The 51,026-nt window shown below is 42.0% G+C and overlaps 3 protein-coding genes across 5 annotated transcripts in view; 2 read left to right on the top strand and 1 right to left on the bottom strand.

Annotated features, from left to right (window-relative positions):
• The first annotated feature begins 808 nt into the window (after positions 1–808).
• On the top strand, positions 809–6,202 carry lpl2a (lipoprotein lipase 2 a). Its single transcript, XM_086225549.1, has 10 exons — positions 809–1,191; positions 1,980–2,176; positions 2,427–2,606; positions 2,938–3,049; positions 3,151–3,384; positions 3,842–4,084; positions 4,336–4,456; positions 4,676–4,894; positions 4,982–5,089; positions 5,178–6,202. Exons 1-10 carry the CDS (start codon positions 1,092–1,094, stop codon positions 5,197–5,199), a joined length of 1,536 nt encoding a protein of 511 aa, XP_086081675.1. The 5' UTR covers positions 809–1,091; the 3' UTR covers positions 5,200–6,202.
• LOC147249880 (disintegrin and metalloproteinase domain-containing protein 10) lies at positions 5,760–35,044 on the bottom strand. 2 transcript variants are annotated; one of them, XM_086225547.1, is made up of 16 exons: positions 34,773–35,044; positions 34,543–34,599; positions 32,741–32,888; positions 32,509–32,627; positions 32,026–32,181; positions 25,956–26,041; positions 25,075–25,197; positions 21,702–21,794; positions 21,303–21,471; positions 15,579–15,742; positions 12,173–12,344; positions 11,915–12,059; positions 11,567–11,750; positions 9,424–9,523; positions 8,860–9,080; positions 5,760–7,173 (listed from the first exon to the last, which is right to left on the bottom strand). In XM_086225547.1, the coding sequence occupies exons 1-16, from the start codon at positions 34,831–34,833 to the stop codon at positions 7,069–7,071; spliced, it is 2,103 nt and encodes a 700-aa protein (XP_086081673.1). In that variant the 5' UTR covers positions 34,834–35,044; the 3' UTR covers positions 5,760–7,068. The 2 variants fall into 2 exon arrangements, with proteins under 2 accessions (XP_086081673.1, XP_086081674.1); XM_086225548.1 differs by lacking the exon at positions 34,543–34,599 and having other exon boundaries at positions 5,882–7,173; positions 34,773–35,041.
• Positions 35,045–50,219: 15,175 nt separating this feature from the next.
• tpm4a (tropomyosin 4a) overlaps positions 50,220–51,026 on the top strand; it is a 23,520-nt gene continuing 22,713 nt past the window's right edge. The window contains exon 1 of one of the 2 annotated variants that reach the window (XM_086225530.1): positions 50,220–50,465. In XM_086225530.1, coding sequence (XP_086081656.1) covers positions 50,352–50,465 — 114 coding nt within the window. In that variant the 5' untranslated portion in view covers positions 50,220–50,351. The remainder of the gene's footprint in view (positions 50,466–51,026) is intronic. The other variant, XM_086225528.1, reaches the window with a different exon arrangement.

Raw genomic sequence — 51,026 nt, 5'->3', positions numbered from 1 at the left:
TCCTGTCTCTCTCTCTCTCTCTCTTATCTGCATGGTAACACCATGACAACAGGAGAGCTGAGAAAATGGCACAAATGTTCTTAAGAGGCCCCTCATGTTTATCCCCGCTGCTCATGTCCTGGAATGTCAGAGGAAGTCAGCCATGTAGGTGACCAACCACTGGTCTGTTATTGTACACAACAGTCCAGGTCTTCTTCTGGAACACCTGCATGCATCAGTCCAGCTGGAAGAACCTGCAACACGAGGCCAGAGGTTGCAAATCCATCAGAGATTACAGCTTGAATGTGCTCTTGCACATAAACCAGGCACAGATTAAGATATCAGGCGTCTGAGAAAGGAGAGTCCACATGCTTGCACAGCTTCACGCTGCTGTCATCCTCGTCGCTGTCACTGTTAGCGTTGTCCTCACCAGGCTTTGTCTTGACACTTAAACATAGTTCAAATATTATGTTTATGAAAATGTACAGTCTCTGCAATCATTTCCCTTTTTATATTTCCGCTAATCAAACTTTTCTTTGTGATGCACGTGTTGCATCTTTTTGCATACAATGTGCTAATGATGACAAATGGTAACAGATCACCGGTCTGTCTGATGGATGATATTTTCTATAGATCCAGTTTTCTTCTTCTTTTTTGCTCACCATCTGTGTCATATGCAGTTTTTCTTTTAATATTCGGACTTATTAGTCACGAGTTCCAATGATTTACTTAACCGATTAAGGAGTAATTTCTTCAAGAAGTGGGCGGATTCCATCCTCATTCGAGAGTCAAAGTAGAACATTGTAGTGTTTTTAACCAGAAGCCGTGTTGTCTGCGGGTTTCGTTAACCTTTCTCTTAACTAAGTCGAATAATTTACTATCCAAACATGTTTCCATTCCCCACCCGGACGTTAGCAGCCAATGGGATGTCAGAGGTGCTATTTAAGACGCGGCCAGTTCAAGGTGGTTCAGATATCAGCGCTCTGCCAGCGCGCAACAGGACGCACCGGATTATTCCTAGAAGGAACATTATACTCTCTGCTGCTGCGCTTTTCGATCAGATTAAAGTCCATCGAAGCCGTCTTCTCTAAAAGGATTCATCTGTAAAAGAAATGAAAGCGTGGCAGGTTCGGTGTCTTTACTTTTTGGTGTTGAATGCAGCTGTGCAATATGTGACGTCTCTGGAAGAAGAGCTCGCCGATTCTATTTTGGGTGAGTTTCCAGTTCAGGCTCTTTTACATTCGCTCACACACTCATGCGGGTCTCACTAGTTTGGCATTTATAGCGGAGGAGATATTCACCGTGACAAAGTCTAGTTTGACGGACTTTTTTTTTTTTTTTTTAAATCTTATCTACGCGTTTTGTTTGAGCCCTTTTGTATGTCTGGACCCAGAGAAAAACCTCACAATATACCGTTTTTCTTCCAAAGGAGTTATTGTTCATTACATTTGAAAGACAGAAAATGAACTACTTGTGCTTTTTGGTGAACTTTTCAATGCTTGTGGGGGAGAAGAGGAGGAGAGGAAACATTCACACCGATTTCAACAGGCAACTGTTATCCGGGAACAATTATGATCATGTATGTTTGTAATTCTGCTCCTAAACTATTCCAGCCCCTCTTGCAAGCCCTGATTATGTCTCTGTGTGTGGGTCCTGCTGTGTTCTCCGCCCCACCCCCCACTCTAAACCAGAACAACCCCCTAGTTGAGTTGAGTCAGCTGACTTTGTTAGGACCACTGAAACTTGGGCTGATTATAGTGGCTGAGGTGGCAGGAACAAAGGGAGGGAGAAAAAGTCCTGGTGGTTTCTATGGAGCTCAGTCTGGCCCAGGGAACCCCTGTAACTCCTGAGGACTGTGAGGACTCTAGTGGAAGGTGGAGGGGCCTGGGGGGGGGGGGGGGGGGGGGCAGGCTCCTCAGCCAGATCAGGGTTCCACACTTTCACTAAATGCTGGATAGAAGTCAGAGAAATAAAGTTGTCAACCTTCTTTCTCTCGTCAGGTAACTTCCTGGATCCTCTCAAAGACTTGTTTGACCATAAAGATGACATCAATCGAACAGTTGCCAGATTTTCCCTTCGTAAACCCTCCCATCCTGACGATGACCTGTGCTACATCGTACCTGGCAACCCAGACTCCCTGGCAGCCTGCACTTTTAACAGGACCTCCAAAACCTTCCTGGTCATCCATGGATGGACGGTGAGTTCTGTGCTTCAGCCGGTTGTGACTTGTCCCTGCTTGCAAAACCAGCCAGAGGGGTTCAACTGACTCTTTTGGAGACAAAACAGCAGCAACTGCTTGTTTTCCCACTCATTTATTTCACACAAGAACAGCTTTACTATTGTCCCTGACTCTTTGAGCGTTCCATTCTGGCCTCACCTTCATCTTCTTTGACTATCAATCAGCTCTAGTGAGTATGACCTCAGTGTTTCTCTTGGTCGTCCCACAGTTGAGCGGAATGTTTGAGAGCTGGGTTGCGAAGCTGGTGTCAGCGCTGTACGATAGGGAGCAGACAGCCAACGTCATCGTGGTGGACTGGCTCAACTCGGCCCAGAACCACTATGTGGTCGCAGCTCAGAACACCAAAGCAGTGGGACAGGAGATCGCTCACTTCATCGACTGGATCGAGGTCAGTGGGAGGAGCACTTTTAATGGTTTCACGCCACAATATTACACCTGTCCCAACCTACCATAACGAGAAGCCAGTTTTCCATAAAGTCTAGCTAAAGCCTAGCTAACTGAGTCAGGTTTTGAGCTCAAATGGTAGTGATAATGCACACAATATATTTATTTCTCTCTCAATGGCCACTCCAGGGCACTGTAGTATCTGTTAGAGTTCAGGTGAAATCTTTGCTATGCTAATCTAGTATTCATTTTAAATAGTAGGAACTGTTTCCTTACAGTGAGAAGGATCTAATTCTCACACTGCTTTTATTAATTACATTTTCCGTATTTGAAAGGAAACCACCAACATTCCTCTGGATAACGTGCACCTGATTGGCTACAGCCTAGGGGCTCATGTGGCAGGATTTGCTGGCAGCCACTCAACCAATAAAGTTGGAAGAATAACAGGTGGAGAAAAACGAACATTCTGATTCATTACATTTAATAGTGCATGTTTAAATAAGTGTATCTGTGACTTAAATCTTGCCACTCTTTGTCTCTGTCTGCAGGTCTGGACCCAGCTGGTCCTGACTTTGAGGGCGAGCACGCTCACAGGCGCCTCTCCCCCGATGACGCACACTTTGTAGACGTCCTCCACACCTTCACACGGGGCTCTTTGGGTCTCAGCATCGGGATCCAGCAGCCTGTGGGCCATGTTGACATCTACCCCAACGGTGGCAGCTTCCAACCAGGCTGCAACCTCAGGGGTGCGCTGGAGAAGATCGCTAACTTTGGGATATTTGGTGAGAGATTTGAAAATGTCGTGCAATTAAAATGTAAAAAGTTCAATGTATATTGCATTATTATGACACATGGTTAGGAGTGAGATTCTGTTTCACCTGAAGAAGCTTCTCTGCAACAAATTAGATGTATAAAAGTGAGATACAATCACGTCTCCTATTGGTGCACGCACACACACACACACACACACACGCACACACACACACACACACACACGCACAAACAATGCTTGCCATTTATCCATCTTACTGGTTAACATTGGTACTGTGAGTTGCACAATGACCCCATTCACACAAGTCTGAAAATGAGGTGAGGGCCTCAAACATAGCAAAGAACGACAGACACAATGTCAGGTTTTTTTTGCCTGCTGCAGTAAAACTAATTATCCAGGGAGCTGCAGGTAGATTAAAGGAAATCTAAATATTTTACATTGAATTTTTCTTCCCTTTTCCTCTCCAGCCATCACTGATGCAATAAAGTGTGAACACGAGCGTTCCGTCGACCTCTTCATCGACTCTCTACTGAATGAGCAGGAAGCGGCGAAGGCTTACCGCTGCGGCAGCAACGACGCGTTCGACCGCGGCATGTGCCTCAGTTGCCGCAAAAGTCGCTGCAACACGGTTGGCTACGGCATCAGCAAGGTCCGCAAGGCACGCAACGTTCAGATGTACACCAAGACACGAGCATCCATGCCTTTCAGAGGTCAGTGGTCCTCATCACTGGAAGTTCAACTGTTTTCTGTTCACCAAGCAACAGATGAGCTCATGATGTTGGAGGAGTAGAAAAAAACAGAAAAGGAATGTAAGCTTCTCTATCTCAGTCTCTGGTGGCTGTGACTGCAAAAGTCTGATCACATGATCTTCACCAGCTTAGTTTAGTGACTAATCTTCTCTGTTACAATAACATACAAGTTTCAAGTTTCTCCAGATTGTTATTGTTGCTCTCCTTCGCAGTTTACCACTACCAGCTGAAGATCCACTTCTCCAGTAAGGTCAACCGCTCAGAGATGGAGCCCTCGCTCACTGTCTCACTGTACGGAACCAAAGGAGAGGCCGAGAACCTGGAGCTGAAGCTGTGAGTGGGCTTTTTATTTCTCTGTGACTTGCATCTTTTCAGTTAAATGAGTAGTTTTTGGACAGCTGCACAGAAGTCCAACAGGCAGGAGCCATAAAGAGTGTAACGAGTACGCGCTTTGCCTTGTGTAGTTGTTTGATGGTTTATGGTCTGGAGTTTACAAGGTTTAACAAAATAAAATATCTCTACTGACCACTAATTTCTCTTTGTTTCTGTCAGAAAAGAGAAAATAGCCACCAATAAGACCCACTCATTCCTGCTGGTGACCGAGAACAATATTGGAGATTTGTTGATGTTGAAATTCAAATGGGAGGAGACGAACGGTTGGTCTGCCTCCAACATGCTGAAGATGGTTTCATCCTGGTGGTCTGGCGACTCGAAAGACGCCAACATGGAGGTCCACAAAATCCGCATCCGGGCTGGTGAGACTCAGGAAAAGTAAGTTGAGTCAGAGTGAATTTTTAATCCAGGTTCTGTTTGGGTTTTTTTTTGTCTTTTCTAGTAAACCTAACTTTTTTCTTACAGGGTGGTTTTCTGTGTAAAAGATCCAGATTCCCAAAACTTAACCCAGGAGGTCACGTTTGTTAAATGTAAGGATCCGTGGAGGATGACCCCAAAACGAACATCCAGACGGTAAGTTTGCTCCTGCAGTTACGCAACAACAATTAACATGAATTATATTAAGGCTTTAAAATGAAAATAAACCTGCTTTTGCCTACAGAGTAACTCTGGAGAAGCACTGACCTCAAAGACAAAAAACAAAACACCTTTCTGTCCCTTCCAGCACTCCGTAAATAATTTATACACCTGTAACTTATTTTATGTCTCAAATTACAAAAAACATGACTGACTTGTAGATAAACAAGAGTCTGTGTATTATTTAAAACATATATGTGTATATTGTACAAATATTTTTGTAAAAACGTATTTTTATGAAAAATAACTTCATTCATTTAGTGTCCAAAGAGAGGTGATGACATTTTGCGAGGTTGTAGATTTGGAGGTACTAATATAATGTAATGTTGGATATTTAAACTGTGAAAAAAATGTCCTCCTCCCAAAGGGGGGTAGAGAACGCAATAGGGTACATTTTATTCAACTTAATATACAGTCTTCTAAGACTAAAGCAACAAAGCATTCACCACTGAAGCCCTCAGCACGCCATGTGACTGTGGGACCTGCGTCAGTGTGCCTTACTGTTAACAGTCACCAGACGAAAGCTCGTAAGCTCCCTTAACGAAGCTCTTTGCTGCCCCCCCCCCCCGAATGTGCTTTATTGTTATACAGAATATGCATCATAACTAAAGTTTGTACAGCATCTGTATTGTTACACCTCTGCACAAAGCTGTTACCTCAAAAGGAGTGTACATGAGAGGTTGGTAGAAGTTGCGGAGTGTGTCTTCCTCTGAACACGTCATCTTTTTTTTATTTCAACGCTCTGCATCCTTATAATTAAAATGTACATCCTTTTAAACCTTCTGAGATCGGTACTGTAATCATTGTGACTCGCTTTTCACTGGAAAAACGTGGAAATATTTTACTTTTGCACTTGAAGACATGGGAAGAAAAACCAAGTTACTTGTACAGAATGTAAATATGAAACAATTGATTTTTGTAGGGTGAAGCACTGTATATGTTTCTTTAACCAATGACAAATATGCATTTATGTAATCATTGTACATACATGTAAATAATGCTGTTGTACTGTTTCGTTTCTTTAATAAACCAAATTCATTTGAAAGGTCACCTTGAGCCTGGTATCTGTCTTTTATGGTGGTTAAAGCGAAATATTATGATAAATGGTGTTTTGTTTTTTAAAAATGAATTCCATTATAAAACATTTGTCACTGTCTGTCATATATTTATCTACACAAGAGTGTGTATTATGTTTTCAAAGCAAAATTATCAAAGTAAAATGTGTTTTTTAAATCCCCGAGGTTTGTTTTTGATATAAAAGTGGTAGAAACTGAGAAATAATCGGTGCGATTTCTTGTCCTTGCAGTCGTGACGCCATCGTCCTGTTTATTGTCAAAGTGACCGGAGATAAACAATAAAAACTTCAGTGACAGAACCAACCAGCTTTAGCTTTAACAAATATGTAATTAGAATGTATACATTTGAAAGACAACGTCTCGTGGTGACAAATGTTTCATGTCACTTTAACATGACCGTTTTTTTTTTTTCCTTTTCAAACATGCGTGAGTTGATCTGTGCTAAAGGTCCAGCTCATACGGACGTGTCAACTCCTCCTCTTACGCGATGGCTTCAGAGTCAATATAGTCTCAGCGTGATCGAGACCCGAATGCTCATCAAAGCTGAAATTAGAGCCAAAGTTGAAATCCAACAACAAAGGGAAAGTTCCCTCAGTCTTTGCAGGGTCCCTAAATCCCGTCGTGTTCAGCATGCGGCGCCTCTGAAGGGGCTCACCCAGCGTTTTCCTTAACACCCAGCATCAAAGGGGTCTTACACTTGTTGAAATGTGAGCAGTAAATGCTTGCAAGGATGATAAATGGTGGATCGCATCGCTTCAATGTGTCCTCGACACTTCAGCATCTCCTACGGATTGATTTAAATGGCGGCGTGCGTCATTGTCCTCCCTGAAGTGACAGGGATCACTCTAAGTCACGAGTGTTGAGGGTGCGGCTGCAGAGGCAGACGGTGCAGCCCATAACTCCAGACAGAGTCAGGATAGCCAGCAGGATGGCCCACCAGTGAGCCTGCAGACGACAAAGAAGCAAACTTTGAAGGTGGTTTCTAAGACATGAAAAGGATTATTGAGAACAGCACAGTACAGGACATCAGTTCTACCTTCACTCTGCTGTTTTGTTGTTGGACAAACAAAAAACTTATCAAAATGAAACTGCAGTTAAAAGTGCCAACAAATTACATGGAGCTTGCTGCCTCAGCTTTAAAGGTTAAATTGAGGCATCTTTCAACGACTACAACCAGCAGCAGCTAGCTAAACTACCGACGGGACATGATGCAACATAATGTACGGTCAACTGCCAGAAGTTCACTTACTTGCAGTTGTTTCTCTGAATTCAAAATACTATTTGCTGCTGTCGGAGTGTTACAAAACAAAAACTTTGTCAACGTGAGCACTTAAAAAAATGATTTCCCTGATACTGCAAGTGAAGATAAGATGTGTGTTTGGTTGAACTTGTGGTCTTTTGAAAACCTTTTTAGGCTTGAACAGAAATGATCAGATTATTATAAAAAATTACCCAATGCTTTGAAGATAAGTACCAAAAACCCCCCCCCCCCAAAAAAACCATCAACATTTTGCAAAGATGGCTCCATAGGAAGCTCAGGAGGGACCCCAGACTGACAGAGTCTGATCGGCCGTTTCTCTCTCTGATGAGTGCAGAACCTCTCCACATTTAAAACACGAGTCAGAAACAGAGTTTATAGGGACAAAACAAAAGGGTTCTTGAAGTGAGGAGTCATTTGCGTCTCCGGTGAAACAGATTCTTGATCTATGAGGTGCTCTTTAACCTGAATAGGAATTCCTGATTCGCCGTGCTGTCAAGAGAACCTGAACCTCAAAGGCAGTTCCCACTGAAACATGGAATACAGCTGAATATCAGCCCAGACTGTGGAACCAACACACTGAGCTGAGCTGAGGACGCAACCTGAGACAAACATCTGCTGCTTCGGTGTAAAGCCTCATATATAGATTAATGAACTTTTTTTTCATTTTTTTTAAACTTTCTAGTCTGCATCTCTCACGCTCAAAGCAGCTAAGCTAATTACCACCTAAACTGAGCAACGGCATCCCTAGTGGTGAAACAAAATGCAATAAGTTACGGCTAAAAAGCTTGAAAAAACACTTACTTCAGATCAAACTATCACACATTATTAGCGACTTAACGTTGCTTCAGGCAAATAAAATGCGAAAGAACTTATGAGAAAGGATAATGTTGTTTTCATTTCTCTCCCAACCTCTGAACGCCTTGTGCGCAATGTAACTTTATCCAAGTGGGCATGAAACTCCTGCTGGTGAGTAACGTGTACCTGAACGGTCAGGAAATATTACAGGATATTTATGGAGGAAGGAAAGAAGAGAAAAACGAGACATTTAGCTTGACTAGTGATGCAGGCCGCGCATTGCTAGCCGTTAGCATTTGCCTTGTAACAACTGCGGCGTGTTCGGATGAAAAGTCACTGTATTGAATTCGATCTGAAGTAAGACGGATGTTACGTTACAACAGGCTTTTCTTACAAAATGTGTCCCAATCAACTGTTACACTTCTAATGATGCTATGTTAGTGAGGTACTCTGCCAAATCAGAACGCACCAAGGTCATACTGGGGAAACTGGCTGAGTCAAGTACCTCTAGTCTAGAGTGACATCCTCCTTTTTAATGCGAATATTTGATCCAACCAATAACAGGAGGCCCTTACCTTCATCCACTCTGCCAGGTCATCAAACTCATCCAGTTTAAGAAAAGAATTCTTCAGTCTGGCGATGGGACCATCCGCATCAAGTGGGCGGCATACATGGAATTTGTCGCAATACCCTTGGTTCCCCAAGCACGGAGCCCCGCCCACCAAGGGCAAAGGCTTTTTCTGGAAGTGGCGGGACAGAACGGAAGATGTGGTGCTGGCACAAGTCTCAGGCTTATCTGTCATCAATACATAGAGAATATCATTCATGTTTATCATGATACGCTTAATATGGTCTGCATAAAGCTAGTATAGAATTAATAATGGTTGTCACCCCCTGGTGGTTGATAAACATATGATGGCCTCAGCTTACAAAATAGCATTCTCTTTACACAACTTTTTAATTAAAAGCCTCTTACGGCACCAAAACAGGCAACTACGCTTGACAGCATGTCGTGTGTTGGTTCAGAGGACGTCTGATGCACGAAAGTAACCTCAGAACAAAAAGACACAGGATGACGTGCTTGAATGTGATATAAACAAATTCCTCAGTCACAGAGGAGTCATGGGCCAAGTGGTTACCGAGATGCTGGCAGCACATGTGGCATTTTTCCTTCATGGAGTCTCCTGGACAGTCACACTGCTGCAAGTGGTGCTTCACACACACAGACTCAGTGCAGACCTGCAGGTGACCAGACACACTGATGAGCAGGTACGCAGAGATGAGGACAGACAGGTTAACGTACTGTGGCAACCACGCACACCAGCAGAATGTGAGAATGTGTGGAGATCTTTGATTTGTAAGATAGGTGCTCTTACGTTCACCAACAGTGTCATGTTTTTGGCGGCGTTTGTTTGTCAGCAGGTTGATACAAAAACTACAATGCCAATTTTGGCCAAACTTGGCTGAGGGTCGTAGTGTAGCAGCCAAGAAAGACCTGACTCCATTTTTGGGGGATATCTGTTTTACACACAGGACCCCTGAAATAAAGGTACCAGAGACTTGCAGCCCCACCATTCCGATTGCACACATGCGCGCGCGCACGCACACGCACACACACACACACAGTAATGCATCCAATAGCCCCTGACCCTAAACCTAACCATCTCAACTAAATGTCTGAGCCTAACCTTGACCCTAGACCTAACCGTGACCTTATTCTAACACCGACCCTAAAACCAGATCTTGTCCTTAAAACAGCACTTTAAAGATGTGAGGACCGTCTAAAATGTCCTCACTTTCCAAAAGCGTCCTCACACTGTTGGTTAAATACACATTCTAGTCCTCAATATGTAGCGAGAACCAGCACTGTAACTGTACTGGCAATCAATGCATTTTTTATATTTTTACTGGTATTTGGTTTTCTAGAAATGATCCTGGGCAAGTTTTGTAACCCCTTGTGAAAAATTGCATTTGTTTAAAGACTGGGTTTTCTTGGAAGGAGGTTAATCTAAGCTCATTCAAGCTCGTGTACAAGGGATGAAAGAGTCCTCGGGTATTAAAAAAAAAGGACAATTTGAATAAACTATTATTTACTCAAACATTGTCTGGATACTTTCATCATCGGCCAGTTCGTTCTAATGTGGCTCATTTGTTTCACACATGTGGCTTTGGAAATCAATTTGTATATTTTAAGTAATTAATTTGATTTCAAGAGGGACTTCTTCTGATGGATTATCATGTTCCCACATTTCTTTCCGCTTATTATACTCTGGTCATTTGAGGTGAGCACCCACAGCACCTCTGGAGAGTGAACCAGAGCACGTCACGAGGCAATATTCACAGCTGGAAGGAATATGTCTTCTTTTGGTCTCAGAGGATGAAGTATCAGACTTTGAATGATAGATGATGTGAGGTCAAGATGAAACTCTTTGTATGTGGTTTTCTGGTAACATGAAACTAAGATCACTTTTCTTAGAAATGTGTTGCAATAAAGGGATTTGACCAAAAAATAAAGAGGATCTTGAGCGCATGGAGTGGACGGTGAAACGTGACTGATTCCAGAAGATTTTCACTTCCATGTTTCCAAAAACTGGTGATGACGAACAACCTAAAGGATATTATGGATATTTTTTTAAATGATTTTACGACACTGGCAAATCATCGAGAGTCAGTATTTTTTGCAAATACTATTATGCAGACCAAAGAGTGTTTGATTTTAGAAACAGTCCTTTCAGCTACAGTGACTGTATAGGAATCTGAAGGTCGTTGGTTCAGTCCTTGGCCCCTACTTGATCCTGTTGGTAGCCAGAGTGCCAGCCTCCGCCATCAGTATGTAAATGAGGTACGATGTACGGTTCGTTTACGACAGCAATTCACCAAAGCGAAAGACTGTGCTGAAACATGTTATTATCTTATCTTATACAGACTGTATCTTACGACTTGTAAACTTACTACTTTATTTCCATCCATCAGCAATGTAACTCTGTAAAAATACATAATTTACCACTTACACATGTGCGACTAGTTCACTCTTGCTTGGTCCTCATATTGTTCAGAACAAACTAATATTTCTAAGACACTAATATACATTTGGAAATGTGGAAGATGTACTTCAAACACTCAGGAAAGAACACTTCAATAAACCAACTAAGGAAGCCTGATTAATTGTATTTAATCAAAATAAACTCTGCAGATGAAGACTGGGAGCTACCAAACTGATTTTACGATGATTTGGGGTTTTTTTTCAAGGTAAAGAACAATTTCAGCGCGAGGCCGCCTCACCCCGCTCAGGCAGATGCGAGTGCCCTGACTGCAGACGGTGAAGTTTTCCTTGGCGCTCGGTTCGGGGCAGAGAGCAGAAAGGCCTGAACACACACCCTCTCTCTGACATTCCGTCTCCTCATCACAAGTCTGACCGGCTGGCTTAAAGCCACAGTCCTGGGTGCAGCACAGACCCTGACTGGGACTGACAAAAGAAAAGAGACACATCCATAAATTAATCAAACATGATTAGAAAGACAGAGACAGCTTTAAACCCCTAAAACGAATGGAAAAAAAAATCTTCTGAAATGGAATGTTTCAACTGGGGATGTTTTTATTTGATGCTGTGTGTGCTTATGTGCCCTGTACCTGCAGGCTTTACCAGACTTGAGGTGACACTGGACTCCTATGGGCTCTTTGGTGCTGTAGCAGCAGAGATCTGTATCGTTGTGACCCACATCGCACTCCTCACCCTCCTCTACGATCTGATTCCCACAGATGGGCTGATCACTGACTGCACAGAAAAAAATCACATGGACAAATACCCAGAGAAATTATATTTATCGCGACTAATGTAAGCAACTCCTTGTGGTTCAGGCAGCACGTCTCAGGTCTTCTGTCTCTCACCCACAAAGCAGTCATCCTTCTTCAGCTGCAGGATCTTGCTGATGCGCTCGATGCTGCAGGGGGAGAGTTTGTCGTTGTTTTCACGCACCTCATCTGTGGCGTGAGGAAACATCAGGTACCTGCCTTTACCTCCAGAGGAACCCAAGTTCCCACAGTTAGAACCCTCATCGTGCTGAAACACACACAAAAAAACAGGCATTACTATTGAAAATATATATCTTTTTGCCATTCTCCCTGTGGATTTATGATGTTTATATATTGGATCTTTGAGATGTTTCCTGCTTTATTTCGAAAGAGTCACTTTTGTGTCATTGTCTTCTGTTTCTTCCTGTTGTTTCATTTTACCCACCTTTGTGTGTGTTTTAGCCCTCCTGTCAGTTTACTACATACTGGATTAAAAAAAAATTCCCATGACCACTCTTTTGGGCCGTCATTATTTAGACTTACATTTTTCACTTTCCCAGTTCGGACTCCTTATATAAGGCTGCCCGGTGGTGCAGTGGTCAGCACTGTCGCCTCACAGCAAGAAGGTTCCGGATTCGAGTCCCGGCTCGGGCACGGGATCTTTCTGTGTGGAGTCTGCATGTTCTCCCTGTTCCTGCGTGGGTTCTCTCTGGTACTCCAGCTTCCTCCCACAGTCCAAAGACATCAAGAGAGGACGAGACTGATTGATACTCTAAACTGACTGTAGGTGTGAATGGTTGTCTGTCTCTATGTTGGCCCTGCGATGGACTGGTGACCTGTCCAGCGTGAACCCCACCTCTCTCCGGTTGACGCTGGGATAGGCTCCAGCCCCCCTGCGACCCTTAATTATTGGAATAAGTGGAAGACAATGGATGGATGGACCCCTTGTATAGGAGGTCGTACTGATTTTCTCAGTCTGGATCCATTTGGGTCAAACCTGAGTTTGATTGTAGTTGTACCTAGGAATTGAATGACCTTCGATATGGAAAAATGCAATTAAATGATCACTGACTTTGAAGTCCCTTGGAATTAACAACCTCTGACTTGCAGTTTTTCATTTTCAAGTTGTATTTAACCAACCTGAAACATTTTACTGCTTACTTGAACATTCCCATGCAAATACTTGAGAATGAACTTCTTTATTACTGGATATCCACAGACAGTGAAAAATTGCTTCTTGAAAAGTCACTTGTCCTTTGACTTTCAGTTTTCCATCCATCCAAGGTTGGAGCCTATCCCAACAGCCTTCAGGTGAGAGGAGGCGTTCCCCCTGGACAGGTCACCAGTCCATCTCAGCACCAGCACATACAGACAGACAACCATTCACACTCACAGTCACACCTACAGTCAATTTAGAGTATCAATCAGCCTCGTCCCCTCTTAATGTCTTTGGACTGTGGGAGGAAGCTGGAGTACCAGAGGGAACCCACACAGGAACAGGGAGAACATGCAGACTCCACACAGAAAGATCCCGTGCCCGAGCCGAGACTTGAACCCAGAACCTTCTTGCTGTGAGGCAACAGTGCTGACCACTGCACCACCTGACTTTCAGTTTTATCTTTGTTAAATTTTCAAAAATTTATCGTTTAGGCCACCAACAATTCTCTTGGTCTCTTGATGACCCGGGAGCAGTGGAGGAATGTTGAGTTCCACGTGTAGCACTGTGCAGCTGGAACAGAGTACTCCTTGTGCTTTGGTCCAACAAGCATTTGTCAAACATTTTCGGGAAATTTTTCGATGTCAAACTCACTGGTAAATTATGAGGCCAAGATGTCGACACCAAATGACCGTGGATACAAGAAAGAAACATGCTTTGTTTTGGTCGTTTCTGCGTCTGTCCTTGATTAGTTTGATCTACTGATTGTTAATTTTATGGTGAACACTTTATCTCTCTGTATCTGCTGCTCTGGAGTTGGCTGACCTGCACCACACAGCTGAACACATGTGCGTGCAGTTTATTATTGCTCCACTGTTTTGAAGCTCTTTTACTTTTTTCTTTTATCACACGCAAACTCCTGTTCTCTTGCACCGGTTTGTTGGTTAGACTAGAGGTACTAAGTTTGACCTTTCTTTTACTATTTACTCATGTATTTCTGTCAATATTAAGAAATGATGACATGAAAACATGTTGAGGAGCCCTGAACACAACGAGCGAACGTCAGCACTGTGCTCTTTTCATTCTCAGGTTTCCTGAACTTCCTGTTTACTTCTTTAACACCTGTCGCGTTTTACAGCATCTGCTGCCACAGTCACAACCTCCGTTTGCTTTCAAGATAATCAACCTGACAAAGTAAATGGCAAATAAATTAAAGAGTAAGTCCTCTGTAGATATCATATACTTTTTGTTGTGTTCAAATTATGCAAATCAATTATGAGCATGAAATAAAGATATTAGTGATAAACTAGAGTTAAAGTGGAGTAAAAGAAGGGATTATTAACCCTTCCCCCATTGTAAGCCCCATGACTGTCCCAACTCTCAGGTGTTGCCTGTGTTCGCATCTCTTCACTTCCTGTGCCACATCTGACCTAGAAACAGACGCCTGTCACAGGAACAAACGAGGACACCAACGCGGTGCAAGAGAAGTTACAGTGTCTAAATGTTGAAAAGCCCAGAGACTGCAGAACTAATCAGCTCAGGAAGATTCTAGAGGAATCTTTGGTCTGTGGAATTGTGGGAAACAGCCAAGGGTGAAAAGAAACTGAGGACCACTGGCATTTTGGGCAATGGGAGAAAGGTTGTGGGTGTTACCAGTCATCAGTCTACAGAAAGGAGCATACATATGCTGCGTGTTGTTATGGTGATTTCATGGTGGCTGAGGCGCTCCAGAGGGATTCAGTGAAACTGACAAAGATCAACCGACAGAGGTGTAAAACAGATGATGAAAAGTCATGTCATGGAAGGAAAATCACAGGTGAATGTAATAAAAGGAGCAAGGACAGCACAGCAACTGGCGGACAAGTTTCTAGTCAGTTTGTCCGTGAATCTGGCCCACAATGTAGCTATCGTTGGTGGAGTCACCACTGATCTTATGTTTGGTTGCAATAAAAGGGTCTCATCATAGTCGCAACTATAACAGGAAGTGTCTGTGTTACTCCTCCTACTACGGCGCTTATCAGCGAATAAACTACAACAGACTACCTAAGGATTCCTGATTTTGTGAAGTAAAATCTCTGCAACGTCTAAATTTTAATTTTAATGACGGAATTTGGAGTTGTGTGCTGATATACTACATGTGTCAGTCACTGTCAGTCACTAAGAAGCAGCTGCAGGATTTGTCCATTGGTATCTTCCTCACTCTCGTTTCAGAAAATGTGGTTTCTCAATGTTTTCTAGATGTACAAACGTTTAAGTCATCAGATTGGTGATGTGTTTTAACTACATCAGTTCCTGTCTTTATTTCAGCATCAGAGAGATGTTGGTGATTTGATGTTAGGAACAAACCGGAGATCCAAGGCTGTGGCCGAGCTCATGAGCAAAGGTCAGCTGGACGTGTCGAGAAGGCAGGAACTGCCCGTAGTTCTGAATTGTGACCAGACCTGTATTCAGCGTGGAGGTGCGGCCATCACGCAGGGTGGTGGGCTGTGAGCATATTCCACCCCAATTACCTGAGGAACAGAGAGGACCCAAAAAAAAAAAAACCCAGGAGGGTTGATGTTACTGTGAGAAAATGAGCAGTGATATGTTTGTGTTACTATGGAAAAGGAAAGTCGGCAGCTTGCTCGTTCATTCATTTCTGACTAATTCAGACACAACAGGACCTACAGACCAAATGACAGGCAAGCTAGCTGCCAGTGCTCAGAATCGTTGCATAACTATGCTGACCTTGTGTGATCTTAAACCAACAATGTTTTGCTTACAGAAGCGATATCGCTGTCTGAGGCCCAGAGTTGGGTATTGGGTGGTGGGTGCAGACAGATGAACACCCCCTTGTACACATCAAAGGCTCCTCTTTGCCTTCAGGTTTACGTAACGCCCCTGACATCCATTCTCACAATCGCAAACAGCTGGCTACCTTCACATGGATGGATGTCTGGTGTGTGACATCATCAGCAGAGGACTTCTTCTTGGTGGAGAAATTAGTTCTATTGGTGGAACTGAACACCAATAATTTGCTTCTGGAGAGTAAGTTAAGAAGTTCTACATTCCAGCATGATCTTCTTCAGTCAGGGTTGAGTTGCCTTACAGATGTATCACATATTTTCTGGAAAGAACGTAAGGACACCGACCACATGCATCTATAATACATTTGATTACATAACAGTTGGAGACATCATATAAACTCGACCAGTTACAATGGGCGTACATTCCAATGTCTATCCTGTCCTTCCATAGCTCCCCCCCTCGTGTGTGTGTGGTTCACGTTGAAGGTCTCAGCATTTCCCAGGGAGTCACATGAATTTTATGTAACACAACTCTTACACAATGTGATCAGCGCCACCATTCGGGGGGCAACGCTTGTGAGGTGCATGTCTGCTAAAGATATTTAGGGCCCATTTCAATGCAATCCGAGTAATGTGGGAACCAGCTGCTGGCATCTGGATCTCCCATGAGCATGTTTTTGTTACACTCTGAGCTTCATAGTGACGTCTAGGGGGGACAGTTAGAGGTCAAAAAACAAAAACAAAAGTGCCTCCTACCTCTGTGTAGAAATACAGAGTATAATAAGGTTCAGGTGCACAGGCATGGAATCAGTCAGAAACAGTGACCTGAGATCATTTTATTCCACATTTCAGTTTGGCCAGTGGGCCACACACTCAGCTGAAAGGCAAATGAGAGCGCCTTAACTTCCACACTGCCAGGCAAGATCAATCACCTGTTTCTGAAGAATTCTAACAAAATTTCCTCAGCCTTCCCTGCTTTTGACCTAAAATACCCTTCCACTTGGCTCTTCAAGGAGCTGCTTTTCCTTGAAAGAGTGTTACTTTGAAAGGCCGTTGCAGTGGATTTTGGCAGCATGAGTAGAAGAGGAGGGGTGAATGACATTGTTCTGTTCTGCTTTTCGTCTTTGCCACAGAAGGGAGCTGTAATGAATGACTCCTATTATTAGCTTGCAGGATAAACACAGCCCAAAACAAACTATGCTCCAGATGACTTCATCTAATGCACACACAAACACTCCACATCAAGAGGAAGACCTACACACTCCAACAGGAGCTTTGAGAAATATTTAGGTGAAGAAGGATGTCCTCACATGGACCGGGATCTCCCTCTGCTGCTGCACGCAGGCACGCACACACACACACACACACACACACACACACATATAAGCCAACACTTTCTCATGGTTTAATATGAACAAAAGACATAGTAGTAAAGGGGAGGTCTCTCCTTGGATAAACATGTGGGGGGGTTCCAAGTATTCTGATAACACTGTTAACTATAAAAACAGATAAAACAAATCCTTAAACAATGACAGTAATCAGATTCAACATGTAAAATGTAGTCATGATGGCAGCCGTCTAAACTATGATTCCTCTTATGCATGTTCCCCCAGGAGGTTCCACAGGTATGATGGGGGGGGGGGGGGGGGGGGGTATAGAAATACATTTTAAGTAAAAGTAAAAAAATAAAGTGGTGAAATGTACTCTTCCTCTGATTGGATTGGACCCTGATCATTTCATTCCACGTGCCTAAAGGCATCAAATATTCGCCAATCAGAGGTAGGGTAAAGCCATGGATGGGTTGTCTGGGGATGCAAACGACCATGTCCTCTTGGTCAGTAAAAGAATGCACCTTAAGCACCTAAAATGTTGCACAACTTTCTCAAATGTGTATAAATGTGTGAATAATCTCGCTTCACGTTCATGGGAACAGCAGAAGATGTGGTACATAAGTTGAGGTCCAAGTACTGACTGCCAAAACCATCCGCTCCAGGGCTTCTAGCACCATATCTGATAGAAATAGCACTAATGTTAGCCATGCTAGCCAAGCCCTAACTCTATCTGTTGGTGTAGAGACATACACAGCAGGAGGTTGAAAGTTTCAGCGAGGACGGGACTGATAAAAGTTTAATATTCACGGGTCAAATAGATATTCATAGTGACAGTTTGTGTAAAAAAAAAAAAAGTTGCAAAGGTTATGACTGAACTGGTGACTTGAATAAAATCTGCCAAGATTCAATGGAATCGTGGTTCCTCACTACATTCCTCACATTTTCTGGCTCTACTCTGTTTTGCAGAACTGAACATTATGGTCAAACTACACCACTGTGCTGCCGGGACAGTGAAGCCCTGACAGACCTCATTAGTTGTAAACAATAGATCTCTTCTCACTGTTTCCCTGTCAACAAAAAGACGACTTGAAAGTCAGTTGGTCCATGCAGCCCATTTCTTTTAGTAGTTTAACACTTTGTTTTTCATAAAGCCGATGTTGCTCAAGAAGATTTGTTAATCACATCCAGTCAATATCACATGTTGATTGCAATTTGACACAAACATGCACCGATAACACCCACCAGCTGAGCTTTTAATGATAGTTTAAGTCACATGACATCTTCATGAGTGCAAGTCTGAATTAACCTTCCAGGTTGAATAATTATTAACACATTAAAGATGGGGATGGGGGTGGGAGTCTGTTTGAACAAGCTGAATTAGCTCAAGTTCTGAACTCTTGAATGAATGCACACCGCAAACTAGGTGGACACATCAATGATGTAACTCTGATTGCACTAAAACTCCTCTTTTATTCCCTTTCAATGTTTAAGCTTTTAATATTTTTACTGTTACCCTGTAAATCTCTTTTGGTAGAACCTGAAGCCGAACATTGTAACGAGTGAAAGCTCTGTTCTCATGGGGTAAATTAGAATGTAAACTCATGAATGAACCCATAATTGTTTGACTCACTGCTTTAAATGGGTGCACCACCATAAGGTTTCTGCACATGATTAGAAGCAGAACTTCTTTGAGACAAATTCTTAATTCAGTTTATAAATTGACACAAACACAATGACCAGAGAGGCAACAGCCGAACATGGTAGGGGTCCACATACCAAGACATATATTTAGGCTACATTGGTATGTAAGATCTGCTTCAAGGGCACTGACCCCACAGCGTCCAGCGAGTAATCCCCAGAACAACAACACCAAACGCTGTGTGGAATATTACTATCTGTTCTTGAACTCGTCTCAGGGGAAGGTGGAATTTTACTGACGTTAACGCTCGAGTGGCATGGGCCCCAACCCCCCCATGGACGTATGAACAGACAACTTGGAGAGGTTATACACGAGTGATTTATGGGGGTTGTGCGTCCCTGTGTGTGTGTGTGTGTGTGTGTGTGTGTGTGTGTGTGTGTGTGTGTGTGTGTGTGTGTGTGTGTGTGTGTGTGTGTGTGTGTGTGTGTGTGTGCTGTAGCTGCAATGGCATCAGGGTATTTGGGTTTGTGGTCAAACGCCCAGTGTTACCCGCCCAATAAGGTGGGTTTTTGAGATACTGAGCTGCAGAGAAGGTTAAACATTTTCCATGCTTAATACTCTGGGGCAGTCACATGGGGCTGACAAGTCACAACAATGTCACTGCTACAATGTATGTCTATGTGTGTTTGTGCCTTTCTCACGTGAGATATCACCATGGCGATCATGCTCTGGAATGTAGGCCGTAAGACGTCTGGGAGTGGTGTGCTTGTGTGTGCCTTGTGTTATATGTTTTTGTGTGTGTTTGTGTGTGTGTGTGTGTGTGTGTGTGTGTGTGTGTGTGTGTGTGTGTGTGTGTGTGAAAGGTTCACTGGTGCCCAATCACATGTCCTTGTATTAGACTGCTCTCACGCCCCCAGTTTAACCAATCAAATGATGAGCTGTTTCTGAAACAATATCTTAAAAACAAGCAGGAAGAACCTACACATCAACAACAATTCTCACATACATCCCCAGCTTCATGCTGGAAAACAAAACTACACAGGGAGTTGATCACAAGGCTTGTGATGTGATATCGAGATGATCATGAGGTTACAAAACATGATTGAAAGAGACTTCAAGCCCACTGAATGTTTATTAATTTAATTTTTTTTTAAAGTTATGAATGAACACCATGCATGTCTAAGTGAGGTGCTAACAGGAGCAACTACTGAACAAAAGAAGAGAATCAGCAAAGGTTTGTCTTCAAAAAAGCAACTCAAAAGTTTGATTAAATTTGCAAAACATTCTAAAATCATTCAAATTAGCGGCGAATGACATTTGTTACTGATATCTGCTAGTGACTGCTAATATATGGGGGTATTTCAGCCTGCAAGGAGAGGGTGAGGGTTTATTTTTATATGCAAATCAGTCAGGAGGCGACTTAAGGAGTTCCCTCACGTTTTGTTTTTGTCTCTTAACCCAAAAACATGGCCAGCACAGCATAGCAGTCCTGAAAAAAGAGATGCAGAATACTAGAAGTCACATAATATAGAGTTGCTTTTGTTTATAAGATAAGGTAAGATAAGATATTTTGTGGTCTTATCATGCATTTATCGATTTTTTTAAAATTAATTTCAAGTTTGGTCTCGGCTAGAATGATTCGCACTGGTTTTTGGAACCCTGAGATGTTTTGAACGTGACCTCTGGTGAGCGTGATGTGAGGGAGTCCTGGGAGCCATAGGAGCTGCTATGCTTTTCGATAGATCAACATGAGTTCATACAGGGATTCACACAGAGAGGCAGAGCAGAATAAACATGATTTCACCTTCAAAGTCTCATGGTTTTCAGCGTGGACACACAAATATCAGTTTCATGTTTCTGTTTAGCCTGCCGTGTGTTCAACTTTTCTTTTTTTTTTTTTCTCTATGATTGTAAATCGTGTACCCTGCCTCTCGCCTGAAGGCAGCTGGGACAGGCTCCAGCCGCCCCGCAGCCCTTAACAGGGTAAGAGGTAGAAAATGGAAGGATGGATGGATGGATTGTAAAAAGTGTTATGCTGCAGAGTGAGAGCATAAAGTCAGAAAAGTACTACAGAATACTTAGACAATCTAATTTTCATGTTACCGTGTGTCTGTGTTGGTATGTACATCATCTCCAGATACGATGATGACACCAGTCCTCATTTAACTCTGTTCCTTTAACAACACACGATGACCATCACTGAGAGCTCAAGTAACACCAAGCTGCTGTCCTGTGGCGTCTAAGTGACCATATTTGCATGTGTGTTTCCCATGTGGTTGTCTAGTTTGTGTACACGTGTCAAAGAGATTCTCACCAGGTTTGCCCTCCCAGGCGAGCCCCAGCACGCCGCTGTAGTCTCTGTTGGTGAGCAGGTAGGACAGACAGAAGTTACCCCACATGTTCTCAGAGAAGAGGCTCAGCAGCTTCTCAGGCCCGATGTACAGCGGCTGTAGTGGGTCCTTCTTGTCCTCCTCAGTGATCACCTGCCGATGCAAAAAAAAAAAGAAAAAAGATCAAACTTGTCCACTGTGCTGAGAAAGTTCATTTTAGAGCAGGAATACTGGATCGATTATCTCAGGATAAGGAGTAATGTGATTTCTGTGAGTTTGGAATTTAACAATCCAGGATTACTTGAATTTGTCCCGGGAACTGCATCAGAAGAGTGTCACAAGATTTGGAATGATTATGTTGTTTGAGTGGAGAAGGGTCTTACACTGAGGGATTTGACTTTGAAGTTGATGAGCTTGATTCCATCAAAATCCACTTTGTCGTATATGTCATTAACAGCTCGCATGTAGGAGGCAACCTGCAGAACACACAGTTTTGTGAGGAAACAGCTTCAAGAATATCTCCTGTTTTTGATCTTTTCCGTGCATGTTGACTGAGGTTTACAGCGGCTCTGAGAGCTTAAAAATAATAACAATAAGAACACAAAAACCTCAGGAAAATGCACTGAGCTTTCGATATTGGCAGGTGTTTTCTAATGTGTGTGTTGCTCTTGGGCAGCACTATGACTTACGGAGGGTCACAGTGTTTTGGTTTAAACCCTTAAGAAAATAAATGACTGCCTTTGAAGTCAGATCTGATACAAAATTCAGAGAAAACAATGCAAACACAAACTTCTTGGTTCTAAGTGAACCACATCAGGTACTCAGCGATATTAGCCGCGGGATGTGTTCACGGTGGGTGGCAGCGCCAGTCATGCATTCAAAGAGCCATGTGCAAAGCAGTCACTCGTGGAGGTCTGAGTCTATGCAGCAGCAGGAGGAGGACCTGCTGGGAATTTCCATCTTGGACATCAGACGCTAAAACCAGGTCAACACTCAGAGGTCACATGATCTTGGCGTCATTTACAGTATATTTTCTGTGCAGCACGAGTCTGGCATGGAACCAGGGACAACAACAAGTGTGTGTGTGTGTGTGTGTGTGTGTGTGTGTGTGTGTGTGTGTGTGTGTGTGTGTGTGTGTGTGTGAGAGAGATTTTCAGGGGGAAAGAATTTGAAGGTCAGAGGAAGGGAAGAGGAGAGGACAGAAAATAGAGGGGACAGTGTAGCCATAAAAACAAACCAACTGCTTCTTTGTTTTGACCACAAAAACATTTCATAAATACATAAACAAACAAATATAAAATACATCAATCGGCTGAACTGCTCATAGGAAATCTGTTCCTGAGATGAGATCTGACGCTGAGAGTATGAACTGCAATGATCGGATGATGTGTTAAACATGCAATGCCATAATTAATTATTTTAACCGATCAAACCCACATTAAGTAATCAATTAAACTTTAAGAAAAACTGACCAAAGCAATTTGAATACATGGACGTCCAGTTTTTTTTAATTGTTTTTTTTTAATCATGTCTGTGCATTTTATACGTTTGTTACAAGTCAAGTATCAGACCAGGTCTGAAAATGATTTAAGCCAAACAAAAAAAAGAAAACTATCTCTAATTTGAATGCGTACATTCACAAAGTTTCAGAGGTAAATATCTTCATATGTCACTGGATTCCCATATTAGCATGTGGCTTAGCTCTGGATTGCATCTCATTTCCCCTCTGACCCTGATGACAAAAGCGTTTGTCAGACAGTGTGACTTCAACAGACACTTATATCACTCTCGTTGCTTGTTGCACTGAGGCAACGCAGGCGGCCCGGCAGGCTTTTGTCAAATCTGAGTTCACTGCAGGCCAGCCGACGAACAAACCAGACAATGAAGTTATAAACGTGTGTGGTTTTTCAGTCTGAACATTCAGCTTTGTGTCTCATTGAAAGTGAAAAAAATCAGTCGGAGCTCAGAGGCTGTAACAATCATTTTGCTGTTCTAATAAGGTCAAAGGTCAAGAGTGTAGGACAGAAGGTGAACGATGTTTAACAGTGCTCACAGATTCAATAAATGACTTTCGGAAGTAATGAAATATTTCATCTTGTGCCAGTACCATCTGTCTATCTACGCTCGTCTTGGCTGGATGACAGATCTTGTGTCATATTTAACGATTTCTCTTGTTCACCCTGTGGACTGGTAACTCTGTGTCTGCGCTGAGCTGTACTTGGCAGCGTTTGCTCTCCCTTTAACCAACATTTTCTCTAAGAGTGAGAACATTCACACCGTCCTCTGCCATGTGCGACGCCATGACAGCTGTGTCCATCTGGGCCTTCGCATTTAGCCCAGAGACTTAGTTCAGCCTTGCAGCAGCAGCAAGAGCTAAGCCCTTTATTAAGTGTGACTGAATATCTCAATAGAGACGAATTCTATACATAAAAGTGAGTCATTGAATGTTAACAGATATTTAAAACAAGACAGATTAAGACAATGTACTTAGCTGTGTTCAAAAGATCAAAAATCAGATATAATACTATAATTATTTTTATGGGATAGATAGATAGATAGATAGATAGATAGATAGATAGATAGATAGATAGATAGATAGATAGATAGATAGATAGATAGATAGATAGATAGATAGACATTTTTTATCTATTGAGAGATTTCAGGGACTGCAGAACTTTGTACCCAAAAAAAAAAAAAAACAGGTCCACATTTGTAAACAAGGCATGTTGGGGGTTCTAGTGAACACAGTGTTCTTTGAAGCTGGGAACATCTGGTAGCTCAAATTACACACACACACACACACACATGCACGCACGCACACACACACGCACACAGACACACATGCACGCACACAAACGAGATTGAATGTTTCAAAAAAAGTCCTTTTAACTTCCTACTGAAGCACTGATGCATCAATGAAGGTGAAATAATGTTTAAATATATGTCAGTTTTTCTCTCACTTTTTTCTCAAATGTGCTAATTGCCACAAGCTTTCAATTAATTCCCTGCCTGGCTACCTTCAGGAGACAGCAGGTTTTTCCTCTCCACATAGGAAAAAGCACCTCCAACTTTCTGTCTTCTGCTTTGCTGTCACGCCCCCAGTGGACATAGGAGACGATCCCTTAGGCGTATTTCAACTTGGCCAGTCAGTCAGCAAACACACCAGTTGGGATACATCATCGCTATGTGTGGTGGTTGGTAGACAAAATTAAACACTCTTGACCCATCTACTGGTGGCACGGTGGTGCAGTGGTCAGCACTGTCGCCTCACAGCAAGAAGTTTCAGGGTTCGAGTCCCGGCTCCATCACAGGATCTTTCTGTGTGAGTCTCCATGTTCTCCCTGTTCCTGTGTGGGTTCTCTCTGGTACTCCAGCTTCCTCCCACAGTCCAAAGACATCAAGAGAGGACGAGGCTGATTGATACTCTAAACTGACCGTAGGTGTGACTGTGAGTGTGAATGGTTGTCTGTCTCTATGTGACCCTTAACAGGATAAGTGGTAGAAGATGGTTGATACCACATTGATACCAGAGTAATTGGATCCCTGGAAAAAATTTCAATAAAACTGGATGCTTATCATCACACAAGAAACTGACTTGCTTTTGCTCGCCATGATTGATACAACAACCCCTAACCTTCTTAATACTCTCATCTCACAAATCAACTGTCATATTTGTACATTGAACAACCCTCCATCTTCCATTTTTTCAGCGTGAGGATGAATATAAGTATAACCTAGATACATAATTTGAGTCACCTGAGCTACAACCGCTTCGACGGACTTGAACTTCTTGTAGTAGTGGTGGTCGACGTGGAGGTGAAGCAGGCAGCTGGTCTTTGACTCATCAACTGTTCTCCTGGAACGGCGTGTTGCTGCCTCCTTTGGGACACAAAGAGGAAGGATTACATCTGAAGTGATATGAAAGGACACTCAGATCTGGACTGTGACACAACCAATGAAGACTACTTAAATCTGATTGTGTCATTTATCTGTATTTTCCAGGAGGAATCTTATCAAGTTTATGACACCTTGCTGTAGGTCAGGTTAAAATACGCGGAGCCTTGATGGGGGGTAAGACCAAGTGTCATGGTGGGTGAGAGGGGACGTAGCAAGGTACACATGGGAACAACATCTGCTTAAATCATTTCATATCATAAAAGTGGAAATGATCCACAAAGGCAGGCATGCGTTTAAAAATGGATTGCTATGAATGTCCTACTGTTGTTGACAATGGACATTGGGACCACCACCCACTTGGTCAAAGATTAACAATAAGTCGGGTACCCAAGGGGTAGATTAGCAGAATGGTAAGGCAGGAGACATTTTATAATTATATTGTTTTGTTATATCACCATTGAGGTCATCAGGTGTATTTGGACCAGGATCAGCAGCATCAGTTCAGACTGTAACCATCACTGAGCTGGCTGTTCTATGTATTACTGTCATTGTTGGAGTTGAACCCTGCAATTTTACTCTTGGCAACTCAGTAAAAGAAGGGATGAGGTCACGAATCAGACAAATTGGTGAATTTCTTCCAGTAATGGTTTAATTGGCTGCAAATGCAGGAGGTTTTAAGGCTGAGAAAGTCAGCGCATGTTTTGTGTACATTCACTGAGGTTATGTCTGGACTGTCCTACCTCATTAGGTCGAAGGTTTTGGGCCAGCAGTTTTAAATGTTCTGCTCCGCAGAAGCCATCAGAGCCAGTTCTCATGGATGGCAGAACTACATAAAAACACACACACACACACACACACACACACACACACACACACACACATACACACACAGGCCTTCAGATATGCGCAAGTGCACACAGAATCAACCTTTTCCTCCCACTCTGATTTGGTCAAACAGATTTATTTACCTTGTACTCATCCTTTCAGTTAGTGAACTTTATTGTCATATGGCATCATGAGTCATTTCAGCGTGGGAGTACCATGTTGAGTAAATAGTGGACGTTCGTTGGAGCAAAAAAGGAAATCAAGATAAACTGATAAGCAAACAAAATCTTGCCGGATGTAGTTCAAGGCCACTGTCTTATATTTGATTTGTTCTTGTTTATTTGTTTGAGAGCTGAACACTGAATAACTCAAAGGCTGCTTGTGGACACACAAACAGAAAATGAGGTCTGTCGGGATTGTGAACAAGTTGTCATTTTGGGACCTGGAATTTCCAGAGGTGCAACTTCCCTTTGGTACAATATTCAGAAGAGTCAATATCAGAATGGATACTGTTTGTTTAGAATCAATAAATGACTCATAATAACCCTGCCGGGAAGGTGCAGTTAACACTTTATGACTCCACTGATATCACAGTTGGTTTGCACTGCGGCTTCTCAGTTTCCTACTTTTCAGTTTTATATGTTGTTTTGAGCTTTCTTTGATTTTTTTGCAATTATTTATCTTTTTTATTACATACATACGTCATCACTGTGCTGCACACTAGAGCCCAACATTTAATCAGAGATTTAGTTGATGATTGGATCACACATTCTACCAACAAGTCTGCACCCCAAACTGTAGGAGCGCTATTTGGTTTAACATACAACAAGCAAGTGATTGAAGGTTTGCAATTATTCTTAAAACCTTGTCACACTGCAACGTTGCTTGCTTCACGCTGTGTCGAGAAAGTTGTTGTTGCAGCATCTTTCAGAGGTCGCTGTATGATAATGTAAATTCTTTTATGAGTTAGTACAAAATTTCTCGCCATCTAGTCTCAACCCCTCGTGGTTTGATCTGTTTCAATGTCGAACAGAACAAGGCCAAAATGAACTCAGCAAAAACATCATGACATTTCCCAGCACTTTCGATTTTGGAATGAAAACTTATGGTAAACCTCATGCATTTTCTGTCAGTGTCCTGTTTGTGGTTTCACATTATTTATCAAAGTTTTGGAAGCTGTCAAGATGTTGTTTTGTCTTATTCAGAAGCATCTGAGACAATAATCATGTCAGCAGAAACTATTTAACAAGCTGAAGACATGTCAAGGAGCTAATATGGGCAGCAGCTCACTCACATTCTCAGACACCTTATAAATAGAGGATCCACATTTGGTAATCAGCACAGAGGTCTTGAGTGAGAGCCATCGGTTGGATTTCTCTTAAACATGATCGTCTTTGATTTGCAACAGCTCTGGGACAGCTGTCTTGATCAGAGTGATGCCATAATGACCAGATTACGGTCTGTAGGGAGGTTGCATTTGCATAAATTGGCTCGTGATTCTCTCACTGGCAACATGGATAGAATTCCACAAAAACATATGGAGCCGAAATTTCTGCAACAAAGTGTATCAGGTTTGTGGTCAGGGGTTGTGAGGGTTCTGCATTTAAAGCAATACAATGGCAAAAACGTTTCACAATCATATAGAATTTTTAAAAAGTACTGCAGGATTCCATGTGATTTTTTACAAAGTGGTTGCAGCTATGAGACTTAAAAATATAAACCATTTCAGCAACATCGATGTCATGTCTTAAATTCCACAAAACAGTAGAGTCACATGACCTACTAATCACTTTCATATGTTTGCAGCAATGAGAGAGTGACAGAATGCTTTGCCAGTTGACAGGTGACCTCGAAGATGATGACCTATAAGACGTGTGCATGTGTGTGCATGTGTGTGTGTGTGTTTTAAAAGCCTGCCCACACATGGATATGACATACGCAACACATGACTGGATCACACCATCCTACAAAAATCCAGCTGCCAATCACAAACCTGCCATTCGTTCCAAACTTGGCAGGAGTAGGGAAGACCAAATAAATAAGCTTTGCAATCCAGAAATATTGCTTCAGTGTGACAGATAAGACAGAGACAAACAGGCAAGTAGAAAGATCTGGATGTCATGAATGCCCGGCTGCCCCTCTCGCCAAATGATGCACACACTGACCCCCAAAATACTATTAACACAAGAAAAGATAGAAAAAGGCCGAGAAAAATCGGTGTCGCATGTCAGTCTGGAGTCGGATTTCTGCAGCATGCGAGTAATGCAGCTCATCTATGTCAGCACATATATCCCTGAACCTCCCGCCATCACAGTCATGACGTTGGCACCTTTTCAACTCAAACTCATACACAGTATTTAGTACAGTAGTTATATCAAAGGCTCCTTGTATTCCTGTGTTTGGGCCAAGGGACTTCGAGTCACCTTCTGGTTTGCAAAAGGGAAAAATAACTCCAAACAATATCCTGCAAACAGTATAAGAGTCTTTTTTTAGAGTGTGTGCCCAGCAACAGAACACACGACCCATCGATTCTTCAACCGTCTTTCTAATCACAAGACGCAAGAATGTTACAAAAAGCATATTGGACATCTGCATCATGTCGTCTAGATATACTTCCTTCAATATTTGTTAAAGAAATAATGAAGAGCACATTTTTATGTAATGTGGTCATTGATGTAACGACCACCACTTCTGCATTATTCACTGCGAAATGCTGATAAATGTGAAATATTGCTGCAACAGTAAGAGTTCAGCCTGCTCCTGCAACATATTTCGTAAATCTTCGAGGCTTATGTAATATTGTTGGGCAACTGAATTAAGAAAAACAAATATTTTAAGCATTATTCATACTATAATACCCACAACATTTAACAGCTTTGAGTGTGAAATCAAAATTAAGGCTCCGGTGAATGACTGCAAACAGTGATCATCAGACAACTGTAAAACTGCTTTCAGTTTGAAGAGGCAATAAAGAGTTTAAAGAGTAAAAAAAGAGTTCAAGATTATTTCTGGTGACATATAAAATCAGAATAGTATACTGGCACATCAGCTGTTTCTAGGAAATGGTGAAGAAATAGCTAACCAGCATTCATACTGATGCAGAACTTCAAAGAGACGGTATCACACACTCACACACGCGCGCGCGCGCGCACACACACACACACACACACACACACACACACACACACACACACACACACACACACACACACACACACAAAATATTCGAGTTAAAAATGTGTTAGACCAGTTCTGGTTTATGCACTACACTGGATATAATTACAACTGGCAAAGAAAGGCTCCATTATCCGTAATAAATCTCATTTGTATTTGTTTTGATTCTGACTGGTTGCAGTTGATTGCATGTTTTAGCAAACTTTAGAAACAATTTCATTATCTTGGTCTGTGTTTATTATGAAAAGCAAACACAGATGTAAAATTTTCCTCAAATTATGAATTTTTACTCTGAGTTTTGAACTGTCTTCCAGATTGCATCTATTCTTTATATAATGATGTGTAACGTTAATAAATCATAATAATAAATTAAATAATAATAGTAATGTCATGATCCGTGTCTTGATTTCCTGTTTTATTTTGTGATTAGTGTCCTGTTTTCCTGCATGCGCTCTTGTTTTATTTTGAAGTCCAGGTCTTGTCTTCCTGTGTGTTTCCTGCTGTGATTACCTCATGTGTTTCACCTGTGTATGACTGCACCACCTGTGTCTTGTTTCCTCATGTATTTAACTCCTGTCTTTCCCATTGTTTGGCGTCGGTTCATTGTCATTAGCGATGTTTCCATTACAGTTTTCGCAAAATAAAAGTGATATTTTCAAAATTTTGACAAAGTACAATTGTGATTTGCAAGTGTTTCCACTGAATGGTGATTAGCACATAAGCCATAATTCTCGTAAAATCTCATCCCACTTTGGGACTCCACTTTGAGGAAGATGGAGGCACAAAACATTTTGTGTTTCGGAGCAGCTATTTCAGTTGTCACTACTGCTGTTGCTGCTGTTCTCATCACAAGACGTAAGCAGCGAGTGATAGTTCAAAGGTGAAGTGTGTATGTATGGGAGCGGACACCAATAAGGGATTTCTGGGAGAGGATCGTCACCGCGTTATTCAGAGGAATTGTGGATTCAGAATTTCAGAATGACCCGGGATACGATTACTGAGCTGTGTGAAGCCATTGAACCTCTTGTGGCACCAAAAGTGTCATGCCCTCGGGAGGCAGTGCCTACTCAGAAGCGAGTGGCTATTGCCCTTTACAAACTGGCGACTTGCTCTGAGCACAGGGTAGTGGGCGAAATGTTTGGTGTCAGCAAAACCACTGTGCACAGATGTGTAAATGCGCAAAAAGTGTTTCCATTGCACATTTGCGATGTTCTTCTATATTGACATGTCTGAAAAAACACCTCATGAGAGCATAAATACTTTATCAATATTTGAGAGGTTTTTTTCAAAATTTAGGTGTTTCCATTACCGGGTTTTATTGTGATATTTAGGTTTTGCGCAATTCTAGCCGTAACGGAAATGCATCTATTGTCTCTATCATTCTCCCTGTTGTGTTCCCTGCTCCTCCGTGTTTCCCCCAAGTCCTTGGTTGTCAGTCTTGCATTGAACTTTTTTCGTTGGTACTTTGATTCTGAGTATGTACAGGACTTAGGCCTTGACCCTTTCAGTTGCTACTTTGTGTTTTTCCTTCCTTTGGACTTTGGACCCCTGGGTTGTGTTTGCCTTTTTTTTCGTAATAGATACGTTTTGATACACTCTCTTTGGCTGCGGTCTACATTTTGGGTTAATTTTCCCCAACAACCCTGACCAATAAAATATTAAATTATAATCATAATACATTATAAAGGAACTCCTCTGTTCCACAGATGTTTTCTGTCCATGTGTCTTTTGTGTATTACACTGTACTTGGTCTAAAATGGCCACTCTTGACTGTGACCCTTGTCCGAGATCTAGGGGCCTCGTGCTATCTCAGGGGAGGGGGCCGAGAGTCCTGATACAACCTTTGCTGTCCTCAAATGACATTCACAGGAAGTGGAAATATACAGCAGACACATTGTGTCCTCCTCTTGTGACCTTTTTTTTTTATTATATCATGTGGCAAATCTTTGACAGTTTCCTCCAGATATCCTGACCAGTTAATGAAAGAACAGGACATCAGTTGCCAGGATATGTGTAGTTTAGCTCTGAACCCATGAAGAAATGGTAGGGGTCCCAGGGAAGGCGGGAGCCACAGAGTCTCTGAAGACTCAAATAACAACATGGGGGATTTTGGCACAGTAACGCGCACTGTGTTTCTAAATAAACATTTCATTGGGAAGAACACAATACTGATGCGAATGTGCACACCATCGGAGCAGTTGATGTTAATGGGTTGGTCTTAGAGATTTCTTCAAGGCCCTCAAACCTTGCAAGATCTTCAACGAGTCCCTTAAAGATCATACCCCTTTCTGCTACTTCTTCCCCTTTCTGCTCCTTTTCTCCAACATTCCTTCCTTCTTCCTTCAGCCAGTGTCACTCCTCCTCATTCTCAGACAGTCACACCATCTTCATTTGATCTTTTCTTTGGCTGGTGCGAGGGTGGGTTCATACAATTCCTCAGAGGTCTGACTAGGCCCTCCTGTTTCGTTGTAACATCAGTCCTACTACAAGTAAGAGAGAGACCTTAGATTGGACACTGTATAGATAGGGAGGAAGAGCCATGGGGACTAGTGAGAGGAACAGATGTGTTTTGTTCTGGATGTTAGTCTTTCTGTGAGACTGCCAAGAGAGATGTTTCTTTTTGGCTTCTACCTCTCACCAAATAGCCAGAAAAAAGCAGCTGATGTTATGGTTTGTTATCTTTAACCTGTCAGCCTCCAGATCTAATGGTTATCTGTCTCCTTTAACCATAAATTACTCCAAAACCAGCTTGAAAATGTGACTCAGATTACGTTTCCTCCTTCTAACGGGAAAAATGGCAGGTTTTCTTACCCACGTCATCCTCACGATAGATTATTGAATGGTAATGTGTTTGGCTGCTGGTGTATCTGTCAGCCGGTTCAATGTGGTAATCTCCGGCGTTTGTATGGATGGTTCCCTCAAACTGACCCTGTAACACAAAGCCATGGCACGCTGAACCATGTTCACCTGCAGAAATAGTTGGAGAGAGATATGTGTCAGGGTCAAAAGGAGGGGGGAAATGCACATTTATAACAAATAATAACCAGACAAAATAAATTGATACTGTGAAAAATGTTATGATTACAGGCGGGGCTCATCCATCGAAGTAGATAAAAAAAGGTATAATATGCAGCAAAACACTGAAATCAATGTAGGTGTGACAGTTCCAGGCTGTTCCTCAGAAATGTTTTGCCACAAACATCGTCCGAAAACAAGGAACTAATTTGAAATAACATTTGACACTGAGTGGTTAACAGCTTTTATTTATGTCACATTGATCCTTGACATACTTACCCTCCAGTGTCCCTGAATATATGTGAGAGAGGTCGACTGATGTTGAACCATTTTCGCTGATTACCTCAAAGTTTCTGGAAAAAACTTCTGTATTTGGTCTCAAAAGTAATGTGAAAGTTCTAAACAGGAAAGAAAACATACAAACAGCACATTGACATGGACGGAATTTAGATCTTTAAAGAAGGAGTTTTTTTCCTAAATAGTATTTTTGAAGCGGTACGTTTGATGTTACCTGTGAAAAGCAGTAAAGTCCAGCTGTAATGTGTATTCCTGAGGTTCTGTGGCTCTCTTGGCTCTTAGGTGCTTCTTGTGGAGATCCTCTCGGTCATATGACAATTCTTCATAATAATTTATATATGGACTGATACTGCTCACAGCGCCTGACAACAAGGAAGACATTTCAAATGTTTGCAAACAGGACACATGAATACAGAGCTGTAGGTAGAGGTATGATTTATGAGGTATTAAGTATGATCTCATGTATCATTCAAGCAGAGAGCTATTCAATCACTGGATACAAATACTTTATATCAAGAACAGTAACAATAAAAGTCATGACCTCAGAGAGCTTCAAATTTCTCAAGGACGCCAGAGAGGAAGCACTCTTGGCTACAGCAACGTAGAAGTCAGGCTTTATGCAGATGACACCTTACTAAACTTCAAGAGTTCAGATATTAGGCAAGTAGAATCACAAATTTATGAAAAATGAATATTTTCAATGGTGAAAAGATGTCAGAATTTAGGGTAACAATGTTATGGTGGTTTGCATGTTCTCCCTGTTCCTGTGTGGGTTCTCTCTGGTACTCCAGCTTCCTCCCACAGTCCAAAGACATCAAGAGGGGACGAGGCTGATTGATACTCTAAATTGACTGTAGGTGTGACTGTGAGTATGAATGGTTGTCTGTCTCTATGTGTTGGTCCTGATGGACTGGTGACCTGTCCAGGGTGAACCCCGCCTCTCGCCCAAAGGCTGCTGGGATAGCCTCAGCCCCCTGCGACCCTTAACAGGATAAGCGGTAGAAAGTGGATGGATGGATGGATGTTATGGTGCTTTCACAATGTGAATTTTGAAAAAAACAGAAATAAAACAAATGGTATTTGTCCGCCAAATTCATCTTGAATTGCTGTCTAAGTACGGAGTGGTAACTATACAAACCTTAGCTGTGCAAAACTAAGTTTAAGCATGAACCAAATAGTTACTGATGCTAGACTGACTGTGATATAATCATTCATATATCATTAACATGATATCAAGATTTCTTTTCTTTTAATACTAGGCTTAATGCCGATACTGATACATGGTGACACCCTATTCTCCATCCAAGCCCATTGTGGTCTGCTCCCACTCTTTTGCCACAAAACTACTCCAAAGAAGTTTTTGATGTAGCTTACGCAGATTTGAAATAGATCCCATCTATACTTCACTCTATTATAGGCTGGATATATAGTATCGCTTGAATCCCAATATAAATGTAGCATAGACAATGTGAGCAATCTAGTGTTTCATATCAGATTGGGGGGCAAACAAACTGAGAAATGTACTATTTACGCCTGGATTGTAGGAAACAATATCATGCTCATGTCTCCAGCACCAGCCAGAGGGTGAAGTTCAATTTACTCAAAGTCTGAGTACAAGCAGCTGAATCGGGTTTCCTTCTGGCCCAGTTTGCAGCACCTTTGCACTATGCTGATCACTATCTGCCTCATGAGAAACAAAGCGGTCGGAAAGTCTGGTGCTAGCTTGTTCGTGTTAAAGCCAGGTATTACTACATTCTCATCACAATCAAACCAAAGCTGCACGCGCTTATGACTACTCTGACATCTACTAAGTAAAGTACACATTGTGAAAGTTCTGGCCAGCAGGGACAGACCTGTTGTCTCTCGTACATAGTGTTGTCATTGAAGGCCCTCCTAAGTGACTCACACTCACTAAACCTTTGATAAATGGGTGTACCCCATTAATTACATGTATGAAAGTCAAACAAAGTCTATGTGCGCAGATCTGTCAGTTTTTGCATGAGGGTTTGTATTTACAGCATTCCTGAGACGACATGTTGAGACATGTCTGAGCACAGTGGAGGCCAGTCCAGCCTAGAACGGAAAAATGCAAACTCAGGCTCACGCGCTATAGAACTGCAAAAAAATGCCACATAGTAAAGCAGGGCGAGGAGAGACCTCTCATTTAGATACACAAACACGCACGCACACACGCACCTGCTCGCACTCGCACATACACTAGTCTGCACATTCCACCCCCACACTACCTGCAATCTGTCCGTGACCATCGATGAAAAATAAAAGCAGCCAGTAGAGTTGAACCCTCATGATCTCCTCATTGGTGTGTTTCTGTTTGTCTTTCCTTCCAGTTTTTTTTCATCCTCCTTTGGACACGTCTGTCTTTTGTTTTCATCCCTTTTGGCTTTTCACTTGACTTTCCCTCACCGGCCTCGTACCTGTGGTCTCCCAACACTGGAATGTGACTATGTTAGGAAGTTCAAGCCAGAACCTAACAAGTGGAGAGGCACATTCAGACTTGTTTGTTAGCATGATAGTGAAAGGAGGGTTCTGAAATAGTTATTGGGAATATCATACAGAAAGAAGGATATGATGTTGTAATGGAAAGATCAAATGAGAAGACATTAAAATAGCGCGAGTGCCTGAATCATGAACGAAGATAGTTAAAGATTGTTGAATCAAAACCACTAATGTGAAGTTCAATGTGGCACTTGGGGAAAAGTTAAAGGATCACCAAAGTCTCATGGGACTGATTTCTCACATTGGAAGGTGAGCAAATTGCTTAAAATGTCAGAAATATGAGAAGGAAGTCATTTGAGTCATTTTTAGGTCAAATTTTCATGTGTATTGCTCACACTGTGTGAAGGGTAATTTGTGGGCTCATTCTTAACAAAGTCACAGTTTTGAATGATTTTGCAGAACAAGAAGTCAAGAAGAAACTGGGAACCCTCTGACCTGGAAATGAGGTCAACTAAAGCAAAGGTTTTGCTGCTAAAAATGAATGCCCTTTTTTTTATGTCTATATATAAATGCATGACTACATTTGCTGCAAATGACAAGGGACTGTGTGGAAAATCACTCTCAAATACAAATATGTCTTCCACTTTCAAGTTTCTGTAGCTTCTTATACTGCGTAAGGTGTGGACAGCAGCTGACAATTGTGAGTGTTTTTGAAAGAGAGTAAGCAGCTCCAGCAGCTCACTGGTAACTTGATTGCAGTCATACATCAAGGGAGAAACCCAACCTTGTCACCTCATTGTGCTTTCATTTCACTTTGAAAACTCCCGTCCCAACACCAAGATGAAGGAAAGGAGATTGCGAAAAAGTTAGCCTGACTTAATAACTGGAATTTCGATGTTTTTAAATACTAAACGTAGAAGTCAATTAGAATTTCCAGATGTGGCCAATCTTCCAGGACCAACCTGATCTCTTAGACGAAGAATTATCATATAAAATGGCTACCTCTTGTAGGTGGTGGTTGTTAAAATCATGCGCCAGCCCCATGAGAATGATGCCCAAAGAAGGTCAATTATCCTCCTTTAGTGGCGGAGACACAGAACGCCGGGTTCAACAAAGTAACGCTGCGGACGGTGGTCAATCGACAAATAAATATAAATCAAAATAAATGGTTAGGAAACACGGTTTAGATTAAAACTGTGAGCAGGGATTGAATGTGGAACCCTTGCTGCAAAGTCTGGTGTTTCTGCCCCCGCTCCCCCCCAAAAAAAGATTTCAATTCTCATCATTGTTCTTTTTTTTTGACACACCGATATGCGACATGGCGGCAAGAATTTTCTCTCACTCTGCAGATACTTTGCAAGATCATGTTTATAAATACATCAGATCCTAGTAAACCACACCGAATGTATATACGGACACAAGACAGGTTATAAATCATTACATAATCATTCCCTGGCAGTAATTTCATCTTTTTTCCAATTAAATCCTCTGCAGATCATGACAAAATATTCACCGTTTACTTATTGAATCGTAAGCTCTGTTGGATTTATTGAGATTCTCCTGAAGTTTAACACTAGTTTTGAGTTAAGAGGATGATATAATGTCTTCATCTATGGCAGATCTATGTTCAGCTGAAGCTACGTGAACCTACAAATGTCTCTTTTGAGCAGCTGCAGACAGGTTGTTGGCCCGAGATGCCAGCACAGATAACATACTACACCACAGACTTACTCCCACAGCCAGTGTTTTACAGCCTTCTTTAAGCACTTAACCTCCCCCATCTTCTAATCATCCACTGACCATCTCCCCCAGACGTCTCCTGCTGCACACTGATTGGCTCAGGGAGGATCACCCGGATCAGAGTCATGACATCACACACTATGACACACCCACAAGTATAGGCTTGCACAAATATGCCCCCCCACCCACCCACCCACACATACACACATTCCCATATGTCTTGCAACTGGAATTTGAACTAAAAGGGCAGTATAACTTAGTCATGTGAGTGTGAGATTGTCTGAATACACACCTGAGTTCAAGCACCTGACGATGACATTGTTGCTGACTGATCTCACATGAAAACAATTAAATAAACACTTTTACACTACAACTTATACACATACACAAGAGCCTCTGGCGAAACCTTTACTTTCCCTGTAATTGCCTGTGTTCAGCAGTGAGGGGAGGTTACTCCAGGACGTTGACTTCAGGTGGCAAGACGAATGAGACCTTCGCTTTCTTTGGAGAAATGTGACTTTATTTCATCGTCATCTTTTATTTTCCTCAAGTGTGCATGGACATGAGAGCTGACAGAGGAAGCGCATGAATGGAAGATCTATCCAGATTAACACTTCAGTATTTTTTCCTCACTATTTTAGACAATAAACTCATACATGTAAGTGCAGAAATGCACGAGAGGTTTGGTTTGCCCCCCATTTATCTGATTAATGCAGGAAATATTGGGAAAAGCTCCCAGTTTAACTCACTTCAGGAGCATTAACTATTAAAATCAGCACCATCCACATTCTCCTCTGGGATATAATGCTCTCCTGAGGTTCGCTCTGCTTAACTGTAGTTTTTTTAATCGGAGTCTCTGATTGCGTGTGAGGCTAATTCAAAGCAACACCACACGTGACATTCAATATGACCCTACAAATGTCTGGCATTTAGTGCCATACAAAGGCTCATGGGATAATTAGTGCAACTGCTGCCCCATCAGCGGTTTTCCTTGGCATTCTGAGAGTTCATAGGCTATGGGAATTATCAAATCCCATCATTTTTTGCTGACATAGCCAACTGCTCACCCCTTCCCAGACCTGACCCACTTCACAAAGAGCTGCGGTCTTCCTTTTCTTCATGCCCAGGAGGTGCAAAACATTCAGTCTGTCTCGCTCCACAATGAGCGCATTGTAGTTAAGGCACTGACATAAATCTGAGCGTGGATAAGCAGGCTGCCATTCATCTCCGTCTGCTTACTGATGCATCCGATTCCTTCGCCTGGACTTAAATAGCTGAGACTGTGACATGGGAATCTATTATATGTTTTTCCTCATGCTACTTAATTCTCATGTAACTCCTGACAGTACACAGAGGCCTCTTTTATTCTTATCACTTGTATTAATAAAAGAGGTTTGTTATATTTCAGTATGGCTCACAGTTACTGTATATCGTGATATATATCATTCTAATGTCATTAGTATTAGCTTCTTCCATCTGTGTACCTTCTGCTTAAATAAGATGCTATGTCACAAAAAAAATCTTTAAATTATTTTGTGTTGTGCCATCTTGTTTCAAATAATGTTTAATTGCTGAAATTTTAAGTTCTTATTGTGAAAGGAGGCTGATCATCTTTGCATGCATTCTTTCAGGTAGTTTGAGAGTTTCTCTGCTGAAGTCATTCTACAAGTAGTACAATGGTTCCCCCTGTAGAAGGCTCTGGAAAAGCATCTTTCTTTTTAATGCTTGCGCTTTCGTTCCCGTGTTTGACAGCTTTGAATTTTGAAGATTTTATCAAGATTAATTTTAGCAAAGATAGCAGCTTAGCTCATGTGATGCTGAGTCCACTAGGTTGATTTGGGATAGGATTTTTTTAAAAACTACAGCTATTGTATATCCTGATGTTTGAGGGGTGGGGCCGTGAATTGAATGACATCAGAGAATCTCCCTGAAAATCTTTGACTTTAATGTCTGACTTTGATCTCAATCATCCCGACTATCATTCCAGGCCCTCAGACCCCAAACATTGGACTCATCTGACTTCTTGTAGCACCAGCAGTGTACACGCCAGGTTTGGTGTTGATCAGAGGGATGTCATGTAGTAATCATTTCATAGTACAGACACACAAACAGAGATTTCGCGCTTTAGCAGATATATGTTAGTAGAATGGCTGTGAGATTTTGCGCAGACATTCAAGTTCTCCTGAGTTTGAATCCTGCCACCTTTACTGACCCCGCACTTTTCACCCGAACCAACACGACGTGGACATCTGGAGTTTAGAATTTAATATCTCAGCAACTATTGTACTGATTTCCACAAACATATGCTACAACATATTCCTTGTCCCCAGATTATAAATTCTAATGACATTTGTGACACTTTTTGTTTGCATCAATTGCAAATTTAAATCTAAACTATAATAATAAACATTTTACCTTCAACACATCCTTATTGTGAGCACATGCTGGTGTTAATTCAAACAACCGGTGTGGAAAAAGTGCAGTCTCACAGAGCAGCTCATTATTTTTTTCCCTCTGTAGACCAAATAACCACCAAAAAGCTTCATATTATCTGTTCTTGCTGTGTTGACGTAAGTAGAATGTCAACATGAATTGGGAAAGAGTGGCACTGAAGACTGGAAATCTGCTACTCTCTCAAATCAGTCAATATCGACACACAATATTGTGAAAGTTACAGAGGAACCACATAGGACGGACTGCTAGCTGTCACATACAGTAACGTTCATACCAAATCTTGAATTGTTTCATCCGTGTCACTCATGATTCTCAGCCGTCTTGTGCTCAAGGCCATGACGAGGGCAGCTACCCAAAGCTGCAGGTCAGATGAGGCCTTTTGGACAACACAACCGAACACGTGCAGGAACTATCAGCAGAGACAGGAACGGTCTCTTCCCGTTAAAGTAACATAAGGATAAACTGTGTTTGGTTTGACTGCGAGATGAAAACAAACCTGTTTCTTAATCACATGTCCCAACCTTGACACATGAGGCTGAACAGCTTTGCCACTGTTTGGAACAGAGGAACGACAATATGTTAAACTGCAAATTGTAAATATTCTCTGAAATTCATTTCAGAGTCAAAAACATCAAAATTTACAGAATTGGGCATCGTATTACATTGTGACACCTGTTTCTATATACTGACATCAAGAATCTTGAAAGTCTCTACAACAAATCCCAAGTTCATTCATTTCCTAATGCAAACTCTGTAGCCTCCTGTGTGTTGGGGAAACCATTCGCTGGGATATACGTTGTATATTAAGTGAAATATATACATATATCCAAATATATCTATATATATATTTGGGAGGCACTAGTGTCAATACTGTGATCTGCTACAAGAGTTCAGAGTTTTCTTTTGAAGCCAGCTGCAGGAGGGGTGGTGTACCTTTTCTGCACACGCTATGGAGACCATTTAATTAATCAAAACTACCTGCATAGAACTGTAAAGATTTTTAACATTTTATATCACTTCTTTTTGAACGGGCTGAAAGCAACATACAGGCAGCACCCCATCATTCTAGAAACAATCGCGTTAAAGATATAATGATGGCATACACTGATCTATCATAACTCTACACACTGTCCTTAAATATAATGACCACGGTAGCTCACATGTGACTGATGGAACAGACCAGATACACCTTCATGATGTTTTGACAGTGTCGCCCTGACTGTTTTCTAACTCAACAGAAAACTGAATCAAAGGAATGAATGGATGGATATTTTCAGGTTCCACCTGTCTCAGGGAAGAAGCCACAGCACTGCATATCCAGCAGACAGGATGGCTCCAGAGTCTTTTTAAATAAAGAAAAAAAACTATTTCACAAACAATGTCAAGAAAATGCTTTTCCTCTTTTTTTAAAAAACACATTCTTATTTATTTCTCAGGAAAATACACTTAAACCTTTATGAAATAAACATCTGTCGTGTTTATTCATAAGCCACTTTCACAAAGCTGAATTTGTCTTTGTTTCTCAATTTGAGCGGGCTATCGGCCTTGCTGGAGGTTTGCACTTTCTAACTGTAATTCTAACTGGTCAGGCTGGTTTAATTAAAAAAATTAATGGGCTACTTTCTATAAAACTTGGGGGAAGAGTAGCGAATGGGCCAAGGAGGAACCCATTAAGTCTTGGGGGAAGTACTGAGCATGAAGCCAAGAGTTGCATATTTGGCATTTTCAGAATTTTTCAGGGAATATTACATTACATTGTCACACTGAGGCAGGGAAATTGACTGTGATACCAACTATTAATAGATTGAATTTTGTTTAATTCCTCCTGAATTTTTAAGAGTGACCCCTTAATCTTTGTAGACCTTGCCAGGGCTGAGTTTACAAAACTGAGAGTGATCCAGACATTATTTCCGGGCAAAATTTTGTCATTTTGGTCAAACTTAATTAATTATCCATTTATTGATGCATTGCATGGATCTGATTTATGTTTTATGTAGTTATAAATGATAGTAAAGTGTGTTCGTTTTGGCAGAGGTTGCCCCCTCTAACTGCATTTCTAGATGTAATAGCAAACTAAACCAGAAGAGGGAGCTCACACACTAAAGAAAAAAGAATGCTAAACTTATGAGCATAGTGACGGGAGGAGTTGGGGCAGGGACACCCCTACAAATGGAAACAGTTACATCCCCCATACCAGGAACAGAGGGAGAATGGGTGCGACTCAGCAAGGGTGGAAGGAAAAGCTGGTGCCTTTAATGAATTTAACTTTAATGAAGAATCTAAATTTCAAGGTGATTTTGACACTGTTTAGGCTCCAGCACCCTGTGACCTGTAACAGATAAGCGGTATAGAAAATTGATGGACACCGTTGAGCATTTTCTTTATAGAGGATAGAGAATGAACAAAATCAGCCATCTAAAAAAACTCAGACAAAATGTGTCAGGCCTGGATGTCCTTGCTTGTTTTTACTGCTGATGACAAATGACCCCCTCCATTAGTCCCTAAATGTAGCCATATGCTCAACAGTATGTGGGCGAGGAAAAGGGGAACAGACCTGCTCTCAGTGAAACAAACATACACGTGCATACACACACCCTTTTGTGTAACGTGCATGCATTTATTGGTCATTCATTTGCTTCGTTCATGCCTATGGCTGCTTTAACTACCAGCACCAACAGTCAAAAACAAGGTTAGGGAGTTGCTCGTCTGTGCTAACGTGGGTGGGAAACTCAGTCCCACATTGGAAAGGCTCTCAGGCCAAACTGGGTGGAGTGATGTCCAGATTGCCACAGGGCAGGAAGACCAGCCGGCAGCAGTCACAAATGGAGGCCATGCAAGGCTGTAGGGCAAGGCTGCAGGGCAAGGCTGGCTATTGTGTTCATACTGCACCAGCATCAAGATATGGAGACATACGAGCAGCCAGTGGAGGGAGCAAACAGAACCTAGGGAAGTTGAAGTCATTGCAGTATTTTGGAGTTGCTTGAAGTGGTGAGACGAAAGTGATTTTAGAATAACTTGACAAGGACAAATTGTGAATTTCTCTGCTTGAAGTGTTCCATTTCATGTTGAATTTCAATCTTATACAGCTGAGATGATTCTCCCCACCTCCTTGTCTCTCTTGAAACATGTAATCCAAGAAGATGAATCAAGTCATACAGTGGCCTTTGACCTTGAATGATTATGTTGGCAGTGGCAGCACCTCTTGGTTCACTTAGCATGGCTGTGCTGGCAGCTATCAGCCACCTATCAGCAGAGTGGCTGCAGGATAACGTCATACATTCTTCCTGCATGAGCTATTAAGTGTAGCACCTAGATAACCTCAGGAGAACAGCTTTGTTAAAAACCTTTGTCCTTGAACGCTTAAGAAAGGTCCATTATAACAGCACGTAAAAAAGAAAATAAATAATCTCAGACCTATATGTAGATGTAATATTTGAATATTATCAAATCAATCTTGATGTTTAGAGATTTATCACCAAACTTATTTTTACCTCAGAGCTGTGCAGCCCATGTAGCTGGTTGCGGCTTTACAGTTTCGGTTCACTCTCACCGCTCTCGTCAACTAGCAGCGGGCAGCTGATCCCAGTGAAAAGGCTCTGATAAATCTTTTCTGAGCTCCCTGCAAGCTGTGGCCGGACCCAGTCAGCAAATAGCTGGTGGTGAACTTATTGGAGCATTTGTCAGCTAGACAGAAAGACAGATATTTCCACTCTATTGCATGCACATACAGTGATAAAGTGTGAGTAAAATATGGAGAAAAAGTAGTTCAAGTTTCAAATGAAAAAGAAAAAATGTAGAGAGGTGGGGACAAACATCACTTTGTAAATATTTGTAACGAGCTATCATGAACTCATCAACTCAGAAATCAGTTGATCGTGTTCACCGCTGACCTCCACCCCCGTCAGCTCCTCTCCTGTGAAAGAGTGTGATGAAATGATAAACCAGAGCAAGATTGACAGTGATTACATCCATTCAACCACAGGAATCTTTATTTACACATCATCTGTGAACAATGTCAAAGGGCCAACTGTTAGGCCAGATAAGAGAAAGAAGGTTGAGGTTGAAAAAAGGGTGAAACACACACACACACACACACACACACACACACACACACACACACACACACACACACACACACAGCATCTGTTTGTGGTAAAAGCAATAAAGGGAATGAATGAGTTAACATGTTGTCATGGACTCCTCGGGTAGCGCCTGGAGCAGGAGTCACACAATGTAATGTCTGTAGGGAGAAGCCACACATTCACACATTTTAACACACTTTAACACACACACACACACACACAGACAAACACTCTCTCTCACACATGCACACATTCACACACTTTAACACACACACACACAAACACACTCACAAGACTCTTAGGAGATAGAGAAGTCATCAAGGAAGTAAAAAACAGCTCATCGCTGTGACTACAACATCTCTTTGTCAACAGATACAACAAGAATGGTGGTATAAACCAGTCACATATTATTTTGCATCATCGTGGCATCACTTAAAAGCTAGTACATATTTTATTCCATGCTATCTCATCGCTCACACTGTATCAGACAAAGCTGTCATGTCAGGTACGCACTCACAAACCCTATACTACTGTACTCTGATACACCGAAAGGGATCAACAGGAGTTATAATCTTGGGTAATTTGCTGTAATGACTCAGCTTGTGGATGCATCTTTTGTTAACAGTCACTGTAAATTGCAGATAATTTTCCCATGTGGAAGAAATGCATGAGGTCTATTTCCCACACCCCTCCCCTCTTCATATGACGAAGACCGACAACAAGAATGTTTCCCATCTTTGTCCACAACTAATGTGCCCCTTCAGACAGAAACACTCAGACCCAATGGCAGCAGTTGCTCTTTTAATGCAAATTGCTTGTCAGAAAGTTTGATTAAAAGTGTTGTTCTGTTTAACTTTTCATAGTCAGCTCCCAGCCCTCCAGTCTGCGCTCTCTGTAGCTTTAAGTTTGACTATATCTTAGCCCTATTCCCTGGTGAAAAGACTTTTGGGGAGTTTTTTACCTTAAAAGGCCATGTGGAGTGGAGTGCTGGTTTCCTGTGGGAGGGCCTTCCTCTCTTTGACTCTGGAGCTGCAGCCCAGGCCCATCCTCATCCTCTCTCACACTCACTGCCTCAGTACACTCCCATTTACACACAACTTCCTTCTCACACACCCAGAAAAGTGGTGAAATCCAGCTACAGCCAGATGTACACTGTATGTGTGTGTGTGTGTTGATGAGAACAATCCACGCTGACCTCTTCATTTAATAGGAGGTGAACGCACGGTCATGCAGGAAAACAAGGTAATAAGAGAGAAGAAAGGAAAGACAGTACTTGAGCAAGGGAAAGAAAGGAAAAGGTGGTTAAGTATTAAAGTGTGGAGGAGGAGACAGGAAGATGAGAGCAGTGTGGAGCATTGATAATGACTGACTTTATACTGTAAAGCTCCCGGCCTCCACCCACTCATCAGTCGGCTTGTCAGTGAACCTGTCAATCAAGTCGGTCAGATAGTAAAAAGGAGACATGTTGTCCTTATAAGGGTTGCTTTGAAGACCAAGCGGCACTGATGAACTTTAAAACAGTGTGTCACCAGCTTAGCTTGAAGCAACTATCACGTAATGTAGCCAGCCTGAGTTGATCACATCCCCTCTGAGCGTTTGTGACTTCAGACCACGCCCCCTTCTTCACCACAGACCACGTTTTATCAGTCTGCTTCACGGCGAAGAAAATCTCAACTCAAGGTGTGCTTACTTGTTCTGGAAAATTTCAGAGTTGACCAAAAACAAAAATGATTTCAGCTCAAATCAACTGATATCATCATTAGAACATGATCCAGGATTCTTGTAAAGTTCAACTCGAACTGCTGGTCAAGCAGAGTTATTGACACAACAGTAAGAACAGGACTCCTAACAGTTTATGTAACCACATGAATATGAGCAGCAACATGAACTGTCACTTCCTGCTGACTTGGTGTGCAAGTACAGCAAAACATACATGATCCTATTTTGAAATTACAACCAAGACTAACCCTAATCTGCTAGGTGTATGTCATGTTTGCTAATACTGTATGTCACGTAGATGGCTCTGTAATAAATTGAACGATTTAATAAAGGAGGCGTTGCGTTTAATATCTAATTGTTAGCTAGTTAGCCCGTCTACATGTGAACAAAAGGTTTGACATCGGAATCAGAGCGTAAATGGTAAATATCGAATTTTCTGTGAATCCGAATGCTCACTGAGCACAAAGCATGCTCCACCCAATGTAAGGAGTGATGAGCGAGTCCTCGTCCTCGGAGTGTGTACCTGTCCCTTTGTGCTTGTGGAAGGTGAAACCTGATTTTGTATTTGCTTTATTTACATGAAGGAGCATTGTGGTGCAAGTATAACTTCCTGTACCCACTAGGTGGCACTAAAGAACACACTCTTACTACGGATTATTTTACGGCCTGTCATGATTTCCTGCCCGAGACCATTCTGCACGCAGAACGCCAGACATCAGAGAACCAACCCACTGCTGACGCATCATAGCTGTGGAGGAATCCGTCCTGTCAGTGTCTGTGATTTCCATGGAAGAGGAAGGACGGACATTTCATGGAGACATTAAAAGTGTAATTTTGATGTAAATCAATTCAAGTTTGTTACATAAAGCTGACTTCCTGTCACCACCAGGTGGCGCTCTGACTGTGACTTAAATTCAGCTTGTCAATCTTGTCTTGCTTGTATTCATGTCAGAACTCTTATCAAACGTTGGAAGGTTGGAAATTATCTGACCAAGTTCAACTTTGGTCCATACTTGTAGTTGTGTGTTGAAGTTTTGTGAAAGTCTAACGAACAAGCAAACACACAAATACTCTGTCATTTCTCCTGTGAAAATATGTGTTGCACACACTCTCCATCTCTTGTCTGAGCCATAAATTTCACATTCTGGACTTGAGCTGCAGTTTTCTATGCTCAGGTAGCCTGAAAATAATCTTCATTCAGCGCTCTGACTTACTGTCGCTCATTAATAGATGGGAAAGTGTTGGATATAACTGGGGCCGGTCGAGAACCTGAAAGACATGTCCTTTTGTTTCAGATTTATTGGATCTAACTTGTGCACAACAACACACTCGTTATGTCATCTGGTTCATGTCACTGGCACGCAGTATGATATTAAGAAGAGGGTGGAGTTGTGAAACCATCGTGCATGAGCCCTCCGGCAATTCGTGATGGAGGTGTGTGTTCATATTTGTGATTCCTACCTCAGTCCATCAACACTACCATTGATGACGTGATTTATTTGCTCAGAGTGGAGAGACATTGCAAGCTGCCTTCTGATTGGTTAGCAATGACACTGATGTCTGCAGAGTGAACAAGTGTGTCTAAGTGAGTACGCAGGTAGTTTAATTGGGTCATGGTGATGTCATTGCAGGTAGCACAGAAGCTTGTCATCATACAGGAAACCGCTGCTTCTGCATGTTCAGACAAAATGCTGCAGAATATTATTCACCTGTGTGTGTGTGTGTGTGTGTGTGTGTGTGTGTGTGTGTGTGTGTGTGTGTGTGTGTGTGTGTGTGTGCGTGTGTGAGTGTGTGTGTTAGTCACCAGTTGTCCAGGTGCTCTCCTGTCTAGGTGAGCCATGAGCTATGTTTCCTCCCCAAGTTCACACATGCACACATGCAAGGTGTCAGTTTCTGCTGGAGGGACAGGACAGAAGCTTTAATTGTGCAAATAACAAGGTGCCTTTGTGTTTATCTTTGGATTCAGGACACCGGTGCAGAGAGGCCTCCCTCTCTACTCCTTCCTCATCTTCCTCCGACTCGCTCTGATCTCCATCTTGAAATAAAAACACAACACTGACTTATATTGGCTGCTACACAATATCCGCAGCATTTCTGTGGCAGAGCAGTAAGAGAAAGCACACTCAGAACACCAGGAAAGGATATTGAAAACATTAAATTATACTCTTGAAATATTTGCTGAGGCTCTGTGGCACATAGCGACTTGTATGAAATGAAGGGCTTCGGCCTTTACTGTCAGTAGCTGTGCTTTGATATTTGGACAGAGCCTGAGGCGATGAAGTGACTTTGATACCTGAACTTTTCTGGACTATTTAAAACGACTTCACATCTGTGGGTCATTCCCATAGAATATTAATTAGCTAGATCAAAATGTGCTTGCAGTCTTTACACTCTCTTTCCTTACAAGTACTTCGTTCATATAAAAGTATATAAATGATTCTCCCATTTATTAAAGAAATGAAAAAAGAAACGCACCCCAGACACTCCATCACTACAATAAGAATATTAAACTGGGGGAAAATATGGCCCCATTTAAATCAGTTTAACTAAAAATACTGAGATAAATAGTGAATAATGTAATATCCTGTTTTTTCATCCAAATCAGTAAAACTATAACCCGCTGACACCAAAATGTGTGCTGCACCACCTGAAGGGTTGAACTACACAATGATTAAACCTTGTAAAACCTGCTCGAGTCACAACAATAAAAGAACATTCTGACGTCCCTGTTCTTTATATAACTACAATGTTGTTTAAGCTGCCATCATCATGAAAAGCTGCCAGACCCTAAACTACCGCGTTGTTTTGTCACCTGTCTGGCAAGAAAAATGATCCCGTGTTTTTCTTTTCATTTAGTTGGCTTTTCTGCTCCACATACTATAATCAGCGACAATTTGATTGTGGCTACTGCGCCCACACCAGCTACAAACAGCTGAAGTGCAGAAATTCAGGGTTTGTTCCAGGCACTGTATTGACTTTATACTATCATTACTTTACTTTTAAATTTCTGATCAAATCTAGCTGAGAGAAGGAGTTTCCCTGATAGCGTCTTCAGCATCTGAATGCTTTCAGGCTTACGGGTGTTCAAGGACCGATCTGATCAGATCTAACCCGACTTCTCTGGAGGGCGGCTATTTCAAAAATATCAGTTTTTGGGGAAACCTGCATAGCCAGTGGCAATATAACAGTGCCTGTTCCAAGAATCATGTTACTGGGTCTTTTGGTTCTGACATGATTGACAGAATACACAAACTGCTCTCCAGTTATAGTAATGGGATAATGCGGCGTCTTTACTGATATACCCAATAGCACATTCCTGACTACAATTATGGTTCCCGTTATGTAACAAGTAGAAGCTGCTTGAGTTAGAGCAGCGAGTATTGAGGCCTGATGTCTTGCAACAGAGAGACGGATGGAAATCATACACCTCCAGCATTTTATCGTCTTTCACACTTTCAAAACAAAGAAACTTACATGTTTTGAAAGGTGATGGAGTAACCTGCTGCCTCGCTGATTCAAATGTAAAGTGACACCAAAAGTCTCAAGAGGCAAATTAAAAAAGGGGACTTTTTTAACTTTTTGACAAAACACAGATAATTTATTTCACCGTGTTCAGCAAATTACCTTGTCCCTCAACAGGTAACATTCAGGACGTAGCAATTATGGTCTTTGTGTACTTTCCCCCTTCATAAACTACACAGTTAGCATCACCATAGCAACCTCTAACTGCAGTTGAAGCCTGCTGGCTTCTATTTGAAATAATGTTGTCGCTGAATCGCATAGCTTTATCATGTAGGATTTGGGGTAATGAGTCCTGCCTCTCATGTTTGTCTCAGTGATGGGACCATTGTGTATGATGCCACGACCGCTTTATAGGACAATATATTGAAACATAGATACGACGGTCAAACGGTGGGTCATAAAAGCAGCGTGACGTGAGTAGTTTCGTAAAAAAGTTGCCCATTGACACTTCTCTTTTTCTGTAATCTCCCAGGGAAATACTATCAGATTTCTCTTTGCATAATTGTTACTTGATTACAGTGACTTTTAGTGTACATACTGTTTTGTTGCACACTTTTCACTGCCTGCCGTACAGCGCATGGTGCCAAATTAGCGCCGTGTCTGTAATTTGCTATTTATTCTTTGTAGTAGTATGCAATTGCCCCTCAGGGACGAATGAAGCGTTAAATTGCTCATTAGGAATTTACTGCCCTTCTGAGCCTTATTTATTTTTAACTTGGCTGCACAGCAGTGAAGTGCATCTCAAAGATAGTAAAAGCCGATAAACGGAGCCCGTGTGAGTTGGTGCCCTGTGGGTGCTGGTCCTCATCTGCATACGTATATATGGATCCTCTCCCTTCAGGGCCTTCCATCTCTCTGCATCTCACTGAGGACACTGGTCTACATTGTTCACAAAATCTCAGTCTGGGTTCATTCCTCACTCACCAAACTGAAATATGAGGTGCACAGAAGAGGGCTCACATTTCAGAAGGTGTTTCATCAACTACTGATAATCCCACTTGAAATATATTTACCGCTGATGTATGCCACATAAAGATATACAACTCCCCCCCCCCCCCCCAAAAAAAAGAATCATAATCATCTCTGTGTACATTTCAATTTCCATCCCAGCTAGTTGTTTTTTTCCCCTTACAAACCACATCCCGGTCTCGGTTTCTTCTGCCTAATTTTAAGCTCCGTGACCTTCAGCTTTAATACTTGAACATCTCTTACAGAGTGATTATAACAGGGGAACTCTTTCTCTCCCCGTCTGTACCTCTCAACTCTCTCATTCTCTAAGTTCTCTCGAAGGCCTCCTGTTTGAGACCTTTTGGCAGGAGGTTAAATGTTCTTCTCTTTCTTTCTCTTTCTTTCTCTCTCTCTCTCTCTCTTTCTCCTTTTTGATCCTTGTGAAAACACAACAACCCAAATAAGGAGATCAGCTTCGGCCGAAGCGCAAGCGAGTGGAGCAGCCAGATCATTCTTGGAGAGACCTTGGATGAGTGGTTTGATAGGGTGAAGTGTGTGTGATAGCTTGGGAGTCAGGATGGAGTGGACATAGAGTGGTGAGTGGAGGGATGGAAGGATGTAGACAGAGGATAGGAAGAGGGAGGTTGGGTGAGAACATGGGAGGAGGGGATGATATGGAGGCAGGTTCTGTTAAAATCACTTCCCATATAGGGCTTAACTCTCCATCTCTGTTCACTACTCCTTCTCTCTTTCTCCCCCCTTTCTCTTTCTTTACAGCTTTGTTGGCTCCAGCCACTCTCCGGCGCTGCACGTCGGTCGGCTTCTCCAACATCTCATCTCAGACAAGACTTCTGAAGCTAAATTTTATCATCTCAAAGAAGAAAATCCAACCTAATAGCCACCATGGAAGCCATCAAGAAGAAAATGCAGATGCTGAAACTGGACAAGGAGAATGCCATCGACAGGGCCGAGCAGGCAGAGACGGACAAGAAGGCAGCCGAGGACAAATGCAAACAGGTGGGAGTAAGAGAAGACAGGGGAGGATGGAGGTGATGTCAGAGGCAGAACATGTCCAAAATGAGAGGTAAAAAAATGGCAAAGAAACAATTTGATTTTATTTATTTTCATATATATATATATATATATATATATATATATATATATATATATATATATAGTTTCTTGTAGAAGTAAAATCAAGAACCAGGGTAGCACAAGCCTGTGGTTTCCCTTAAAGGCTTTATCCAGTTCTTAAGCTAATCACAGCATTGATACCATACCAGACATACCTTCAAGTAAACCGTCTGTAAACACTTTTCACATGTATTTATAAAACATTCCCTGTCCTCATAGTTCATTTACTGTGTTGTATCACAGCCAGGGAATATTTGTGCGTGTGTTTTGGCATGTATCAGACGTCTGACGCTAAATTCAACAAAGTGTGTGACACGAGACATAAATCGCTCCAAACAAGCCAAGGCAATGTGCGGGACGGATTCTCTAAATAGAAGTTCTGTGAGTTTCAGAAATAATAAAATACACCAATAGTTACTGGAAACTTCGCCAGACACCAACAAA

The sequence above is a fragment of the Aulostomus chinensis genome, chromosome 14, assembly GCF_037954235.1.
Source record: "Aulostomus chinensis isolate RoL2024-O1b breed Wild chromosome 14, RoL_Achi_v1.0, whole genome shotgun sequence".
In the NCBI taxonomy this organism is placed as follows: domain Eukaryota; kingdom Metazoa; phylum Chordata; class Actinopteri; order Syngnathiformes; family Aulostomidae; genus Aulostomus; species Aulostomus chinensis.
The sequence above is the reverse complement of the archived record's forward strand: the minus strand, read 5'-3'. Positions and strand labels throughout refer to the sequence as shown.

Bases quoted from the DNA above. Each gene is read 5' to 3' on its own strand.
- lpl2a (XM_086225549.1), top strand. From the start codon at position 1,092: ATGAAAGCGTGGCAGGTTCGGTGTCTTTACTTTTTGGTGTTGAATGCA. The intron at 2,177-2,426 runs GTGAGTTCTGTG...GTCGTCCCACAG, and splicing joins TGGTCATCCATGGATGGACG to TTGAGCGGAATGTTTGAGAG. The intron at 4,895-4,981 runs GTAAGTTGAGTC...TTTTTCTTACAG, and splicing joins GCTGGTGAGACTCAGGAAAA to GGTGGTTTTCTGTGTAAAAG.
- LOC147249880 (XM_086225547.1), bottom strand. From the start codon at position 34,833: ATGAGGGTTCAACTCTACTGGCTGCTTTTATTTTTCATCGATGGTCAC. The intron at 32,889-34,542 runs GTAAATACAAAC...CCTTGTTGTCAG, and splicing joins CATGTCGTCTCAGGAATGCT to GCGCTGTGAGCAGTATCAGT. The intron at 21,472-21,701 runs GTAAGACCCTTC...TTGCATCGGCAG, and splicing joins TCAAAGTCAAATCCCTCAGT to GTGATCACTGAGGAGGACAA.